The sequence below is a fragment of the Diabrotica virgifera genome, chromosome 1 (genome assembly GCF_917563875.1).
Source record: "Diabrotica virgifera virgifera chromosome 1, PGI_DIABVI_V3a".
Classification (NCBI taxonomy): domain Eukaryota; kingdom Metazoa; phylum Arthropoda; class Insecta; order Coleoptera; family Chrysomelidae; genus Diabrotica; species Diabrotica virgifera.
Genome location: NC_065443.1, coordinates 190862997 through 190925046, shown reverse-complemented (window position 1 = coordinate 190925046; position 62050 = coordinate 190862997). Strand labels below are relative to the sequence as shown.

General features: G+C 32.9%; 1 protein-coding gene and 1 long non-coding RNA gene across 2 annotated transcripts; both read right to left on the bottom strand.

Moving 5' to 3' along the window:
- Window positions 1-1364: 1364 nt before the first annotated feature.
- LOC126878993 (mitochondrial import receptor subunit TOM40 homolog 1-like) lies at window positions 1365-32639 on the bottom strand. Its single transcript, XM_050641872.1, has 5 exons — window positions 32309-32639; window positions 29975-30237; window positions 16181-16410; window positions 12812-12999; window positions 1365-1582 (listed from the first exon to the last, which is right to left on the bottom strand). The coding sequence occupies exons 1-5, from the start codon at window positions 32460-32462 to the stop codon at window positions 1443-1445; spliced, it is 975 nt and encodes a 324-aa protein (XP_050497829.1). The 5' UTR covers window positions 32463-32639; the 3' UTR covers window positions 1365-1442.
- Window positions 32640-43054: 10415 nt separating this feature from the next.
- Window positions 43055-45873, bottom strand: LOC126878994 (uncharacterized). The gene is made up of 2 exons (XR_007695926.1): window positions 45578-45873; window positions 43055-45424 (listed from the first exon to the last, which is right to left on the bottom strand). It is a non-coding gene; the product is annotated as an uncharacterized LOC126878994 (long non-coding RNA).
- Window positions 45874-62050: the final 16177 nt, after the last annotated feature.

Below are 62050 nucleotides of genomic sequence, written 5' to 3'. Positions count from 1 at the left end.
AATATACCGATTATATTAATATCTACATATTTAAATAATCATTAATAAAACACGAATTTATATCTACGTTTATGTCACTGGACACTAAACTGTGCTATAAAAGAATCTTTAAAATATTAACAAGAAATTTTAGATATTCCCTATGAAACATTTATGATTTAATTTTTATAATAGGGTACATTGATAATAATGCATTTTATAGTAGAGTCCATTCCTCGGCACTTTGAAAAAGTGATAAAAATTGTTAATGCTGAAATTTTTGTCCTCACAATAAGATAATACCAACCAGATGCTTACCTATGTATTGTGTCTATGTAGGTAAAAATTCCCCATCTATATTGTCTGCCATTATGTAGGTACGTGCCACTGGATTCACTGGTTTTACACGACTAACTGTCGTTAAGTATGGAAGCACTGATCTATGCCCGTGGTTCACTGATAGCACGGCACGACACAATCGTCGTCCATTGCAGTGACATTGGACGACAGCCGAAGAGCAACGGCACGACAGTTAGTCGTGGTCATCCTGTGTGGAAGGCTTTGTACATTGTTGTATTTTACTAATGGAATGTACGACAAACTGTCGTTATGACCGTTTGTCGTGACGACCGAAGTCGTAAAGTATGAAATAGGCCTTATGCTGTAAAATATGGTCAAATCGCTATAACTTGTTTATAAAAACTGGCATAAGAGATTAAACAATGACAAAAACGTTTCACTTTGATAATGTTAATGAGTATCTTACAAAAGTAGTAAGGAGACCGTCAAACAATAAGTACGACTACAGAAAGTCACACTAAAAACTTAATATGGTTTTACGTTGACCCATAGATTTTTTATTAAGACAAAGATACTTTTAACCGTTAATATTTGATTACAAACTATTTTTATTCGCTTTTTATATTATGGAGAACGTTATTAAGTATTGTACACACTTAATAAAAAATCGAATGTGTTACAGGGGGATATTGGAGTGTTCTACTGAATACGAAACCATTCTATAATCTATATTCTATAGAAACTATATTCTATTTGCAAGTATTGTTTAATATTGAGGTAGTGATAATAAAGCGATCCGCTAAATATCGTTATTAATATTAACAGACTCTTAGAAGAACCATATTTATTTTGGGTTTTGTATAATTTTTATATAAAAAAATGTTAATTATGGTTTATTGGAGAGATGATATACAATTTATTTTTAATGTATACGTGAAAAGGAAAACAGTCTTATCTGTATTAAACAAAATATTTCCTTAAATGTGTTATAAAAACTTTAAATACTGTTCCTAAAGTTGGACACCCTGCATTTACATAAAAAGTATTTGAAAATAAATGCCAGAAAACAAATTAAAAGATGCGCCTAACTTGTTTAATAAAACTTTAATTGGTAATAGTCGCAACAATGAATTTATGACTAAGATTCATATTTTATAAAATGTCTATCCGATCAATATACCAACTCCGAGCCTGAATTGATTTTTATTATGGTTCATTAACCCACTAAGAGCTAACGTGAATGGCAGAGGAGTTAATTTCTTTTCTAGAACTGCGCCCACCGACCAATTTGAATCGATGTGACCTGAAACAAAAATGGTAAGTATAAATTTGTTGAACAATGTGTTTTATATGTTTTACATGTACATAATGCCAATTTTGTTGCCAATGTCCGACATATCGTTTAAGGGCCGTTTAACGTAGACCCAAAACACGTTCTGGCATTCGCAATATTGGCAGAACGTGACAAACAAAACGTCCAAAAGCCGATGTTATGCGAGGTTCAGCTTGTAAACTACACGTATTATATATTCAATATTTTTTATTCTGCTCACCTATGATTTTACAAAGCGACAAGGTAGAGAATTTGCATCGTAAAAAATATTGCTGAAAGGTGGCCCGGATTAAAAATGGTCCATGAAAAACGTCGAACTTCGGAAACTCAAGGGTCCGTAGAGAGATCAAATCAAAATGTAAGAGACATGTTGGTTGGCCAAACCACAACTAAATGGTCTAAAGCAGTGGTTCTCAACCTGGGGGGGCGTGAGAATTTCAGGGGAGGCGTGAAGGTACAAAGAAAAAAAAATTAAAATTAACAAATATATATTTTGTAAAAAAAACAAAATATTTTGTATTTCGTATTTTTATTTTGTTAGAAATATTTCTTTATTTAAACGTGATTAAAATCGTTTTACTCAAACACACAACCTGAGTTAAACACGACAGTCTTGTGTATGGCAACATCGTAGGAGCGCAAAGTATATTTACCAACATTGTATTGCAAGCACTCCTGGCTTCAGTTCAGTGACTCCGTCTCACGCGTCAGTCTCAGTCGACAGCGTCTGTGTGCTGTTTGTAGCAATCAGTATAATCGTTATTTAATAACAGAGTGATTGTTTGTGAATTATTTAATAATGTTGTGTAACAGCTTTGAAAATGGCTAAGTCACTTCCAAATAAATGATTGTATTCAGACGATTATATCAAGTATGGTTTTACCTTTATGGAGAAAAACGGCAGTCATTTACCTCGGTGTGTCAACTGTCATGCTGTTCTTAGTAATGATGCAATGCGCCCCGGACGTTTGGAACGCCATCTAATTTCAAACCATTCTTCTTTGAAAGATAAACGCCCAGAATTTTTTATTGCCAAAAAAAGCAGCCTAAAACGTATGAAACTTGACTCTACTGCAAATGTTATATAATATATCTGGAGATTTTTATTTTGCGTCCCAGCTTTTGCTAACGTAGAGTTAGCATCGTCAGTTTCACAATTTCACTGTTCTAACTTGAACCAACCAATAATTATTGACTGGAGGGCAGGCGTGAGCTATCTTCAGCGTTCAAAGGGGGTGCCAATGCTAAAAGGTTGAGAACCGCTGGTCTAAAGAGTTACGATTTCTGGAAAGCAATAAAACTACATAAAGGAATAACTAAGTCCTTATGAAGCTCAGAAGAAAGTTTTGAGATGTGTGTACAATAGGCGAACTACAAATTTCAGATACTCATTAATATTCAATTTGTCACTTATCAACTCATATTATCTGCGGGAAGGCTGACGAAGAGAATATAGTCAAGGTGGGTAAATCATAACCTATAACCGATGATATAGGTAATACGAAGTGACAACATGAATAACTAACAGAACAAGGCTAAAGTTGGACTTGAAAAGACAGCCGAGAAAATGATTGTCCTTTAGAATTCAAAGTTAACACCAGTTGATGTAGGAAGAATTGTTATTGCACGAGAATCTGATGTTGACAGAGGTAGACTTGTCCCGAGAAATGTGTTAGCTGTTGTAGGTAATCGGTACTAATGACTCTGGACTTTTGGCACTTTTTTAACCTCATCAGCCCCTAGGGTTATTAGCGGACTGGTTTATTTTTTATTAAAAGTTTTTTACACGTGGTAGTTTTGAAAAAATACAAACATTTTGTGAAATTTTGCGGTTTGTTACAGAGTTTACAGTTTTTTGACAAAGTTTATTGTTTTACTACTAGCTTCTTTCAGATAGTGTTTTAACTGAAATTGGTATTTGACGGTTGCGGCAAATCGGCTGAGAGCCCTTGGAGATGATGTATTCGTGTGTAAATTCTGTGTGATCTAGCCCCGAATTTGTAATTCTCATGACCTATAAACGATGCAAAGTATTGATGACAATACTAGGATATTCCATTTTAAAGTGGGAAAAATAAAACATTTTGACGATAATCCTCTATTTACTAATTTGAGTACCTTTATATTGTCTGTGTTCACCGTACCTCATTTAAATGCAAGTTGTGAAAGACAATTTTCAAAAGTAAATTTACCAAAAAATAAGTGCAGTAACCGCTTGATAACAGACAATTTATATGACATTATGCATTCATCCCAATCAGTTTATCTTCAAAAGGGTTGTGTCAATTTTACATCGTCAGAAATAATGTTTATTTTTATTTATAAATAATTATTACAACTATGAATACAACAAATTTATACAATAAAGATGATGACGAACTATACGAAGGTAACTAATTTAAGTTTTGTCTTTTAAAAAATTTGTTTGTTTATTATATTTGTTTACGTATTTTGTTGTATTTTTTAAACTTTTGTTAATTTTCTACTTTGGGAACATTGTTCCTACAGAAACATACCTACAAAACGAATTTGTTTTTTTTTACCATGCTTTCTTATACATTATCTTCTATATCGTTTTAATTACGCTTCTTTGTGTTGCTCACATTGAAAGTGCAAACCTACGTTAAATAATTTCCTATACCGTATTATTACCCTTTATTTTTAGATTGTGGTGTTAATAGCCCTGTATATTTCTGAGAAGAAAATGTTTTTAAATATCAAGTCGTGTTCCACACAGAGACCGAGGCGAATAAGATAAACCATCCTGTATACCTTTACAGCGTGTCTACTTAAGTTGGAAACATATGGGAAACTTTTTTATTATTAATTTTACGAAAAAAGTTATTTTTCATAAAAAGTTCTACATACTACCTAGGATTCAATCATCAGATATCAAATTTTATCAATATTATACAAGGTATGTCAAAAAATGTGAAATACCTTTATTTCTCTCAATATCGAAAATTCTTATTATGAAAAGTTGTTTGGAATTAAAAACTAAGATCAAATATGCAATTACATGCTTCTAATTGAAAAAAAAAAAATTTACCAAATTTTTCTGAAATTTAACTTTGTTTTTGTTTATTACACATAATATGATAACTCTTTTATTATTACTTTTACGAAAATATAAAAAGCTCTGTATGTCCTAAGACCTAAGATGCAACCATCATATATCACGTTTTATTAATTTTATACGAGGTATGTCAAAAAATATGAATTTCACTCAGGAGTAAAGTACCTTTATTTTTCACAATATTGAAAATTGTTGTCACAATAAGTTGTTTAGAATTAAAAACAATGTTTGAATATGCAATTACATCCTTCTAATTGAAATATTGTGAAATATAAAGGTACTATCGTAGGTATGAGCGAAATTCATATTTTTTGACACACCTCGTATAAAATTAATAAAAGTTGATATATCATGGTTGTATCCTAGATTTTACACCATGCTGAGCTTTTTATGAAAAATAACTTTTTTTCCTAAAATGAATATTAAGAGTTATCATATTTGTATTAAATAAAAACGATGTTGGGTATACTGAATTCGCTCTACCGAGATTCACTTTGACACATTCGGAATAGAAAACATACAACACAAAAATTCCTACCTCACACTATTAACTGCTAAAATCAACTTAATCTTTCACTAAAAAAAAAAGAATTATTAGAAATAGTGGGAGTGTCTACTAATCTCATAAAATTTTGTGGAGTTTATTTCTACAAAATATTTTTATTTTGTACAATAAATAATTTTCTTATTTGTTATCAATACATTATAATGGTGTAAATAAATGAAGGGCTGAGTGGATGAAGGAGGTATGTAACATTTTTACAAAAATCGAGTTATTCTCGTAGATGAAGGAGGTATGTGTTAGTATGTTTTGTGAAACTAACAGTAGCACTCTAAGAGCCGTATTAAGAGAAATACTAATGTCATGAAGGAGGTATGTATCAACAACTACTTATATTTGTAGTGGATGAAGGAGGTATGATACATAAATAGCACATACCTCCTTCTTCCACTAGTGTCCTGACCAAGTTCTGTAACATACCGCCTTCATGCACGTAACAGCTAGCTGTGAATGAGCTGTTCACCATTTGACAAAAACGATTGTTGTGATTAACACGTGTTTTGCGAATTTAAGTTGTGTTTAGTAATATTGCTCACATTGATAGTTGAAATGACTTCAAGAGGAAAGGTAATGTTACAGTTAGCTTTAAATGATAATATTTTAACTGCCAGCGAGAGTATTGACAAAAATGTAATACAAACCATGAAAAATGGGAATTCTAACCTACAAATGCCAATTTCATCAACAAGTAGTGACCATTCTACACGCAAGAATGAAGTTTGCCAAGAAGAATGTAAGTATCTTTTTTATAAAATATGAAATTCATGTAGGAATATTTTGTTATATTCAATGGTATTTTTTATTGTTACAGGGAAAGTGCCTTATACTTTCACAATGTGTCCAAGTGTTAACTTGGAGGTAAACAGTTCTGCTTCGACTTCAAATGTATAGTTTAATATCTTTTGTTTTTTTAATCAAACAGATATTCGAAATTACAAGTAATACTACAGTTTTCCTTATGTAAAAACTGACATTAATTAAAATTAAAAAATGTAACAAAATATTTCCCTCTGTTCTTATTATGAATATTGAAATTAACAAATTTGACAAAAGTTTTATGTCATGACTTGGTCAACTGTTTTGTTATGATTATTATGTAATTTGTCATAGCAAGACACGACTTATAAAGTGCTAAGGGTAGGTTAAGTGCCTTATAACTACTACAGTAAATTGACTATATCTTTTGTTTTTCAGATAATGGAGAAGACAATAACTACGATTCAAGTTGCGATACCTTATTCGGGGACAACTCTAGTGATGAATACGTGCCAGATCCGAAAGATTACAACGACTCATCATCAGACAACGAGATTGATAATGAGATGGTAGATGCACAGAGTAATAATGAACCGATGGAAGAAGAGAATGATATACTAATGGAGGATAATAACATACTAGTAAGTCAGGCAAAATCTAATGAAAATATTGTTGGACAAAATGAAAAAGAGCATATATTGCCTACAGTCCATAGTAAAAAGAAACATTTCCAACCAAAAATAAAAGTAAGTAGAAAAAGACAACGAAATCTTGATGAATGGAAGAAACGAAAAGCTACACTCTGTAGGCAAAGAGGAGAGGCCTACACAAATTATAAAGGTGAGTTGAAACCTGCTAAGACTAGTGTCAAAGGTAATATATGCCCCGAAAAGTGTCGCCGACAGTGTTCCCAGGTATTTACAATTGAAGACGGAAAAATTTTTGTCATCGTGGTACAAACTGGATATAAATGCTAAAAACTGTTCTGTATAATAGTATCAAAATAATCCCCACACACAGACAAAGAACTGGAGCTTTAAAACACAAGACCGCCTCATTCCAATATAACGTAACATACGGGGCAAAACAAACTATTACATGTAAACGAGCTTTTGTTTCGTTATATAACATTAGCATGAAGAAGGTTGACTTAATCCAAAAGCAAATTAAGATGGTTTTAGCTGCTCCTGTACCAGACAAAAGAGGAAAACACAAAAATAGACCCAATAAAATTCAAGATGATGTTGTAGCTTATATAATTCAGCATATTTCAAGTTTCCCTTCAGAATAGGGAACTTGCATAAAATTTTAAATTCGAAAAAATGGTATAAATCACAACAGAACATAATTTAGAACCTGTATCAAAAATAAAAAAGTTTTGTTTGTCTTTCGTTTGGCCCCTAAAGACGACTAAAAATTCAACTTATACCAGCCACCCCAAAACGCGTCGTGACGTCACTGGGATGTATGTTTACATTCTACACCAATTGTATATATAATTTTGGATTATACATTATAAACGTCAGTAGAAAATACAGTTATGTGACGTTACAAATGTTTTTGATCGTTTGAACTATTCATAGAAAATTTGTACTTTTACAAAATGGTTTTATTTTCAATAGTAAACCTTCTTTCCTTTCCTTCAAAAACTGTATCAAACTGCAATCTCAACAAACTGGTATATTTTATTACAGTGACATACGATAAATATCAGAATATAAATATTTGTCCTTTATTCCCTGACGACGATCTGGCTAAATACCCAAGTAGGTGGAGGCCAATAAACTAAAGAAGAAGAATATACGTAAATATAACCTAAACTGAACCACATAGTCAAACTCTGTGACGTCATGGGTCGTTTGAACTATTTTAAAATAAAGAAGACTTTAAATTTGTACTTTTAAGTTATTATAAGTTTTTGAAGCGTGAAATTTTGGAAATCTCATTTTTATACAAAATTGAACATTATTATGTAATAAAAAAAATGTGCAAGTTCCCTATTATCTCATTATTCAAGAAACTGCAATATCCATCAGAAATATCTGTCTCCGCTTTTATCGCTTCCTATTATGCATAAACTTTATATTGATACATGTAATGCAGACAAAGTCCAAAATCGATTCAAAGTTAAAGAATGCACGTACCGCAATATTTTTAACAATGAATTCAACTTATCGTTTGGACACCCGAAAAGTGACACTTGCAGCACTTGCGATTCTGGTGCTGCAAATGAGTAACATATTGAAAATTATAAAGCAGCGTTTGCGGCTCAGAATATCGACAGGGAACTAGCCAAAAATACAGATGGTGTTACATATATGACATTCGACCTCCAACAAACGATGCCGTTGCCTAGACTCAGTACTTCTAAAGCATTTTACCTCCGCCAAATGTGGTTCTATAATTTAGGCATACATATTATAACTAAAGAAGTTGATAAAACAATTTTTTGTAGATGGACTGAAGACCAAGCATGCAGGGGTAGAAGTGAGATCGCTAGGTGTCTTTTAAGAACCATTGAAGTTGAGCTGGCACTTAAACAAAAAAATCACTTAATTATTTGGGCAGATTCGTGTGCAGGGCAGAACAAAAATTTCCTAATGGTGTGTGTTTATGAGTATCTTATACGAAAAGGAATATTCCAAATAATCGACCATAAGTTTCCTGAAGTAGGTCATTCCTACTTGGATTCAGACCGGGATTTTGTCCGAATTGAAAAAAGATTAAGGAATCATCAAACTATTTGTACTCCACAACAATACTGTAAAATTATTGCCTCTGCCAATAAAAAGAATAATATGGTTATTGATATGCAACATCATTTCAAAGACACCGAGAACCTTCTAAACAAAATGCAACTGATGAATAGAAAAAAAGATGTTCTAAATGAAAAAGTATATTTCCGTGATGGCATTAAATGGATCCGGGTAGATACCTATGGGTCATACCTCTTCAAGGAGAGTTTCGATTATGGTACTCCTTTTAAAGAAGTCAATATTCTTAAAAATTTGAAAAAGCCCTCCACACTTTCCAAATATTTTGGCATTCCAAGACTTTTCAGGAAAACCGGTGCACTATCAAAAGAGAAAATTGATAACTTAACACAACAACTTCCCTTCGTTCCAGAACAACACAGGTGGTTCTATGAGCTTATTTTGCGTGAAAATAATGAATAAACTTAAGGGGTGACAATTTTCGATATCCTTGGTGTTATTAAAATATGTATATGTATTAAAAATAAATATCATTTTGAATATCTACACAATAGTATTTTCAATTGTATGCACATAACCTGTTTTATCCTTTAGATAAAGATGAAATATACAAAATATTTGTGGAAGGAGGTGTGTACACATCTTTTTTTTTTTTTGTCTGGTTAGCAGATATTAAAAAATGTTCTCAACTTCCATATTAATTTCACCACTCATGGGAACAGTATGATTAGTTAAGCATTTGAAAACCAATAACTACAAAAAAGTTCTACAATGAAAACTTTGGGGTCAAATATCTCAAAACTTACTTTTTGTTACATACCTCCTTCATCCACTCAGCCCTTCAAATAATAATTGATTGGCGTAAGGTTTATGTTATTTTTATGTTTGTTTACTATTAATAATATTGGCTATGAGCAGGTGCGTTGGTTGTGTAGTAATTTCCAATCACTTCTAACAAATGAACTTCCCAAAAAAGAAATTACTAACGTCAGTGTCAAAGTAAATCTCGATAGAGCGAATTCAGTATAGTAATAAATTTGAGAAAAATTTGTAAAATATTTTTTTTCAATTAGAGGCATGTAATTGCATATTGGATCTTAGTTTTTAATTCCAAACAGTTTTTCATAATAAGAATTTTCGATATTCAGAGAAATAAAGGTACTTTGCCCTTGAACAAAATTCATATTTTTTGACATACCTCGTATAATATCCTTTAATAGTATAATATATCCATAAAGTATAATATACTTTATGTCTGTTTACTATTAATAATATTGGCTATGAGCAGGTGCGTTGGTTGTGTAGTAATTTCCAATCACTTCTGACAACTGAACTTCCCAAAAAAGAAATTACTAACGTCAGTGTCAAAGTAAATCTCGACAGAGCGAATTCAGTATAGTAATAAATTTGAGAAGAATTTCTAAAATATTTTTTTTCAATTACAGGCATGTAATTGCATATTGGATCTTAGTTTTTAATTCCAAACAACTTTTCATAATAAGAATTTTCGATATTCAGAGAAATAAAGGTACTTTACCCTTGAACAAAATTCATATTTTTTGACATACCTCGTATAATATCAGTGGCGGCTCGTGATTTTTACAATAGGGGAGGCTATACCTAACTGTAAAATATTTAGACAAATTTGCACTAGCAAAAAAAAATCCGACAAAAAAATCTAATTTAAGGCCCCATTTTTTTGACCATTTTTATTTACATTTTATATCATAATTCAAAATTTCATAATATATCATTTTAAAAATAGTTAGTCTAATTGTAAAAGTGTATTACCAAAGTTTGTGTCGTTTATTTGTTAACAATTATATCTCTGTAAGTAGATATTGCATATCAAAATAAATACAGATTTGCAGTTTTGCAGTCCATTCAGGTTGAAGGTTCACATTTTTTAAGATACTCAACTGAATTTTTTTAATTCTAAAAGCGGCCTACTGCGAATCCAAAAACACGGTAAATTACCGATATTTTGCTTTGCATTACAGATATCGGAAAAAGTTATTTGAACAAGTTGTTCCAAATATTATTCTAATCCCACATACCAAATTTCATCACAAAATTCGCACTTTAAGTTTTTTCAGTATTTGTAGTCAGGATCCTAAAATCACAGAGGAGGCTGCTGGCCGATTAGCCGCCCTTGCCCAATCTCCGGGCAGCGTGTGCGTTAAGCGATAATGCAGCTCCAAGGAGACCGGGTCTCCTTAAACTACCATGCTTAAACGCTGCTGGGCTGCGCGGAGCATTAGCAAGTGGGATTTTCCGGCCAGCAGCCTCCTCTGCGATTTTAGGATCCTGACTACAAATAATGAAAAACTAAAAGTGCGAATTTTGTGATGAAATTTGGTATGTGTGGTTAGAATATTATTTGGAATAACTTGTTCAAATAACTTTTTCCGATATCTCTAACGCGAAGCAAAATAGCAAAGTAAACAAAACAGTGTAGTATGTGTAAAAAACTTATGGGGAGGCTAAGCCTCCCTTGCCTCCTCTGACCAGCCGCCACTGTATAATATTGATAATCAAAAATGAATAACCATTTTCAATTTCGTTGCAAAACGAAAACGCAGCCGAACCATATTCTAGTCCAATCAGAGAGTGCTGCAAGCACCCCTACCGGTTTCGAAACTTATTAGTCTCTCATCAGGAGGCACATAATATGCTGCTCTCCCCGATCCAACCAAAACAAACCCCAGCGTGCAGTCCCGGATTGCAACGAACGAAATGGCACAGATGCCCTAGCGGCAACTGCTAGAAAAAGACTAAGTTTTCACTCCAATGGCATATAAAACAACACAATGCTATTCTACACCCCACCAGAATGAAAACAATGGGAACCTTCTTTGGTTACACCTCCGAGGCTTCTACAATTTGCAAGCCATACGGATGCTGAGACTAAGGAAGATGAGGGAATTCTACAATTTACAATTCACGTCCCATCTGCTCAGCGCGGTAAAGTTCCAACGAGAATGGTTCCCTTCATACTCCACACAGAGTAAATGTAAATCAAAAATGAATAACCATTTTCAATTTCGTTGCAAAACGAAAACACAGCCGAACCATATTCTAGTCCAATCAGAGAGTGCTGCAAGCACCCCTACCGGTTTCGAAACTTATTAGTCTCTCATCAGGAGGCACATATGCTGCTCTCCCCGATCCAACCAAAACAAACCCCAGCGTGCGTTTCACCCCACCCTGGTGGGGTGTAGAATAGCATTGTGTTGTTTTATATGCCATTGGAGTGAAAACTTAGTGTAATATTGATAATGTTTGATATCTGATGATTGAATCTTAGGTTTTCATTTTCTCCAATATTGGACGATTTTGGAGAAAAATCCCGAAACAGGTCGATTTCTATTTTTAATTTACAATTTTTTGGCCTATATTTCATACTAGTCACGTCGTGCATCTGAGAGTGATGACGTAATCGATGATTTTTTTAAATGGGAATAGGGTTCGTGTGGTAGCTCAAGTTATTTGAAGCAAAAAAGAAGAATGTATGTAATTTATTTAACTCAAAATATATTGTACTGCTGTCAGTAAATAGAAAAAAATGTTTATTTTACAAATAAATATTTCTTTTCGCTTAAATTAAATCACAAACAGTCTCCCACCTACCTCTTGGCAGTTTGAACATTTAATTTTTAAGCGAAAAGCAATGATTATTTACCAAATAAACATTTTTTCCATTTTCTTACAGCAATAGAATGTATTTTGGGTTAAATAAATTGCATACATTCTTCTTTTTACGTCAATTAATTTAATTCAACAATTATTGTTTTGGCCACCCTGTATAAATAATGATATTAATGTTTATATTACTGAATAGATAATTGAACACCCTTTCAAATGAGCTACCACATGACCCCTATTCCTATTTAAAAAAAATCATCGATTACGTCATCACGTTCAGAAGGATGACGTCACTAGTATGAAATATATGCCAAAAGATTGTAATCTAAAAATAAAAATCGACCTGTTTCGGGATTTTTCTCCAAAGTTGTCCATGAATTTATTCCATAATTTAGATCCTCTCTCTATATACTGCAGCTTCCATTATTGCACCAGATATTTCTTACCTTTAAATACTACTTCACTCTTTGGTAAATCCACTTGATAACCAACAGATGCCACAGCCTCTTGCATTCTATGATTAGCCTCTAATTCAACTCCAATTTGTAACTGCTTACTAGCTCTTTGGTAGTAACATAAATGAACGCCTTGTACGCCTAATGTGCCTGATATTTGTGCGTTGTCAGTTGAATATCTACAAAAAAAAAATAATGAAGTATGTTAATTATATCCATTAACCATTTTACGTGCGTTACATACAGAGTTGTGAAATTAAAAGAGAATAAACTAGTAGAGGTGGGAAATTATCGTTGCAAACCTATAAATTTACAAAATAAGAAAATCTACGGTTTCGTTTTGATTAAAATCTGTCTTCCTCCATCCCCCGATAGTACTATTTCTAGGTCTACCTGTTGTCAAGGAGGCGCTAAGAAAGACAGATTTTTACCATTCCGACCGTAGATTGTCGATATAAATTATAATAATTCATATCGCAGTATGGATAGAACGCCCTCTAACGGGGAATAATTTTAATCAAAAACAGATTTTGAAACCGTAGATTTTCTTATTTTGTTAATGCCATACTCTACATAGAGTACAAAGACTCGTTTCATATGGGCTCTCTGAACCGCAAAGTGGAATGTTTTCCTGGCGGTGCCTTTTGGTATGTTTATACCTGGGTTAAGCAGAAAGCTTGAATTGAGTCGAAATTCATTTCTATAAATTTACATTATATATTGATATTTTCCCACCTTAAGACATATCGCAGTCAAACTGTCACAGTGGCAGCTGCCAAACTCCAGCGATACATCTAAAGTTGGGAAACTATCAATATACTTAATGTAAATTTAAAAGGTTTCTATTGATAATTTCGCACCTCTAGTAGTCTCATCTCTCTTTATTTCACAACATATTGTTTTCCGTCTTTTGCGTTATTTTGTCGGTTCTAGTGCGCTCATCACTGTATATATTTTGTTACTTATTCTTCAATGATTACACATTTTGTTTTTTATTCTTCGATCACTTTCTGTATCTATGCGATATAATCCTGTCACCTCTGTTCCACCTTTGGTATTTGTCAAAAGTTAAAAAACAACTTTGAATGTGACAGACTAATTTCAGTATTTTAGATTGTATACAGTGTCTACGAGAGGCTAATTAATGAAATATTTGTAGAGTTTCTAGACGGAGCAACCGAAAATTAGTTTAAATTCAAAGTCATTCTACCAGTTGGTCAAAAGATTAATGGATTCTCTGAACAAATGTCCAAAATGTTGACAAAATATGATATCAATGTTGGACATAAATCGTCTAAAAAAAATCTTCAAAATTTAAACCCATTATTAAGTACTAAATATCAGCATATATTGGGCAAATACACTAATATCTATATAGAAGGGTTGTTGCACAAAAAAATTGTGTACAAACCAATAAATTAAACACTACAGCCTTAGTCAAATATTCTCTAGAAAATAACAATGCTTTTGACTTTGAAAACGTTCAAATTTAAAAAAAAAAAACAAGACTAGAATAAGACTTGTATGTTGGAGATGATGTACATAAAAAAGACCAAAATTGTATCAATAACAAGAGCGGCATCAAGGATCTCTCCAATAATACACCAAAATTTAATAAATACATTTAATAAATGTATTTTATTTTGTAAATTCACCATTGGCAGATATTTTAAGACCTTGGTATTTTAAAATATTCTGGCATGTGTCTTTAGGGTCAAATATCATGCACACATTCCACCACAGATAGGCAACAAGTGCAGATGTAAATACAAAGTATGTGTGTGTATAATGTAATAATGTAGTGTAATGTTTATGTAATCATTAAGGTGCTTATTGAAAATGGTAAATAGTCCAAACTTTCACAAAATCTAATGAATCTTACCAAATATCAGATTGAACTAAACTTACGTGCATAGAAATCGGCCCACTTAAAAATTTGGTGATTTTTGATGTCTCATATTTCCTAAACCTGTTAGCCGATTTAAGTGATTTTTCAAACATGTTATAGCCTAATTCTTTAACAATACCACTGTAATAATATTGTTGCTAAACAGGTAAATTTTCGTTGTATACCGGGTGTGCCAATCAAACTGTGTTTTCTTCTCAAAGTTCGCATCACCCTGTGGAATATTCTAGCATTGATAAAAGACTGAAATTAAAACCCAACTATAGACTCAGGTTTTCTTAACATTCTGTTTTTTGATTAATTCATTTATGTAGGATAATAAAAAAGTTAGGTACTTTAACAACTAGACATGTTCTTCATCAATACACGGTGTTTCTAAATAAGTGCGTCAAACTTTAAGGGGTAATTCTGCATGAAAAAATAATGACAGTTGGCTTTATAAATGTATGTCCGCAAATATTTCGTTTCCGAGATACGGGATGTTGAATTTATTCTTACAAACTGACGCTTTATTTATTGCTTTAAAACCAGTTGAGATATGCAAATGAAATTTAGTGGGTTTTAAGAGATAGTTATTGCGGATTTTTTGACATAAAATTAAGAATTATATATTCACCATTAGCGTGCATACGGGTAATATGATCGGTCATATTACACGTATGCGCGCTAATGGTGAATATTAAATTCTTAATTGTATGTGAAAAAATGTGCAATAACTACGTCTTAAAACCCACCAAATTTCATTGGTATATCTCAACTGGTTTTAAAGCAATAAAATAAATCGTCAATTTGTAAGAAAAAATTCAACATCCCGTATCTCGGAAACGAAACATTTGCGGACATACATTTATAAAGCCAACTGTTATTATTTTTTCATGCAGAATTACCCTTTAAAGTTTGTCGTATGTATTCAGAAACACCGTGTATTGATGAAGAACATGTCTAGTTGTTAAAGTACCTAACTTTTTTATTATCCACCATAAACGAATGAATCAAAAAACAGAATGTTAAGAAAACCTGAGTCTATAGTTGGGTTTTAATTTCAGTATTTTATAAATCCTAGAATATTCCACAGGGTGATGCAAACTGAGAAAAAAACACAGTTTGATTGGTACACCCGGTATACAATGAAAATTTACCTGTTTAGCAACAATATTGTAACAGTGGTATTGCTAAAGAATCAGACTATAATATGTCATCATAAATATGAGACATCAAAAATCACCAAATTTTTAAGTGGGCCGATTTCTATGCACGTAAGTTTATTTTCAGTTGCCCATTCTGAATATTGCTCCTATAATGTGTTTTAAAGTCCGATCCACATTTCAAGATGTGTAAACAATTGTCAGATTTAAGTAAAATGTCATGCAATGATTTGCGACAGTCTTAAAATCCTATATGACGTCAAAATTAATGATGCACTGAAAGAAGTGTTTGGTTTAAATTATACTTACTTAGCTGCTGCACTTAATAAAGCTATTTCTCCGCCTGGAATACTTGGTCCTTTTTGATAGGCCAGTTCAGTTCCCAGTGCCAGCTTAGCTGTTACAGCTTGTAAATAATGTAGAACAACTATTCCTGAACTATTAATTACATCAGGATTGGCTACTGTACAACTAGCAGTATAATCAGAACCCTTATAATTCATTGTTAACTGACCTACTTGAAATTTTGAGTTCTGTACCTAAAATTGAAAAAGCATTTAATGAGTTAAAAATTTGAATTATCTATATACTGTCAGCACTTGCAGAAGTTCTGAAATTAAAAATAATATCTAGGAGAGCCATGGACTCAGATATGACAACTCAATAGCAACACAAATCATTTAATGCCAGGACATAAAGGAAATACAGCTTCGAAAAACAATAAAAATACACACACCTAGTGCCAGCGTAAATTTGCATGCTCATGTATACACGCAAGTCTTATTAGCTGCCGCGGTGGTAGATATCATAAACGGTCACGGAAAAGCCAAAACTTGTCGAGTGTTTTTAGACACTGGTTCTCAAGCACATTTTATTACCGAAGCTGTGGCTCAATTTTTGAATTTAGATCAAAAATCCGGTAATATCACAGATTCCGGGGTAGATGATTTATCGACTAAAATAATACTCTGGTCAACTTAAACATCCGAGGTTACAAAAATTACAATCAAGCTGAAAATTGGCAGGATTGTTCAAAATAGCATCATGAATGAAATCTAAAAAGTCCTCATAAATCCGACCCGAGCTAAAAAATTTACGCGGGGTCAAAGGTCACAAATATAGTTTTTAGCGATTTTCAACGAAACGGTAAGTTTTATCATAAAATTAGTTCTAACAAAAATTGTAGATTAGATAATTATCTATAAAAAATGTCTGATTACTTTTTTTCCTAAGAGCCACCGTTTTTGAGATACAACGATTCAAAAAGTTGTAATCGTCATCATATGCGCACACGCACACGTTTCCACACCACCTTTGAGGTAGTGTAATAAATACTTAGCGCGTTTTTTAACGTGGTTTCCCCCGTAGGCCTATTCCACGGATCTGTTATGATTCTGTTTAATTTGAAGCTATTGAATAATTAATTGATATTGGCAAGGGTTAAAAATGATAAAAGTTATAAAAAGCGGTATAAATTTAAAAAAAAGGGAAATTTATCCAACTTGTTCATAATTTTCTAATATTTCTGCTTCCTCTTCTCCTTGTTCTTCTTATTCATCTTCTAGTTCTTCTTCTTGTTGTTCTTCTTCTTCTTCTTCTTGTTCATCCTGGATGCAAGTAAATTGCCCCAATAATGACACATTGCATGGCTCCTCGATAGAATCAAATGAATCCTCAATTGTTGGTGATTCAACATTGGAGCACGACCGGTTTTGACAATTAGTGCATTCCACCGAACAAAACAGTCCAACTTTTTTGCAATCACATTTAGAGCTACATCCCTTTTTACGGTTGCAAAAAAGTGTGTTCAGGAGTTTTTTCGGCGCAGGTGGAAGTAAAATTTGAGTTGGTTCTAATGAACTGTCCACTAATTTCCATCCCCAGTCTTTTGGATCTAGCTGATAACCAAGCCACACTTGAACTTGGTAATATACCCGAAAAAGATGATGAGCAGCCGCTAAGGTTGGAGGAAGACAAGATAACTGCACTTGTTTTTTTTTCGAGTATTTTTAAAGAAACATGCATATCGAAACTTATCTAAGCACATAGTTTTTTAGGCGCTCCATACATAGAGAGAAGAAAGCTAATTCCGTAGGAAATAACTTCTTGTGGAGTTGAATTAGTTTTTTTTTAAACTTCACTCCACATGTATGGTCACATATTTCTGCTCTTTAAGAAATTCTAAAAATTCATCAGCTCTTTCAGTACTTGCATTGATTAATGTTTTTAACGGCAACAATTTCGCCTTCAGTTAAAATTTTAGCACAAATAAAACAATATTCTGACATTTTTGTTATAACAATGAAAATAACACGAAATAGGTTAAAAAATATAGGTTTAACACAAATTTTCACTCCGGAGTAGTACTCAAGACAAATAAGGGAAAATTGAAAAATGTCTAGATATGCTTGAATATCTGAATACCATCATGAAATGAACACCATTTACAGCTACAAGCTGATCATGGTTATAAAAACAAAGACGATATATTTCTGACTAAGGATCATGCTAAAATGAAAACTATTATTTTGATCTCCAATAATGCCTGCCAACACCAGATCTCCAAAGCGGTAAGTTGTTTTACAAGACGACTGTGACAATTCACAAGCTCACTGCTATTTATTGCATTAATCTCGAGCAAAATGTGGTGGAAATGAAATTGGTTTCTACCTATATAAACTTCCTTACAAAAGATTTAGATCCGTATCTTGAACACCTAATAATGTATTCAGACTGTTATCCTGGCCAGAATAAGAACAGTTTCACAACAGCAGCTTGTTTAACTGCTTTACAATACTCTGCAAATTTAAAAATTATTGATCACAGTCTAGCCATACACATATGGAGTGCGATGCGGATCAGTCTAAAAGAAAAAATTTAGTAGTCAAATAGATGATTGGGCTCAAACACCGACATGATTGGGCTCAATTAATTTGGCAAGTAGGGAGAAAACATCAATTTTTAGTTAAAGAATTTTGGTGGCTTTTTTAATTCCGTACTAGTTAACCGCAAAACTGATAATCAAAATAACAAGATAAACTGGACACAATTTCGTTGGTTACGATATGAAAAATCTAAACAATTTCGGTACAAGTTGTCCTTTTACAAATAAGTACCTTTCAATACCATAGATTTAGAAAAGAGGGGAAAAGTGACTACAAATTTATTACCCAAAGAGGTATTAAACAAGCCTCTACCTATAATGATAGAGAAGAAAAAGCACATGACTTACTGCCGTATATATTATATGAGAATCACTGTGGCACTTTTATAAAAATCTACCCACAAATAAAGACTTAGCTGATTTGCTCCCAGATTTTTATTTATTTATTGAAGATATTCTTCTTTAGGCGCGATTCGATTGAGGGTAAAATTGTACATAAATCTGCGCGCCTGCGCACACAGACAGTATGTAGTTCCTTGCTAATCTTTCAAGATAGGTGTTTATGTATCTGTATCCGTGCAAATAAGTCATTAAAAGAATATATTAGTGTTTTTAGTAAATGTATTATTTATTATAATTCTTGTGTTTTTGGATTTGTGTTTCTCTGTAGTCAAATAGTAAAATATTTACACTATTTGTCACCGTGTTGTGTAATTATATCCGAAACTTACATGTCAATTAGAAGGACCTCGCTGGTGTAGTTGCTAGGGCGTTAGCTCCGAGATTGGAATGACGCGGGTTCGAATCCTGGGCGATTCATATATTTTTTTTTATTTTTGGTTGTTTTAATAAAAATTTTTTGAAAGTGGTAGATAAGAAAGTTAGTTTAATTTTTAAATAAAATACAAATAACCTGTTAAGTATATTTACTTCGTTGAAATTACCTATATAATAAAAGAATATCTTCTTACGTGCGTACAAAGTACACACACATTCTTTTTTTTTATTAACGGGATAACCCCAATAACAGTAAAATACAATAAACGAAAAGTTAGGTTTCATAAATCTAGACAGAAATAGTAAACTTTTGAATTTACAACTAAACATAGAACACTAAACCTAAAAACGTAACAGGCATTTAAGCAGGGCCGGCGATAACGGGCCTGCACTGCAGGCGGGCGCCCTTGTTTGGGGGGGCGCCAAAATGGGCTTTTTTCTGCTGGTGTGAACAAAATATTAATTTAAAAGAATCTGAAGGGCGCCTATGCTAGTGTTGCAGGCGGGCGCCTGATACTCTAGCGCCGGTACTGCATTTAAGTAAACTACAAATATACAATTATCCAATACAAATATCACAATTAAACAAATCTATTACATATTAAATATTTCACCTTGTAAGATAGGTACCTTTTAAGTTGACTCAAACTGATGATTGAAATAAGTCCACATCTGTGGTATTCAACAATCTCATATATCTGTGTAACACACTATTACATACTACCACATGATTGTTTTAGGAAGGGGGATATTAAAAGTAGCTATATGGCGCAAACCTAAATAAGGTACCTTAAATCTGATTTCATTCAGAAGGTAAGGGCCATCAATAAGAGTATTTATAATTTTAAAAATAAAAGCAGAACCTGAAATATCCCGCCTAATACTAAGTGGTGGTAATCCTAGTCGTTGTTCCATATTAGAATAATTATGATTTACAACTATGTTGTGAGTTCTAAATTCATTAACTTTTGATGACGAATAAAAGTTTGAAGTGTCTTTTAGCTAGATTTGTATGAATACTTAATCAATGTTTAATGTCTTTTAATATTGAAAGTCAACCAAACTTATATGGAATCACTATGTATTTGAAATCTGCAGCTTTGGGAAACTGTAGGTGTAAATATTTTAGTTGAACTGACAAGAAGAAGAGTTGCTGTGTCCAAGGACTATACCTACAGCAGGAGAAAGTTACGGGATTCTGAGTTACCCAGGCAGCATAAGATTGATCACGTAAATTGGTGTCTTATTCCAAGACTGGAATAATGGAAATTGGAAAAGTGTGCTATTTTCAAATGAAAACAGAATATGTAAAATCAGATGATTAACCTTCTTATGAAAAAATGGATGTAAGTCCGGTTCTGCTAAATCGAATTTTGCATACTTGGTCTTGTTGAAATCAGCTCTTTTTCGTCAGTGTAATTGTTTTATTTTCGAAATAGCCTAATAAGTAATATGCAAGCTGGGAGGCGTTATTTAATTATTTTCAGAAATCTAGTTTTCTTTGGAAAATATTAAATACAAGTATGCATTTTTAATCCTGTATTACAAAATTAGTCTAAATTAGTAACATAATACCGAAAAGGCATGTCGATACCTTTTTTGTATCTCGAGATATCTTAAAAAACGTGTAAATGTTAAAAAACTGTTAATGTTACCGGTAAACGAAGTTAAGGAAAAGTAAGTGTGCTATGGAAAAAACAAAGAAACATTTTCTAGATGTAAACGTATATAATTAATTAAAACAACAATAAGACAAACAACGCTATAAAATATAACAAAAAATAAAAGCAACTACTTAGTGACGACCTAAATGGCCCATCATTTTCGATGCAAGCATTTACTCTTTCAAGAGTAGATTAAACAGCAGTCTGAATCTCTGCTTTCGCAATGCTTTGAATTGCGTTTCGTATTCTCTAGATTCTAGATAATTTTTTATCGAGTAGTGGGCCTAGCAGTGGCGGCTTGTCCTATGAGGCAGGTGAGGCAGTGCCTCACCAGTATATCAATCAACTATTTACGTTATTTCGTTGTTTCATAATCAGTTTTTTAAATATAATTTAGCTTTTTGAAATTTCCTAAATAACTTTATTTTTATGAAAAAAAAATTAAAATCGGTACGGCCCTGACTCTTTATCTTTGTATCCGTCTTGCACGTGCCAGTATTATATGCATCTATGCAACATGCATCTCATTCCAACTTTCTCAAATCATTTCAGTTGAAGCTAGCCTCACACCATTCTTATCTAGCATACTACCGTTTCTTAAAATGGGACAACGACAACAGTAAAAGCGGCAAAATTTGAAAAATGTGCCACCGATTCTGGGAACAAAATTCATCTATCCTTGAGGCCGGCCTCAAACACGTGTTTTTTTAGTTACGAAGTTACTTGACCTTGCTTCCCTTATTTACTTAAGGTTCCGCGGAACGGAATATGAATAGTCGAACTGAACCGACTACAAGCACAAGTCGATTGCACATCATAGCTTTCTATGCATACGCAGTATTGGGACCGTGCAAGTTCGGAAAAGCGACACCTGGTTTCTTCGCTCTGCACTTTTATTCGCACTTTTAATTATATTGGCCAATCATATGGTCCTGGTTACTGGATAATTGTCAAGGCCATAGTCCAAAAAAAAATAATAAGAAGAAAAAATAAGATTTAGGTTATGTTATTAAAACGTAAACAATTGTATGTAGTAAATAAAATTAGTTAGTAAAATGCAGTACTGCAAGCAAAATACAATTAATTAAATTTACCTTTATATAATAATTGCATATCATATCAATATTGTGAAGCAATATATAATTTTTCTTCTTAAGTGACAATAGGTATGAAATGTACGTCAATTTGACAATTTCAATTGACAATATGAATTATTTAAGAAAGTTGCAATATTTCTCCGCTATTCGCGCACGATCGTTTCGCGTATCCCTTCCGAGTACTTGCACACCGCGAATATGCGAATGGATTATTATATTTTACAAGTTTATGGATATGTATTTAAAACATTGTTCATTTTAAATCATTGTTCATTATCACCTAATATATTGTTCTGAAGCTATTTGTTTGTGGCATTTATGTAATTTTTTATTCTAAATAAGTCACAATTTAACTTAAAAAATGATTTTTTTAACTTTTGCACTTCCACATCGGACGTTTACATACAAAAGTAGATTGTAAGTGTTTTAAAAATGTTAATTTTGTGTTTGTGTTTTTTTTTTGTAAAATTCATAACTAATAAATTATGTTTCCTTATTTATTGGTTACATTTACATACAAAAGTAGTTTTAAGTGTTTCAAAAATGTTGTATGTTGTGGTTCTGTTTTTTTGTAAAATTTTTTTGAACATAGTTATTCAAATCAGAGTGGGCAAAAGATTTAAGCAAATAATATTGCAACATGATTCCCACAGCCTTAGCTCATTCCCCATATATCTTCCACGATTTTTGAAAAAACTCAAACTCTTTTGTTATGTAAAATTTGAAGTTTTCGATATGGAATTGAAATTCAAAATAACTCTGTGCACTGAGAAAACATTTGAGTTGATCGCATTCACGGGAAAACTTTTAGAGAACTAATCGGCAGCAAATATTTCTTAAGGATTTTTTGTCCGGAATTGATTGTGGGGATATTTTGTCTAAAAAATGTGTGGTGATTATTCGTACGGGATTTTTTGTGGGAATTGTTTGTCCGGGGATTATTTGTGCGGGGATTTCTTGTGGGGATTTTTTGTCCGAGGATTATTTGTCTGGGGATTTTTTGTCCAAGGATAATTTGTGGGGATTTTTTGTCCGGGATTATTTGTCCTAGCTTCGTCCTAGAGTTATGACGTCACAAAATCGACTTTCCGGCCATTAAAGAGAAGCTAATCATAATAATAAAATTCCTCAGGTGTAGTGTGCCTCACCACCTTCTACTATCACGAGCCGCCCCTGGGGCCTAGCGGCAAAAACAAGGTCTTTAATCCGTCCCCATAAATAAAAGTCTAAAACAGTTAAATCTGTTGCTATTTAATCTACTCTTAAAAGAGTAAATGCTTGCATCAAAAATTATGGGCAACAATTTGAACATGTAGGCAGTCACTAAGACTAAGTAAGTACCTAGTTGCTTTTATTTCTATGTTATATTTTATAGTGTTGTTTGTCTTACTGTTGTTTTAATTAATTATATACGTTTACATCTGGAAAATCTTTATTTTTTTCCATAGCACACTACTTTTCCTTAACCTCGTTTACCGGTGATGATAACAGTTATGTTTAGAATTTACACATTTCTTAAGATATCTCGAGATAGAAAAAAGGTATCGACATGCGGTTTTCGGTATTATGTTGCTAATTTGGTCTAATTTTGTAATACAGGATTAGAAATGCATACTTGTATTTAATATTTTCCAAAGAAAACTAGATTTCTGAAAATAATTAAATAACGCCTCCTAGCTTGCATATTACTTATTAGGCTTTTTCAAAAATAAGACACTTACATTGACGAAAAAGAGCTGATTTCAACAAGACCAAGTATACAAAAATCGATTTAGCAGAACCGGACTTACAGCCATTTTTTCATAAGAAGGTTCCCACTCACCCCCACCTCTTATTTGCAAAGGTAGACTTAAACTTGTGAAATCAAATATGCGCAGAATTTTATGAAGAATACGATGATTCGATTTACAGTACCCTTTCATTAGGTAAATTTTGTAACATTTTGATTTTTTAATTTTTGATATTCAATTGCGCCCTCTCGCGGTGGACCTACAATTATAAAAATAATTTCCAGGCTTTTCCCGAGGCAACTTTTGTTATAAATATTTTTTTCTCAAAGCTGTACTATAAACGGTTCCTGAGATATGGCCGAGAGCCATTCTTATTGGGACACCCGGTACTTAGAGGGTGAGGAGGACAAGCAAGAATGAAAACTGCCAGATTTGTTCACAAATATAAAGGAGGTAGGGTCATGTTCTGGAGAGGAATTAGGATCGGTACAAAAAATCATTTAATTTTCATCCAACGAACTTTAATAGTTCACAGCTATAGGCCATTCCACGAATATACAACTGTTTTCGATTATCGCGACCACGAATATTTTAGTGTGCAACATAAGAAGTACGAAAGTAAATGGCTCTAATAATTATTCCAATAATCAATAATGTAATTTGCAATTTACTTTCGTTCTTCATATTTTGCACAGTAAAATATTCGTTGTCGAGATAATTCAAAACAGTCGTATATTCGTGGAATAGAGTATATGTTGATTTGGTACTATAACCTGTAGTTAGGCTCCGGAGAGGTGCAAAGAAAGAATATTAAATTTAGGTTTAATTCATTTAAAATAATAAAAAATATCAGATGATTCCAAATAAGTTTGGTTGAGTGTATATGTTGTATTTACCTAAATAAACTTGTATCTAAAATTTTTCCATTATCCTGTGTAATCACTCTTATGTTCAATTACAAAGGTGGTAAGCCATATGCATATTTGTGAAAAAAGAGGTAAGTCAAATATCGCTTTAAATATATTGTGATCACAAATACTCAGTAAAAAAATTTTTAATCCATGTAGTACAAGTACAGTAGAACCCCAGGGACCGAACCTTGGCACGGATAATTGAAACTCACGGATAATCCAAACATTTATTTCTCATACATAATACATATGTACTGTTGTGATCTTACTTTTGAAATCTAATGATGTTCTCATATGTAATTTATCTTAATTAATTAATCAATAATTATCTCATTAATCAAACAGATCAAATATCAATATAGTGTCAATCTCAGGGCTAAATTATAATATCAATTACTTACTTTCGTGGCTTCAAAGTATTTCTCAGTGGATTCCTAATCGGGATAGATAAAAGAGAGTAAAATAATACACACATACGGATTTCAATTAGAAATTATAAAAATCGTTTATTTTATCTAAATGGCACTAACTGCTTAATATTTCTTATATCTTATCTTTCTATCTTTATTTAATACAACAGTTACAAAAATGGGAATCTTATTTCTTTTTGTCTCCAAATTTATTTTATTTATAATGAACTATTATGATTTATTAGTAACAAATTGATTTAGGTTTGATGAAATTTTTTTAATAGTGATTGTGTGGCTCAATTTTCAATGTGGTATTTAATACACAAACCATACATTCATGTCATAACAAATTAGACTGACCTTTACTGATGATTTGATAATGTCTTCACACAAAACACGTTTCCTATTGGCTTGGGTTGTGATCCAACGACTCGTCCAAGTCTTCCAGTAATGCCTCTGTTCCTTTGAAAACTACGCCTCATACAGCACTCGTTCCTGCCTTATCCTGATGCCGTGTTCCACCTTTTTTAAACACTTCAACAAACCGGGATACTCGGGAAAACTGAAGACCAGCTTCAAAATTATATCAAAAATTTTAAACTTGTATCTTCATTCTGTAGAGGTACCAATGAACATGGTGGAGCAGCTGTATATGTTCGAGATAAATATGCCAGTACAGCCAGGGAGGACATTATTAGTTTGTCTGAAAAATCAGTATTTGAATGTGCAGCAGCAGAAGTCCAGCTTAATAAAATGAAGATTGTTGTGCTATCAATTTACAGAACCGAACAACCACAGATTCTTATTGAGAAATTAGATGAAATATTGTCCGATTTGATTTGTAAAGATTGTAAAATTTTTTTAGCAGGAGATTTTAACTTAAATATACTCCAGGACGCAAAATGGCCAGGTATTTTTAAAAATTTTTTAAGCTCTTTTAATATAATTCCTTCAATAACAGAATTCACACGCATAGATGGTGCCAAAAAATCGTGCATTGACAATATTTATACAAATATTGAAGCATTTTCATCAAAAGTTTTCAACCCTCACACATCAGATCATTTGGCTCAGATAGTTAGATTTGAGATCGGTGGAGTGCCTTCGGTAAGTAGTAAAAAACGTCAGTTTAATGCAGAAAACAAACAACATTTCAAATTCTTGTTAAGTCAGGTGGATTGGTCAAATCTCTTTGCATGTCATTCTTCACAAATAGACAGCCAATGGGAAGAATTTAAAAATATTATAGAAACATTATTTCAGCAATGTTTTCCTATAAAAAGATTTAATAGCAAAAATCGTAAAGATAGTTGGACAAGTGCACCAGAGGTTACTTCCTGTAAATCACGGCTGGATATTTTGTTCACTTTAAGTGCCAATAATGAGCTGTATCGAGAGGACTATAGGGCTGAAAAGCATAGATATAATAAACTTTTGGTCGAGTCTCGAAAAAACTTTTATCATAAAAGGTTGGAAAGTAGTGATAACAAGTCTAAGGTTTCATGGCAAATAATCAAAGAAATTAAAGGGAACTCAAAAAGCTCCAATGTTCTGGGCTTACAAGGTGAGTCGAATGCTCTATCCAATGAAATCAACACTTTTATGGCAAATGCAGTCAATAAAATCAAGCCAGTAGAAAACTTCAGCATTAATATCAGCACTGTCTCAGAAAGTATGTTTTTGTTTTCTGTTTCTGAAACTGAAATTCTAAAAATAATTCAAAATCTAAAAAATAAACATAGCTCTGGTCATGATGGAATTTCCACAAATATCATTAAGTATGTTGCACATGAATTAAGTTATCCTCTAACTTACATTATAAATAATTCCTTCGCATATGGCTACTTTCCACAAAATTTAAAGATAGCTCTGGTGAAACCACTGCACAAGAAAGGGGATCCAACTAAAGTGGAAAATTATCGACCCATCAGTCTTCTCTCGTCCTTCTCTAAGATTTTTGAAAAAGCTATGTATAATAGACTTGAAAATTTCTTCAGGTCAAAAAATCTTCTCAAACAAACACAGCATGGTTTCCTAAAGGGCAAATCAACTGATACAGCTATATTTGACTTTGTTACTAAAATACTTGAAAACTTGGAACTAAAAAACAAAACACTAGGAGCTTTTCTAGATCTGTCAAAAGCATTTGACAGTTTAGATCATCAAATACTGCTGATCAAACTTGAAAAGTATGGAATACGAGGCCCAGCTTTACGTTGGATCGAGTCATTATCACAGGAAGGTCACAGAGAGTTTGTCTGGAAACTAATGGTGAGAGAACACTCTCAGAAGCACTGAATCTCGAGTTGGGGATACCCCAGGGAAGTGTTCTTGGACCTTTTTTATTTCTTGTATACATCAATGATCTTGCTGAATCTGTAACAGATGAATCATCTAGCCTTATTAATTTCGCAGATGACTCAAATTATCTGATTTGGGCCAAAACTGTTGAAGAGTTGCTCTTGAAAACAGGTGAAAATCTGGAGAGGGCTGAGAGATGGTTCGCTGGGAATAAATTATTGTTGAACTGTGATAAGACTGTCTTCATCTATTTTAGAACCATTCAGTCTCGAGGTCCGATCACGAATATGGTAAATATTCAATCAGACCACATAGAAACATCCAACTCTGTCAAATTCCTGGGTATCTACATTGACCAATATCTGCAGTGGGATGTACACCTATTGCAGTTATGTAAAAAACTGAACTCTGCATGCTACTCAATAAGAGTGCTTAAAGAGTACTTACAGCAGGATACTCTTCTTACTGTTTATTATGCTAACTTTTATTCTCAACTACGTTATGGAATCATGTTCTGGGGAAATGCAGTGGCAACATCAGAGCTTCTTATCATTCAGAAAAAAGTAATACGGATTATTCTTGGGATGAAAATCAAAGACTCATGCAGGGGGAAATTTAAACTACTAAATATACTTACTTTTCCAGCCATCTACATTTATGAATGTTTAAAGTTTCTTTTTAAGAACCCTTTATTATTTAACCATTACATCCCCAATCATACCCATCACACAAGAGCTCTAAACCTAACTATCCCTAGACACAGGCTTACTCTAACAGAACGAAGTCCACTATATGCCTGTATCAACTTCCACAACAAGTTACCATCAGCGTTAAAACAAGAGATTCAATTTGGAAGATTTAAAAGAGAGTTATTTAAATATCTGGTCATTGTAGAACCATATACTGTGGTGGAATACCTGGAGTATTAGTTGTTTTTGTTTTTGTAACATGTAATGTCTAAATTTTTATTTTTAATTTTAACTATGATAAAAATTGTTCTATGTACTTTAGATTTATACAATCTCTTTTCTTTTTACTTTTACATTTACTTGACGTTATTTGCTCAAATATGTAAAAATTTTATGCAAATAAAAATTATTCTATTCTATTCTATTCTATTCTATACTCTAGACTCAAGGAGTTATATACTATCTCGACTCAGCCTATCACTCGTTCCACGATATCTTACTTTTTAATTTTCAAAAACAAAACTAACTAACCCGGCGTTTCACTATTTTGTACACTCTTCTCGAAAACTGGACTTCGCCTCTCTATCGCTCAAAACACCTGACTCTCATTGCTCATTCATTCTCCTCCTTCCAAAATACCCCTTCCAGCATTCAAAAAACAACCAATCCCAAGCAACTTTCAATTATCCGTATTTACCAACACAAACTTTCCTTTTTCTAAATATCTTAATGGATTTCAAGAAAAAATAATATTCCCCATTTCAATTTTACTTTCCACATTAATCCTCTTTACAAATTTAATAACCTATTATCTTATTTACTAGAATATGAGTTATCGGTGGTTATTGACAACCTTTCCACGAACACTTTATTTTAAACATCACTCTAATTGTTTACTTGAGTCGTATTGTTCCTGGGGTTCGTAAACACTTCTCCGAAACACTTTCTTAAAAACTACCTATACAAAATTTGTTTTTTACAGGGTGTTCCAAACTTACATGCCCTCGGTCGAGAAAAACGAAAACCTTTATTTTTATTTGAATTTTAAATATAACTATAGACTTTTATTTCTTATGTCAAATAGGAATATAACAGTACCTACCATAAAAAAAAAGAAAAAATTTAATCTTTCGTTATGAGTCTTTTTCTCAGCGTATAGGGTTTAAGACGAATGATTTACAGTGACGCTACTTTGATAAAACCTCAAAAATGCAATTTGAGTAATAGAAAATCATAGCATGGATAATCCGCAGCCCGGATAATCCGCACATGGATAATCAGGGTTCTACTGTACATGTAAAAACAAATATCAAGTAGATTATCGTTCTAAACATCTGTAAAAAATTAACTTTTTTTTGTAAAATTTTAAATACTGTTTTTTTTTTGTTTTCACCTTTTATGACTTGTCCCCCTTTTTGTGCCCAACAGTGGTTTGATTTACAATGAATTCAGGACTATTTTTTATTTTGGCAATAAGGTCAACTCTGATATAGATAATGACATGCACCATAATTTATACTGTGCACACCTTACATATTATTTAAATTATCTGATGGCGAATTAGATAAAGGTCAGACATCTGCCTTTTGCAGCATGCAAAAGATATACTTAAATTATCCAGTAAAAATTAAAAAGTATACCTGTGCTCCAAATTTTGTTTGAAGATTTGGCTGAATTTGGTGTATAATAGTGGCATTCAGATTCCCTGAGGGATCAATATCACCCAGCAATATAGGATATGCCTCTGTTGGTGATATTTGTTTTGTTCCCACATAAGTAGCTCCAAATCTATATCCACTGGGAGTAACAGAGCTCATATTTATTGTGTGGGATATTTGGAAGTGATTACTAAGACCTCTTGTAAGCATAACTCTAGCGCCTTCAAAACATGTGGGGAAAACATCTGAAAAAAAAATCAGTTATTTATTTAATTGATCTATACATAAAAACCAAATTAATAAAAAAATAATTTTCACTCTTTAAAACTAAAACTTAAAACCCCTAAATGAAAAACAGCTCCATCACAATACCAGAAGTTACATTCAGTATGGGAAATGAATTCAGCATGTTCAACACAGGGCCGGACTGGCTCATAAAAAAGGCGCCAATCCAAATCCCAAAAAACGCGCCAAACGCCAGACCCCCACCTCTACTTTACATCAAACTTTTTTCAAATCCTAACGCATGTCAAGTAAGTCAATATTATTACTGGTCAATTTTTTTAAGTTTAATTTTAATTTAAATCCATAAAGTAATTTACTATTTTTATTGGGAATAGTAAATTATATTAAGATACCATAAAAATATACCTTCAGTTTCCCAGTACCTATCCCTTTTACTCCACACTCTTTGGTAGTCTCTGGAGATAAATTTTTAAAGTTTGGGTAATTTTATTCTACAGAGGAATCTACTGGTTCACAAACATTTAACAAATTATCAAGATGTAGAGGTTAAAAACAATTTTTATCAGCATTTAATTTTTTTAAATGGATAGATACAAAGGAAGGCAAAAGGCTCACCGGCCTGTAGGCCGGCGGGCCAGTCCGGGCTTGGTTCCACATCAATAGAACAGAGTCCTGCTAAATACAATAACAATAATAGAACTCCCTGAACTTTTTTATCTGTAACTAGCATTTTCTATCTATTTCTTGTATTCTTTTTGTGTATACATGAATGACTGTCTGTTTTTCAATGGGCCTCTAATAGTAAGTTGTCATTCCATCTTTTTCGTGGTCTTCCCACTGATTGTCTTCTTATTGGGGAACCTTTCTTGTATTGTACAACATAAACATTGACGTTAACTATAGTGAAGGTTTCATGATCCTGTATTATATTGAAAATTTTTACCTACTCCTCTTTGGCCTTCAATTTCTACAATGTTGATATATTATATTTATAATTTTAATTTACTGTTATTATTATTTAAATACTTACCTATTTATAATTATTACATTATTTATACTAAATGATATCTATTTAATTTAATGGGAATTATCATTTTAATTGTAATTAAAAATATGTTTTATTTTAATGTTTTTGATTAATGTTTGAATAAAATAACTAAATCGAGTTCTCCACGTTTCACTCTGTTGCTCATGATACCTTGTTTATTCTTATTATACCAAGTTTTCAACTACAGTTACCAGACACATTCACTGTTTGTATATTACGAATTTCCTAACAATAATTTCATTAATTCCATTTTGATGTTTCACATTTACTCGATTCACTTTAAATTTTTTGTTTATATAAATATGAAATATCACTCATTTTGAGCTTTGTTTATTATTAGTACTATATAAAATTCAAGATTTTGAAGTATAGCAATAATATAAAAATCAAAACCTAAACTATAAAAAATAGTGAATATAAATAAAATACCAACTTTTTAATATTGATAACCTTTAACACATTAACAGGTTGATTGCTGACTACTCCGATCGGAGTGTGCCAGTCTCCTTCAGTGATGCCGGCTACTCCAATCGGAGTATAGATCAAATAATCGAAGTAAGACTCACAGAGTAGCTGGAGTTACCGAAGGAAGCTGTTTTGCCCGCCGACAATCAACCTGTTAAAGGCCATGTAAGGAGTATCAACATTGAGATTCTGAACATAGAGCCAGAAGTAAAAAAATATTTAATTTGGCAGTTAATGTGTTAAGTATACTTCTATTCATAATAACTGTTAAAATAACGAATCTTATGCATTATATATATACAGATACACTGTGTGTCCTGCCCTTTAAAGTAATGACTACAACCTCAAAATAAAACTAGATAGGGTCAGTCCACATTACCCAACTGCTTGATATAAAGATGTGTACATATGTATATATAATATAATTGTTTTTTTTTCTACTTTTTAACTTAAGAAGGATAGAACAAAGGACACATGTTATCACAATTATTTGTCCTACAATTTTTTAAATGACTGGCATAGGTAGGTATTAAAAATTAGGTTAGGATGCGACATACTTTTGCACTTTGAATGAATCTCTTCTAATGGTCCTGGATTTTCAATCACCTCCGGAGGACTAGCTGCAGGATCAGTATCCTTCTTCCTTGGGAAGGTTGTACTTGGTGGAGGTGGTGGAGGAGGGTTAGAAGAATAAGCGTGTACATTACCCATTACTTTTAATATATTTACGGACTGATAATAGGTGAATTTCAACTATTAAAAATTCTGCATGTGCTTCACACTTTCAGTCAATAAGTATAATCTAAGCAACAATTTTAGAAACCACCACACATTTTTGGAATTTGCTTGGTTTTGACTTGACACTTGACACTATAGTTGCAAATGACAGAAGGAAACAGTTGATGTGCTGTGCTGTGGGCTGTGGTTGACACAGAGCAAGTTCACTATTCACCAGAGATATGTCAACAATAGATCAGGTTAGTCATATGCCACTCAATGCATTGGGGTGTAACGCCGATATCAACTACGGTGGTCTAGCTATCTTTGTCTGTCGTGCGAGTATGAGCGTATCTACCAAGAGGTGGGAGCGGTGGGAGTAATGGAACGACAGTTACACAGAGGCGGCAGCCATCATATGCTAGAGAGAGAAAGCTAAGCGCCGGTAGAGAGAGATAGATAGACCACCGACCCGAACTGTTCCGCGTTACGCTATTTTTCGAACTGGCCTAATCTATTCTGTTATATCTATGCTATAGGGCTTTTCATTCACAGTCATTTGTTTCGAGCTTGTGTCATGTGTCACATAATATTAATAGGAAGTTTTTGTTGCTACGTAACGTACGCATCTCCTTATACGTAAAGCAACTAACGTGTCGTAGAGGATGAATGTTAAAATAGGTAGTTTTTGTAACTGCCTTAACGTAACGTAAAGCAAATCGTAAATTCATTTTTAAATTCCGTTGACATTTAAAAAAATAAAACAATGTTCACACAATATACAATTAATATACAAATGTAAAAAAAGATAAATGAATGATGAAATTGTATGGTTTTAATTGCTTCTAATTAAATATAAAAATATTATTTTTCCTTAGGTTAAATTTTTTTTATTTTTGTTTATACCTACTTTTTAATTGTAAATTATTGTACCTACATCAGAATTACAGTATAATGTAAATAGTTTGGTAATATTTATTTGAAAATTTTACTGAAACTAGGTCATTTGTTTATCTAGTTATTAATTGTGGTGATCACTGTATTTCTTAAAGTAATATAAGATTTGTTTATTTTGCTTTATTAATAGACAACTTAAAAACAATAAAATTTTAAATCTATTATGAAGTTCCAATTTCCAATTACAAACACAGCATAATTTTACTCAAATAGAGTAAACCAATAACCAATATAACCTTAAAATGTTTATAAACGGGTAGTACGCTGATGAAATGTTCATTTGGTAGGTAATCGGGCAAGATCCTCGTGTGCATTCGGTGACTTTCGGCTCGATAGGGATGCGTATGAACCTAACGTACCAGCCCGTAACCTTAGGTAATACGTATCGCGATACGGGAGTTCAACCATTAATGCGCAAGCGTATATGTCAAAAAGATGCGTTACGTTTACGTATTTGTGTGCACAAAAACTCCCTAATATATCTACGTCATACGTTATTGACATATACCAATTAGGGATTCCAATGAACTGTCAGTGGTGGTCGGTGGATGGCTAAACTGACATGGCCATAGACACAGTTAAGGGGGGTGGTCATGGCGTATGTAATGTTTACATTGAATATTGACAAATTTGTAAAGAATATCCTGTTTGGTTTTGTTTTTTTGTTAATTGTGTAGGGAAATTTGTGAAATTGTGATAGCAAATTAAATATGAAGTGGTTTAAACATTCGATACGCCTATGGATGACAGTTTCGCCATCCAGCAGCCATATTATATCACGTGATTTGGAATGCCTAATTGATACAAACCAAAGACGTATGACGTAGATATATTAATATTATGTGACACACGACAGAAGCTCGAAACCTTAGAGCATGGAAAAATTTTTCTCTCTCTGGAGATCTAACACGCAATCTGTTTTTCGAACGAAAGTGAATCCTTATTTTAATACGGTTGGTTCTCATTGAGATTTAACATCACTTGTTTTATTAGTGATTTTTGTGCGATTTCTGAGTGAAAACTAGCAATTTTTTTAACTCTTTATAGTGGTGATGTGTTCGGCTTACGGTTGTAAAAGCGACAACAGCAGGAAATAAGTGCGAATTACATTTTACAGGTAAATAAATATTTCTGTTATGTGTGCGTAGATGAAAATTCAATAAATACTCCTATATTCTTAGATATTGCCTCTTAAATGGTTAATAATTTGAAAATTAACACTTCAATGTACCTTATTACATAATTAAAATTACATGGTTAAGTTATAAAATGAGAAAAATTTACATGTAAAATTAAAAGTAACATAAAAAATCACCATTTTACCAGTGGTGTAGGTACGAAACGGTACGAAATAAATGAAATTATAAAATATATTGTGGCAACTTCGAAAATGGAATTAATAGCGTATATTGTTATTACATATTATTGACTTTTTTTGTTGTTAAACATTTTATTGCTTGATTTTACTTTGTTTATATGTAAAAAAATTATTTAAGAGCACAGGCGCAAATATTTTACGGCTATCTCTACTTTTTCTTTTTTTACACGGCAAATTATATGTAGTAAAGTTTTCACTGATATGGATACGTACATAAACATTACTTGACAATGACATTGTCACCATTAACTTGAGATGACTTTTGAATGTTCTTGGATAACTGTTACTTGTATCATCGCTTAAATTATTAATTCAATTAATTAATATGATAATTTTTCACTATGTATTCAGTGATTATAATAATTTATATACTATGCCATAAAAGATAATACTTAATCGAGAAAAGAGGAAAAGTGATTTTTTTAATAATATATTGTTACTATGGAACGCTTAGATAAATTTTGAATATCTTTAACAACAAAATGCTTATATCACAATATATATCCTGGTGTAGTCTCTGCTTGGGATCTTTCATAAATAATAAACAATAAATACCTTTATTAATGTCACGTCCACTATCAATATTATTTAATAAACAACTCAAGATAACGAGCGATACACAATTATTGGATCAAAGCTAGCCGTGCAAAAAATTACGTATGTCTTGTTTTAATCTGAATTTTTATCAATTAATTTTGATTAACGTTATAAAACATAAAAAATCAGTCAAAGCCTTTAACACAGAACTTTAATCTAAAATAAAAAGAATTAACACAATTATAAGTAACAATAATAAATAAAATCAAACAGGATGCTGTCTGTATATGTCCACCACCAACATCTCTACATAACCTAACTTTTCTTGTTAAGTTGACGTGCACTGCAAAGTTGACGTAAACTGGAAAGTAGTATATCTGAATTAAGAACAGATATGCACTGTATATCTATCTCTGTCGTTGAGAGCCACCTATGGTGACAATGGTCGCGTTCATCAGACAGAGAGCTTGGAATCGGCTTGCAATCGGATTGGAAGCTCTTTTACTAGTGAACGGTGCGCTGAATTAATCGGATTGGAAGCGCTCGCCATTTTATTCAGCCTTAAATTTGTTATTGTGCTGTGATAGGAATCTCGCCAACTTTAAAATTAAGTTCAAAGTAAAATGGATAATTTAATTAAAATTGAATATAAATACAATAATTATTGTATGTAATTTATTGTAAATATTTGTAGTTGTTATTTTAGTATTATTAATATGTATCCTATATATAGTTATTATCTAAATAAAATTAAGTTAGAAATATTTGTGTTTTTTATTAATTTATATAGTTATTAGAAATATGTATTAACACACAATATCTTAGTAGGTACCTACCTCATTTATTTTCCAACAATCCAGTTTTTGATTGATTCACAAATCTTATAAAAATTGGTATTGATTGCATACCAACTATTTATAATATTGTAGATTCTGTAGATTTAGAATATTTAATTTATTATCAAAATTTTCTTGTTTTGGTAGTAAACGTTTATTATTCTGGTAAGATTTCATTAAGTTTATGAGGAGTATCTAGATATGCCGAATTTTGAATGAGATTTATATTCGCTGGTAAAATATGGAATCTGCTTGAGTTAAATAGTTAATAGGCCTGAATCCTGCGTACGAAGACAGTTTATTAATAGCAAGCTGAAAATTTGTTATTAGCTTAACGGTGTCTAGTCAGACAAACTTTGATGTTTTAATTTAAAACAAACACTGGAACGGGAAGTTTTAATTGTGGAACAGGTTACAGATTTCGAATGTCAGACTACGAAAACGTCTCATCTATTGTGTCGGACAGAACTTCCGATTGATTTGCTACTCTTTCATTAGCATGCAAAAATCAGACTGCTATTTACCACCAATATAATTCCTATTATTATAATTCCTAACACTAAATGAAGGAGTAAGGCAGGGCGATCCTTTGTCATCATTACTCTTTGCCTAGAAAAAAAACTTATGCCTAGAAAAAATAATGCGAGAAGCAAAAATCAATAGAGAAGCACTCCTATATCAAAAACGACACCAAGTTTTGGCATTTGCGGATGATGTGGTGTTGCTTGCAAGAGGAACAAAAGAGCTACAGGAAATAGTACAGAGAATAGTAAAAGCAGCGAAGAAAATGGGACTCCACATAAATGAAACTAAAACAAAATGTATGGAATGGACAGATGGTCAGTTCAGGAATGGACAAAAGCTTAAAGTAGAAGTAGAAGAAGGAACATCATACGAATTCGAAATGGTAGAAAGATTTACATACCTAGGAGCAATAATATCATGTAAACCGAATATTAAAGAAGAAATACAAGCTCGAATAATGGCAGGCAACAAAAGTGTATATGCGCTTAATGGAATGTTGAAAAGCAAGTTTTTATCAAGAAAGGCAAAAATACAGTTATACAAAACAACTATCCAACCAATAGTAACATACTGCAGTGAGACATGGACAATGACAAAAAATGAACAAAGTTTACTGGAGATCTGGGAACGGAAAATCCTGAGGAAGATATATGGAGGAATAATAAGGGGCGGTTTATGGTTAAGAAGATCAAATAATGAGTTAAAGGAATTATACAATCAACCTAATATAATAGGAGTGATAAAGGCACAGAGACTTAGATGGCGAGGTCACATAGAAAGGATGCCGAACGCGAGGACTCCAAAAAGGGTACTAAACTACAACATAGCCTCAAAAAAGAGAAAAGGAAGACCGAAAAATAGATGGAAGCAAGAGGTCGAAAAAGATATGGAAAAAATGGGGTTAGAAGGCCAGAGAAGAAAAATGAATAACAGGAAGGAATGGAGAAAAATCACATACCAAGCCAGAGAAGATCTAGGTACCTAAAGAAAAGTAAAAATGAAGAACGAACAAACTTTTCAAGCCATGGGCCTCTAAGGCCTTTAGTGCTATTATATATAATATAATTCCTATCCTCTGACATGTTCTACGTGTCAGAATTCTTAAAATGAATATTGCTATTGAATAAACTTAAAAACAACCTGCTGGTTTTCACAATCAAAAACTTGTCAGGATGACATTTTCCACAATTAAAGCTTCCCCTGTTCCAGTGTTTCTATACATCAAAATGTGTCCAACTAGACACCGTTAAGCTATTAACAAATTTTCAGCTTACTATTAATCAACTATTTTTTGGTATGCGGAATCCAGGCCTAAGTACGAAATTTTTAAAAGTAGATGTTTAAAAAAAATTAATTATACAGTTTAAACAGCTTTTTCAAAACTATTTACAATCATATTATTTGTTGTCATTTCATGGAATTAGGCATACTCCAAATTTAATATAAGTAGAGGAACTATGAAAAAAGAACTAGAGGGAGATATAATCTATTTTTTAATAAGATTCTTTGATCACAACCAATTAACTCTTGAGATAAACTGGGAATGCAATAGACATCCCTTTATGATGCTCATACAGAAGCACATTTCCAAGCAATCTTACATTACGAAGTTGTTGCTGGCCTCCTATAAAGGGAAAAAATAATTATTTTGCATGGTTACAATATATTATCTTGAAGCTGTATTCGATAAAAAATTCTGAAACGAGAAGGCTCACTTTAATCCTTATCTGGGCTTCCATATAAAAGACATGACGTTTCGGACCTATTGAGCCCCACTTGCCCGGATAAGGGCGAAAACAGTAAAAGAAAACGGAGCAGCATAAGGTACTGTTGGTTGGGAGCACTCTGAAGACCACCATTTGTTCGTTGTTCTCTGATAATACCATCAATACAGATATAATTATTTCTATGAGTCTGGCTATGTCAAATGAAATAAGGATCGAGAGACCTTTTAAGATCTCTCAGTGAAACAAATGCAATTTTAGAGTCACAACCAAATACTAGGAACCCTAAGAAAGAAATTCCTAGAAAGAATGGACGGACAATTCTTGTTAACAAATTCTGCTTAACAATTTAGGAGGAAGATATATGAAAGGTTGTGTTACAATACATTTAGTTTTTATCTAAGCATGAAAATAAATAATATGAACACATTTGTACTACATTTATTTTCAAACAAACCAGTTTTTTATTGATTCACACAAAATTTTTATTGATTACGATTTACAATTAACCCATTCGCAGATACGATTATATATGCATGTACTTACAAGGGGAAATTATTGTCTGCATATCGATACACTTTTGGCAAAGTAACGTGACATATTTTTGGCGAAAATCATATTTTTCCATTAAACTAACACTATTATTGTTTAGAAGGTATGTACTGCCAAAGTGTAGTAAGCCTAGAATTACTTTAAACATTAATATATATGTATAGGCTTACTACACTTTGGCAGTGCCTTCTGAACAATAATAGCGTTAGTTTAATGCAAAAACATGATTTTCCAAAATGTCACTTACGTTACTTTGCCAAAAATGTATCGATATGAAGATGTGTCCACAAATGTGTTAATACAATACATATTTACAATAAAATTATATTATAGCATATTTACAATAAAATTAAACTCAATATACACATTGATATTCAAGATTAGTTATTTTCAATTTTTTTGTAATTCTATATTATTTGGGTGAAAATCTTATGTCCAGAGCTCTTTGGCAAACCAAACCTATCCCCAGCAACAAATTCTCTGGTTTACTTAGCATCCAAATCCTAAACATTAATTTTTTTCCCAATAGAATTATTCTGTTTTCAAATTGGTGGATATGACCAATACAATTAAATAGTTCCTGGAAATATAACAATATATACATGATGTTATCTTCTTTTTTTTTTTGTTTTTGGTTTCGCTGCAAGGCGATTACCAGCACGATTTATAACGATCTTGACGTAGTCTGGCTCTAAGCCATACCAAAATCGCTGACTATGTTCTTGTAGGGAAGCTTTTGATGAGGTGTGATGATTATAATTAAATGAGATTAATTGGGTCAGGTTCAGTATGATTAAAAATTAAAACATAAATTAAATGACAAATAGCAACATAATATAACACGGATACATATAGACAGTTGAGCCTTGCAATTTGTAAGCTTATTTTGGTAATTGCTAGAAAACGCATTGCAGTTTATAAGCTTATTTGGTTAATTGCAAGAAAACGCATAATTACATTGACTGATTCTTCCGTTAAAGAACTTAGAATATTGTATATAGAGAGCGGTGTTTTGAAGTTCATGGAAATAAATTTTGTGTATATATCAAAATTAGGAATCACATTAATCGGGCATTCAAAAAAGATGTGGTTTAGATCCTCGAGACGACCACATTCACAAAAAGGATTATCTTTTATATTCATTTTATACAGATGTTGTTTTGCTAAACAATGGCCTGTGTGCATTCTAATGATGGTGGTAGTGTGTCTTCTATTTCTATATGGAAAATTTGAATACCAAGGTTTTGTAGGAAAGAAGTCTTGAATTGTTTTGTATTGCGAAGTCTTCTTCTGGACTAAAGATTTCCATTTTTCTTGGTACTCTTTTGTAATTTTTCCTCTGATGATTGATAGGGCATCCTGGGAATTCAGTTGTACTTCCATGGGTACATTCAGGTCTCTTCCTATTTTTGCCAGTATGTCAGCCTGGGTGTTACCAAATATATTAGAGTGTCCAGGTATCCAGGAAAGGAGAATTTTGGTACCATTCTCATTGGCTGAAGATATAAGTTTCTTTGTTTTTAGGGCCCTTATATCTGCTGAAGCAGATATGTTACATGTTTTAATATTGGTTATTGCATTGAGCGAATCAGAAAATATTATAGCTTTCTTTAGATGTTTTGTAGTTGCGACTTCCACCGCTTGATGTATTGCTATACTCTCTGCTTTGCTTATGCTTAGAGCTCCAGGAAGTCTTGAGGAGAAATTATAATCAATACTCGGGATGCATATCCCAAAACCTACCCTTTCTTTGTTTTTTGAGGCATCAGTATATATAAAGGTATGGTCTTTCCCATATTGTTCAGTAGTCATAAGGAATTTTTCTTTAATCATCGGGTCATATTTTTTGATATTACAATTTAGAATTGGAAGTGGATTCATTAGTGTATCATAGTCTAATTCATAGCATGGAAAATTTGGGCTTTTGTATATTTTTTTAAAATATGGAAAAAAATATTCTAATGCCGAAACCAAGTATCCCTAATAGCACAAGGACGTCCAATGGACGTCCATTGGACGTCCTTCACGGACTTTAGGGACGTCCATTGGACGTCCGTTTTCGTCCGAGGAACGTCCTTTATACGTCCTATTTTGGTCCAAATGTCGCGCTACCGAACGTCCATTGGACGTCCATCTAAGGTCCGAGGGGACGTATATTGGACCTTAATCGGACGTAATTTGGACCTTGATCGGACGTCCTAGGGGACGTAAATTGGACCTTAATCGGACGTAAATTGGACTTTAATCGGACATAAATTGGACCTTAATCGGACGTAAATTGGACCTTAATCGGACATAAATTGGTCCTTAATCGGACGTAAATTGGACCTTAATCGGACGTAAATTGGACCTTAATAGGACGTAAATTGGACCTTAATGGGACGTAAATGGGACCTTAATCGGACGTAAATTGGACCTTAACCGGACGTAAATTGGACTTTAATAGGACGTAAATTGGACCTTAATCGGACGTAAATGGGACCTTAATCGGACGTAAATTGGATCTTAATCGGACGTAAATTGGACCTTAATCGGACGTAAATTGGACCTTAATAGGACGTAAATTGGACCTTAATCGGACGTAAAGGGGACCTTAATCGGACGTAAATTGGACCTTAATCGGAAGTAAATTGGACCTTAACCGGACGTTCTAGGGGACGTGAATTGGACCTTAACAGGACGTCCAATTTTGGTCCAAATGCCACGTTGCCAAACGCCCAATGGAGGTCCACTTAACATCCGAAGGGACGTTCGGTGGACGTCAATTGGGCCTTCATAGGACGTCCCAGTTTGGTCCAATGTCTTGCTGCCGAACATCCATCTAATGTCGTGGGAAATAAAAAATATATTTTTTAAGGAACTTATATTACATCTTATATTAAATTACAATTATTGGATATTACATTATTTACATTAAATTACAATACACTTCTCCAAGAAATTAACGCACCACCTTAAATATGGGGTATTTTTGATGTCTCGTATTTCCTAAACCTGTTGTTTCATCTAAGTGATTTTTTTATAATATTATAGCCTAGGCTATAGGTTACCTCCTTAAGCTTGTCATGCACAGGGAGCTATGCTGTAATATATGTACATTATATCATATCGTTCTCTATAGTAATGAGTGAGCCTGCAGACAGAAAACAAATGGTTCCATATGTGCAGGCTCACTCATTACTATAGAGTGCGATGTGATATAATATATATTACAGTATAGCTCCCCGTGCATGACAAGCATAAGGAGGTACTTAACCTATAGCCTAGGGCCTAGGCTAGAATATTATAAAAAAATCACTTAGATGCAACAACAGGTTTAGGAAATTCGAGACATCAAAAATGCCCAATTTTTAAGGTAAAAATAGTTTGAATGAACCTAACTTACCTTAGTACAAATATGCACATAAAAAAAGTTACAGCCCTTTGAAATTACAAAATGAAAATCGATTTTTTCGATTATATCGAAAACTATTAGCGATTTTTTATTGAAAATGGACATGTGGCAGTATTATGGCAGGAATATCTTAAAGAAAAATTATGGTGAAATTTGTGCACCCCATAAAAATTTTATGGGGGTTTTGATCCCTTAGATCCTCCCAAACTTTTGTGTATGTTCCAATTCAATTTTATTATTGTGGTACCATTAGTTAAATTCAATATTTTTGTTTCTTAGTATTTTTCAGATAAGGCAGTTTTTATCGAGTTGCGACTTCTTTTTTAACATGTCTACATAAAAATTTTATGGGGGTTTTGTTCCTTTAAACCCCCCAAATGTTTGTGTATGTTCCAATTAAACTATTACTGAGGTACCATTAGTTAAACAGAATGTTTTTAAAACTTTTTTGCCTCTTTGTATTTTTTCGATATGGCACATTTTATCGAGATCTGGCTTCTTTTTTCTGGCTTCTTTAAAATGTAAAGCATAAATAAGTCTGCATATTATTACCAAGTCTCCATAATCATACTTAACCATATACAAATATGTGGTGGATTTGACAAATATTCAAAATATTTCGATAAAAATTGAAAGAGGCAAAAAAGTTTTTAAAATTTTACTATAGTTTTTTCGTAAGATACTGCTGCCATAATAATGCCACATGTCCATTTTCAATAAAAAATCTCTAATAGTTTTCGATATATTGGAAAAAATCACTTCATCTTGTAACTTCAAATGAATGATAAAGGCACAGAGACTTAGATGGCGAGGTCACATTGAAAGGATGCCAAACACGAGGACTCCAAAAATGGTACTAAACTACACTACAGCTTCAAGAAAGAGAAGAGGAAGGCCGAAAAATAGATGGAAGCAAGAGGTCGAAAAAGATTTGGAAAGAATGGTGCTACAGGGTCAGAAAAGAAAAATGAATAACAGGAAGGAATGGAGAAAAATCACATATCAAGCCAGAGAAGATCTCAGTACATAAAGAAACGTGAAAATGAAGAAAAAAAACAAACTTTTCAAGCCATGGGCCTCTAAGACCCTTGGTGCTATTATATATATATAACTTCAAAGGGCTGTAACTTTTCTTGTGTGCACATTTGTACTAAGGTAAGTTAGGTCCAATCAAACTATTTTTGGTCCCAGAATATGTGATTAAATTTATGACCTGTATTTTTGTTACACCCTGTATATATCTACATACTTCGTCTAATTTACTAACTGTTGCGCGTCATCCGCGTCGTAGCCTGTGAGGTTGCATGATACCAACACGAAATATTTAGGCGGTAGGTGTGTTCTTTTTTAGAATCACTTTGCCGAGTACACTGGAATTACAGCCACTAGACATATTTTATTATATACGCGTAGAAATAATATTTGAAGATTTCTATTAATGTTAACCTAAAGAAATACACAATAATATGTTTCATTTAATTTGTATAAATGGATTATAAAGCGTTTTTATGAAGCAGATTTGTTCGGATCACACTGTAACTGTAATCGAACGAAGGTGACATTTTAGAATAAATTGGTAACATTTATTTGACAGTTACGGTGATGACACTTCATATTTGTTTATATTCTTTACTATAAGTATCTGTTTTATTTATTATATTTACTGTTTTTATTATTTACTTTACTATAAAAAGATCCTCTACTATAAAAATATAAATTTCACCTAATTTTATAACGACTTGGAATAATCGAGGTATCTGACAACTTTTTTAGTTGTTATTGTAGACATACTTATACAAAGAAACCTACCGGCTTTTTGCCAAGAGTTCGGAGCCGTTTTTTAATTATTAACAATGCAGTGCAAAAACTCTTGCACTGCAAATCTTAAAAGATTATAACTTAATTCTTGTTCTCTATTTCTTAAGTTTTTACTTATTTACATTGAATATTAATTTGTTTTGTTGTATAATCCACGTTTACAATAATTATGTGACATATTTGATTTAAAATGGATTCAGGATCTTTTTATACTTTGGCAACTATGTCAACTTAGATCTCTGGCATAGATAATGACGTGCAACAGTAAGTAAATTAGATGGACTGTAGGTTATATTTGGTTCTTGGGACATCAAAGTATATTTTTTAGACATTCTTAGTCACTGATGTGACATACCTCCGAGTTGTTTTTTCATGAGTTTTGTAAGAGAGACTAAAAACTTTTTTTATAGTCACCTCCTGTTTTCATATATTTTTTGACATGTTTTGTAGTAAATTCAACTATCTATTTACTACAAAACATGTCAAAATTTACATGTGAAAGCAGATGATCCTAAAAATGGTTTTTCGTCTCCTACAAAATTCATGAAAAAGCAGATAGGAGAATTATTGTACATTACAATTCTCTGATGTTTGGGAAAAAGGGCTTAAGTCAGAATTGCACATCGATAATGTTTTGATGATTTCTACAGTACTGTAGTAGATTCTACTGTACATACAGTTTACATCTACAACAGTTTTTTTCTGGTCCAGAAATCATCAAAACATTATCAATGTGCAATTCTGACTTAAGTCCTTTTTGCCAAACATAAAAAAACAATCTGGTCATAACTGACCAATGAGCAATTTTAATTTAACCTAAATTACTACTGTTTCTTAAAATGAAGAGCTTACCCCATAGCGTCTCTTATCTAATCTAACAAGATCGTGCACTATTCTAACATACACAGGCACAGCACACAAGCACTATGCTCCGTTTTTCACTATCACCTATCACTCAAACTAGTTCAAAAGGATTTGTCCTCTTCAATCTTCTAGTTTGCCCAGTAGTATCGAGGAGCTGGATTTCCTCGATATTCTTGAACTTATGAAGTTGATGCTCGTGACCCTGCTATCTTCTTGATATTTGTTGATAAAGTAATAACTTATTATGCATGGACAATGTGGACTTTCTTCCAACTAGCCAATACACTTTTTATATCTCTCTTTTGCCTTTCATAGCCACAAGGCTATACATTTCCTTCTTGGTTTTTTTTGTAGGCCACTTTCAGCTGATTCTAAAAAAAATTAAAATGAAGGGTAATTTTTCTATTCTTTACAATTAAAAATCAAAAGAAATAGGTACCTATTTACAGGTAATAATATGCATGTATAAATGATTCGTTTCATAAAGAATAAAGAAAATTGAAAACGGATTTTATAATACTTACAAAATTGTTTAAACAAGAGATCTAGCCAGAGCCCAGAGCAAAAACTAGCAGACAGTACAGCAAAAAAGCCACTAATTTCCATTTCCCACACCCCCTTTGCCCCCTTATCGATGCATTTTTTCCAATCAAAATTTTTACTTTACTAAATTTTTAGGTTATCGGTTATGTTATGAAAATGAAATGTGATGACCAATCAGTGCTGCCGCTGAAAAATTTAGGAATGTACTAGAATTCTTCATAAAATGTACTAGATTGTACTCACTGTCTCCAACGACGGAAAAATGACACTTGACAGCCCCAGGGAAGAAAAAAAATGACAGATAACCCAAAAAAGAAGAAATGACAGATGACAGGTTATTATGTTAGATGTCAAAATAAAAGACAAAGAAAACAACAAAAACTAGTTTTATTTTTTATTTATATAATATACAGTAAAACGTAAAACCTGTCAGTAACGGCCACTAAAAATGAAAGGACTGTTGCCCGGTATTGCCAATTTTTGTAGTCTACATAATATAATTGGTTTGTGGAATTTTTTAACTGGCCGTTTTAGTACAGGTGGCCGGTAACACAGGTTTTACTGTAGTTTAAATTTACATTAAAACAACATAACTGAAACTTTAAATACTTATTCTCACTCTAAAAATATAGAAAACAAGAAGTGTAACTTCTAATAAAAAATATATATACATTTTTAGATGAAAGTTAAGAAACAAATACTCTCAGTCGAGTATTAAATCAAATACTTAAAATATTTCTTGTAGAATATTGACTAATTAACGCGGCTAAACTATTTTTTGTTTATAAACATAAACCACAATAAACATGGAGGAGCCAAGACACAAACGGCACAACGGCAGGTGTAATAAAGTGTAAAATGAGTGTAAACTAAAAACAGAGTTGCCAGATAACTAAAAAGACAGTTCACACAACCAACACAATAACCAAAAAAGTCACTAGAAAAATCACCAAATACATAATACATCTCCTTTATTGGTTGGTATCTGTATAAAGCGAAGAAAATAGATTGTGTAATAAATGTACTAGAAATGGGTGGATAATTTACAAAATGTACTTTCGTACTCACTCGCTAAAAATGTACTAGAAATAGTACAATTGTACTAGAACGGCAGCACTGTGACCAATGACAATGACCACGAGACCCTACATAGATACTCGCGCGGCAAATTTGAAAATGAACGCAAATTGAACAGTACAATAAATGGCCTCTCTTAAAATCTTGTAATGGAAAATTTTACCCCTCCAGGAAGACATTGTACTATGTTCATAGAATATCTTGTGGTAACTTTCCACCCATAATTTAATCAGATAGATGTTCACGGAATAGAACGGTAGTACCTACATTCCTGGAATGTTTTGTGTTGTTAGGATTAAACTTTTATTTTATTTATTCTTGAATATTTCCTATTGTTAAACATTGTAACCAATAATTTACAAATAAGATTTTCATTACATTACATAAAATCAAAAACATTTTTTGGATATTAAACTATATACTTAGTTTGTTTATAATTGTAATAATTGTACCTATATACAATTTTGAATTAAGATTTAATCTTTTCGATTTAAACTACAGTAAAACCTGTGTTACCGGCCCCCTGCAAACACCGGCCACCTGTACTAACGGTCAGTTTAAAAATTCCCCAAACCAATTACAGTAAAACCTGTCAGTAACGGCCACTAAAAATGAAAAAGCTATTGGCCGATATAGAAAGGTGACCGGTATTGCCAGTTTTTGTAGTCTAGATATAATTGGTTTGGGGAATATTTAAACTGGCCGTTAGTACAGGTGGCCGATTTTATCAGGTGGCCAGTAACACAAGTTTTACTGTATATCTAGACTACAAAAACTGGCAATAACGGCCACCTTTCTATATCGGCCAATAGTTCTTTCATTTTAGTGGCCGTTACTGACAGGTTTGACTGTATTTCATTAACGTAAAGTTAACGCGTAAGTTAATATTTTATTGAATTATTTTGCTATTTGATCCCGTAATTGGTATAATGTGTCCAATATAATATATACGCGTTCATAAAACGTCCGTATTTCGTCCAGTATGGACGTCCAAAGGACGTTCAACGTCGGACGTCCAAAGGACGTCCATATTTATTCCGTCCGAAGGACGTCCAACGTCGGACGTCCAAAGGACGTCCATATTTATTCCTTCCGAAGGACGTCCAAAATGGGACGTCCAAAGGACGTCCGTTTATAGTCCATGGACGTAAGGACCAAAAATGGACCTATTTTGGACGTCCAAAGGACGTCGTGTGCTATTAGGGATGGTACATTATGCCTTGTATAAAAATTAGGTTTGTTTATAAGTCTTTTACGTATTTCAATTAGGAGTAATATTATGGGATGATTCTCAATAATGATGATTTTACTTAAAAATTTAGAGGCTAACTAATAATCTTCTATGTTCTAGGTCCATTTGGGCAGACTCTGCCAAGATTGCCAAATTTGGTGTAGACTTCATGCACCCCAAACATATATCTTAAGTCCCTCAAAAAATACTGCATTGAGTTTGTTGTTGCATTTTTGTGATATTGGCTTGAATAGGAGGAACCATAATCGAGGTGAGATCTGATCAAGGCATTAAAAACCATTAGGAGTGTTCATGGGTCAGCTCCCCACCAGACTCTACATATTGCACGTAGGATGTTAATATTTTTCTTTGCCTTGAGTATAATATTGTCAACATGTAAGTCCCATGATAGATGCTTATGAAAAATTATGCCTAGAAATTTCACTTAATTTTTTAGAGGAATGGCTGTGTTGTTGATTTTGATTTCTGTTAGATTATCTCTTCGCCTACCCTTTGTGAACCATACAGCTTCACATTTGTCTTTGGATAAGGACAAGTCATGTTCTGCAAGCCAGTGTAATGTGTTTTCCAATTCTTTGTTTATTTTACTTACCATGCTTTGGATATCATATCCCTTAATATACAAAACCAAGTCGTCTGCATATCCACATATTTTAACTTCATTATTGCTAATACAAAACAATTCTGCTATATAAATATTAAACAAAATGGTACTTAAGGGAGAACCTTGAGGTAGCCCCTTAGTTGCCATGAAAGGTCCCAAAAAGTCACCATCATTAGATCTTGAATATAAAAGTCTGTTCTGTAAAATTTTGAACACAATATTATTTATTGCAGATGGAATATTTCGAAGTTTTAGTTTGCTATAAAGTTTGTATATATTGACATTATCATATGCTGCTTTGATATCAAGAAAGATGGCCAAAACCGATTGGGAGGATTCAAAGGCTTCCACAATTGTGGAATGAAGGAGGGTCAAGTTGTCAGCAGTGCCTCTTCCTTTTCTAAAACCTGTCTGATGGTTGGTGAATGAAAAGTTATGTTCTAAGGACCAATCTAGGCGATTCTTGATTAATATTTCTAATGTTTTAAGCACACATGAGGATAAAACTATTGGTCTGAAACTACTGGCCAAGAGTGGATTTTTGTGTGGTTTTAAGATATTTATAACATTATGGTTCTTCCAATCTTCAGGCAGGTTGTCACCATTTAGACAATTATTGTAGATATTCAACAGAAAATGTTTAGCTTGTAGTGGTAGATGTTTTATCATAAGGTAAGGAATGTCGTCCATACCTGGTGCCGAATTTTTTTTATTATTTACAGCATTGTTAAGTTCCCAGATTGTAAAAGGGGAAACTTGCTCGTTTATATCGTCAAGCTCAAAATTTGGATCAATAAAAACTGCAGACATGTTCTGTAGAATTTCTGTTTTAATGTTATCTGCGGGGTTATGAAATGTCTGGCCGTAATTTTTGTTATTTGAGAATTTTTTAACTTTGTTCCAGACATAGGTAGTGTTAGATTCCTTATTTAATGATTCACAGAAGTTTATGAATTTATTTCTTTTTTTAATTCTGAGGTTTCGTTTAGTTTGGGCGATTATACGTTTAGCGTTTATATAGTTCTCTAAGGAAACAGATTGTTTAAAGTTTTGAATTGCCTGTTTGCGGCTTTTAATCCAAAGTGAACATTCTTCATCCCACCACGGATTTGAAGGTTTACCCTGTGTTCTACAGTTTTTATAGGGAATTGAGTTATCTGCTACTTGATTAACTACCTCCAAAAACTCATTGTAATTAGAGTTTACCGGTAAATCAAGCATTCCTGTTATCATCCCAGTGTGGAATGTATACCAGTCTGCTCTTTTAATATTTCTCATTTTGTATGTTTGTGTATAGGTGCTATCATTTTTGTTATACTCACAGTTGTTTATTATGACAAAGGTGGGGAAATGGTTGCTATTTTCACAATCTTGTATGACACCCCAAGTAGAACGTAGAGCCATATTATTACTTGCTATGGCTAGATCTACACCGCTAAGATTATTATTAGGAGGTTGAAACAATGTTGCTGACCCATCATTTAGGATAATTAATTCTTTATCAAAAATAAAATCATAAATATTTTTTCCTCCCTTATTGGTAGGACATTTATCCCATAGGGGATGGTGAGAGTTCAGATCACCTAGTATAATTAAGTTTTCTGTAGGTATGTTTTCTATTGTTGAGCTCAAGAAAGAAAGAGTTATGGCATTATTTGTATTGGAGTAAATGTTTATTATGTATAAGTTACCAATTTTTGTTGTTATGTATTGGATTTGGTCTGAGTTGTACTTCTGAATTGTAGAAAAAATAATAGATTTCTTGATACAAGTAGCTACTCCACCATATCCGTCATCTCTGTCCTGTCTGACAACATTATAATACTCCAAAGAAAAATTAAAATCTTGTTTAAGCCAAGTTTCATTAATAGCAATTATGTCAGGGTCTTCTTTGAAAATTAAGTTCGTTATGTTTTCCCTGTTTGATTTAATACTTCTAATACTCCACTGAATAATTTTTAATTTCTTTTTTGAATTCATGATTATGTGATTTGATATATGTTTAATTAATTAAAATCAGAATCAGATTTATCCTCTTGGTCCATATACGTTTAATCGGGAAAATAAATGGTTTTTAAGTAAATTTAAGTTTTCTGATGATGTATTAATAATAAAATTTAGGCATGAGTTTAAAAAGTCATTTGAAGAAAAGGTATCAATATTTTGAAAGTTTTGCGATGCACTGGATTGCCAGGCTTGATTGGAGTTTTGTGATTAATTAGCCGAGGTTCTTGATTTGAAAGGTTCTGAACGAGAAAATGAGCTAGTGGGGGAAGAGGTTGGCTTTTCTGGTCTTAATTGCTGTGTATATGTACTCTTTTCATTTGGTTGCTTATCTTGACGTTTTTGCACGACTCTCCGTTTGTTGTCGGAGTTCAGAACCACCTGTTAAAAGGAACGTTTTACTGTAGATGATCTAAAATTGTTTGTTCTTCGTTGCGATGGTTCTATGGTGTTAGAATTATTTGTACTGGTACTTGGAGTATTTTCTAATGGCCTGCTGTTATTTTTAAAATTTGGAAAATCTCTCGGGTTATAAATAAATTTATTATTTGAGATGTATGATTTTGGAATGGCTTCACTTGCCTCAAAAAATGTCAAATTTTCATACGCCATCAGTTCTTTAATATTCTTTTGCCTTGTATATTCTGGGCAGCTCTTGTCAATAGATTTGTGAGAGTCCTTGCAGTAAAAACATTTTGTCATGCATACGTCTTCATGTTTGTTTTCCCCGCAATTAAAACATCTTTCTTTCCCTTTACAGTTTGTTTTTGTGTGGCCAAATCTAAGACAGTTATAGCATTGTGTCACTGGGGCAATATATGTGTCCACTAGTCTTGGTATGCCATAAAAAAACACAGTTTTGGGCATAAGAACGCCTCGAAATGTAAATAGTGTCGTACCTGTGGGTTCATAAGAAGTTACTCCATCTTTAATTACTCTTCTATTTAATCTTTTTATATGTAAAATTTCAATGTCATTTTAATTGTATTGAATGTGCCAATTTTTATATTCGGTATATTTGTAGATTCAAGATATACTACAAAAGGTCCATGATCTTTTTCGGAGTATGTATTAACCTTTTTTTCTTCCTGAGAATTATTGTCGGAAGTCTGATTTTGATTTTTTTCGGAATTATTAGTCATTGCAATTTTAGCCGGAGAAGAAGTATCAGGATAAGGGGGGACTGAGCCCCCCTTTTCTTCACTCATTGTAAGAAAAAACCAGTCAATGAAGTATTAATAACTAGAAAGCAAAAAGAAATAAAAAGAGCAAGCAAAATAGCATAAAAGAAAGCCGCTTAAAAAAAAATATAAGCAAAAATGCTCAACTTACCTATATGCAAACACTTAAGCAACAACACCGGCGGTTGTTAGCTAGGTTAAGACCCTAAACTAGTGGCAAACTTTAACTGCTGCAAAACAGAAACTGTTCACACCTCGAAAGCGTAATGTCTAGTTTAGAAATATTAAATTTTTGGAAAATATTTCTTAAATTTAAAATACGCGGTCTGACGTTTGGTATTTTATTTGACAGACCTACATGATGTTATTATTTGTTATACAATTTTACCTGGAAAGTAGTTCTGGACATACGAAAATGTCCTCTAAATTGGATATTGAATTATGGTTTATATATATTTAAAGTAATTTTAATTCCTTATTATTTCATGTCATCCTTCTGGAATAATTTGAGGTAGGTACATCGGCTAAATGTATAACGGCATTTGCAAATTGAGGGATAATTTCGTCCCCAAACAAAAATTCTTCAAGAATATTATCCATTTTAGTTCAGACACAGTTTTATTTAAAAACAAAACTGTCCAGGTTATAAATTAAATTATATAAATATAAATAAAGAATATAAACATAAACAAATGGAACACAGAACACTCCCAATCGAATGTCAAACGTCAGTCGTTCACTAGTAAAAAAACTGTCAGCGTTTCAGCGCAAATTAATCGGATTGCACTCGGATTATTCTGGTGAACGCGACCAATAATTTTGGATCAAACGTTATTATTATTCCTAAAGCCGTGTCAAATATCTAAAATTGCCGCTGTCTTGTCAGCACATTCTGTTCGACTGAGTGCGTTGTAGGACAAAGATAGCGAATATTCAATTTGGAAAATATTACCACTGACATGGTGTTCATTTTTTTCCAATAGGGCTTTTCATAGATTGTCATTTGTTTCGAACTTCTGTCATGTGTCACATAATATTAATATATCTACGTCATACGTCTTTGGTTTGTATCAGTGATATGGGAGAGTTTGTATTATTGTTATATACCAATAAAGTATGTCGTAGATATATTAATATTATGTGACACATGACAGAAGCTCGAAACAAATGACTGTGAATAAAAAGCCCTATAGGGCTTTTCATCGATTGCCATTTGTTTCGAGCTTCTGTCATGTGTCACATAATATTAATATATCTACGTCATACGTCTCTAGTTTGTATCATTGTTATATACCAATAACGTATGACGTAGATATATTAATATTATGTAACACACGACAGAAGCTCGGAACAAATGACTGTGAATGAAAAGCCCTATACTGAAAAAAGTAATACTTTTGAAAAATTTAAACGCAGAATGAAAGACTAAATTATTACCGAGGGCTTAAAGTCCCTCAGAATAAATAAAAAGTTTCTTTTGAATGAGATCTTTGAAAATAAAAATCACACTAAATTGTCTCTTAGTTTTTCACCCCTGTAACTTTTTTCTCAGAATTCTAAAAAATAAATCCTATTTAAATATAGTATTGGAGCCGAAATTTTGCGACCTATGTGAAATAAAGATATCTATCATAAATCAATAATTCAAAAAGTTTGCTTTCGTCACATCCCCTAATTCCTAATCCTGTTTTATTTTGAGTGGGTATAAAAGTTCAACACACTAAAATAATGTTGTTTGTTTCAATCTTTCTATATAAGCCATGCATAATATTGTGTAATTAATAAAAATAGAAAATTGAACTAAACCTACGAGCAATATTATTTAATTATGTAGTTTTATATAGTTTCTTCTGGCCTACGCGATACGCCACTGACACTCGTGTTTGGTTCTAACTTGGTTTTGGCTTCAGTTTCGTTCTCGTTGCGGTCACTCCAGGGAGAGGGTAAAAAATTTTCCATACTCTAAGCTCGAAACAAATGACAATCGATGAAAAGCCCTATTCACACTAGATACGAGAAGTTTGATCCAACGTTGCCAAGTCACTAAAATCTCAATATTTGACACCAATTTGACAATTGACAGATTATCTTGTAAATAAATAAATAAATAAATAAATAAATATAGTAAATAGTTATCCTAACAACACGGTTCTTAGACATTACTACGGTTGCCTAAATCGACTAACCAATGAACATTAAGGGTGAGATTACGTCACGAGAGTTTACTGTTATTTGAATCGTAATATGATTTTTTTCGAATCCTGAGAAAACCATGTATTTTAGAAAAATTTAAACGCAGGATCTAAGATTACATTATTACCGAGGGCGGAAAGCCCCTTAGAATAAACAAGCAGATTCTATTGAATGAAATATTTGAAATTAAATATCACACTTCTCTTTTATTTTCAGCCCTGTAACTTATTAAAATAAACATTATAGAAGTTTTCAGGGACTTTCAGCCCTCGGTAATAATGTAGTCTTACATTCTGAGTTTAAATTTTTCAAAAATATTTATTGGTTTTCTCAGGATTCGAAAAAAATGAATACAATTAAAACACATTGAGAATTTTGACATGCGTCAAAGTTTTGCATTAACTCAATGTAAAATTCTGAACTGTTGAATTCCAGCTTCCCTAATAATTATTTTACATCAAAAGACATTAGAAACTATTTGAAGAGGATTGAAATCTCTATTGGAAATAACTGTTAAAATTGGTCTACGTAATTAAGCATATTCCAAAATTTTGTAAAAATGTAATACATTTCAGTTTTCAGCCCAAACTTAGGCCACACACAATGCAATAATGTTCACATTTTTGAACTGTCAATATAAATTTTGAAAAATATGATACATTTGCCACAATAGGTATGTGTGTAAAAGTAAGGCCACACGTTACTATTTAACTGACAGTGCTCACACCATTGACTGAATAAAAAAATCTTTATTATTAATCCTTTCTCCGTAACTGAAGATACCCTCAGTTACGGAGAAAGGATTAATAATAAAGATTTTTTTATTCAGTCAATGGTGTGAGCACTGTCAGTTAAATAGTAACGTGTGGCCTTACTTTTACACACATACCTATTGTGGCAAATGTATCATATTTTTCAAAATTTTGGAATGTATTTAAATCGTAGAACAATTTTAACTTTTGATTTTAATACAGATTTTAATTCTCTACAAGTATTCTCTCATGACTTTTGATGTAGAATAATTAGGGACGCAGGAATTCAACAATTCAGAACTTTACATTGAGTTTCCTATGGCCCTTTTTACGATTCGCCACCCGGTATAAGATAAAATGTGTACTATTTGTCTTATTATTTCATAATAACACAAATAATACACATATATACACAATAACACACATTCAATGATCGAAAATAATTTAAAAATATGGGAATGTAAACTCTTGTGACGTAAAGTCAAAAATATAAGTCTCCCCACCACCGTCGGACAAGACAACCTTAATAAAGTCTAATAACCGTGTCCTAACAAAACAAAGTCGGGAACAAGGAATTAATAGATATGTAAAAGCCATAAGGAGAACATAACTAAAATTAAAATATGAAAGAATATGCAATAATTGTATAAGTGGTAAGTAATTCAATTAATAAGGTTTTTAAAAAATGTCTACAATAATAAAGATGTACCTAATTAATAATTCAAACTTAATTATTAGGAAAGCCAGCCACTTTAAAAAGATATTCCAAACCAAAACATATGGGTTACCAAAGCAGGCAATAAAAAGAAAAGGTGATCTAGAATGCAAGAGAAGAGCTAATGAAAGAAGTAAATGTAAAGAAAATAATGAAGAGACTTCTCTCGACCATGTAAGTATAAGATATTAAGATATAGTTTATTACAATATGGTTAGATGCAAAGCTCACCATGTTTTAATGCATATAGCCTAAACTGTCATTAAATCTTTTTCTAATGGTGCTACAACCCTTTGTGAGTCTTGGTGTGCTTAAACAACATTCTGCCCTGCCAGATACTTTTCCGATGTTCATGGTTTTAAGATCCCCCTCTATATCGTCTATCCATCTTTTATGGGCCCTTCCTCTTGTTCTATTTCCTTGGGACTTCCATCTCTGGATTACTTGTACAGCTCGATTATCTGGCATTCTTTCTGAGTGATCAAGCCAATTTAGTCTTTGAGATTTTACAATTCTAACAATATCTGCGCTCTGCATTAGTATTATCTAGCTCGTGGTTCATTTTAATTCTCCACAAACCATCACTGCAAAGTGTAGATTTGTTTTGTAGATTCTAAGGTTAGACTTAGTAACTTACTTTTCGTCAAGTCTTTGTATGCATAAAATCACTTATTGCTGCTAAGAATCCATGCTTTTCTTGACTGGCGTTGTTGTCATTTATTATTGAGTCTGGGTAGTGAAAATGGGAGGCATATTCGTAGGTATGGTTTTCTACCTTCAGATGTTCATGTTGATTTTACTTTGTGCACTCTATATATTTTTACTTTCATTTATATATAGACTAAACGTAGTAGCTTCCCATTTCAGATCTATAGCTTTTTCTTTTAATACCTTTTTGTTGTGGCTTATTATGGCAACTGCCCTTATATAAAACTAACTAAACTAACCTAAACCTTGTAGGTATAACTGTCCTAATATTAAAATACAGTTGTCCCTTGATAGTCCGACAGGTATGGGACCAAAAGGTCAGACTACCGAGCATGTCGGAGTATCAAGTGTGTACTGTACTTTTGTGGTACTTTCCACATTTGTATGATTTTTATGGTACACAACGTAAAATTTTTATTTATGTATTTGATTTTAGGAACAAACACCAGATATTTTATATATGTAGAAAAAGGAAAAACTGCTGGAACTTTAATTTAAAGGCTTTTGACTAGTGAAGATTTGGATAAACAACAGGAGTTACTTTGGGCTATAGCTACGTGCAAATTTATTTTCTTGTGGCTTCCTATGTTTATTCTTATTAACTATATCTACACTTTGATATGTTTTTAGTCGCATGAAGATTTTATAGTTTATTATTTTATATATAGTGTTATATTTGTGAGACAAATATAGTGTTATATTTGTGAGTTATATTTAGAAGACATACGTGAATGCAAGGACTGCAAGGTAATAGTTAGTGAGACAGTAAGCCAACAACATAAGCTGCTTGTTCTGGACATCGAAGTAAAAAGCGAAACTAAACAAAAATATCGGAGAGGACCACAAAAAATCAAGTGGTGGCTGCTGAAAGATGAGAAAGAAGGTCTATTCAGGAGAAGAATAGTAGAAAAAATATGTTGGAACATGGAAGGAAGCCCTAATACAATTTGGAGAAAAATGGCCAGTAGTATTAGAGAGACTGCTATTGAAATACTTGGGAAAACGTCAGGAAAAAAGTTTGAGGATAAAGAGACTTGGTGGTGGTCAAACGAAGTACAAGGAAAAATAAAAGAGAAGAGAAAATTATATAAAAAGTGGCAAGAAACCAGATCCGACACAGATCTTCAAAACTATATGGTGGCGAAAAAGGAAGCGAAAGTAGCAGTAGCAAGAGCCAAAGCAGAAGCGTATTCAAACCTATACGATCAACTTGATACCAGGGAAGGCGAAACGAAGAAAATAGCCAAACAGAGAGCAAAGAAAGCAAAAGATTTTAATCAGATTAGATGTATCCGAGATGAAAATAATAAAATACTAGTTCACGAAAGGGATGTCAAAAAGAGATGGAGAAAGTACTTTGACAGCTTATTAATTGAAGAATTTGACAGACAGCCTGTAGAGTCAACGGAGACAGTAGCAGCAATGGTCACCAAAATAACCAACGAGGAAGTGGCTCAAGCGCTTCAAAAAATAAAGAAAGGAAAAGCGGTAGGACCAGATGATATTCCTGGGGAAGTATGGAGAGCATTGGGAGAGACAGGAACAAGGTGGCTAGCAGGTCTATTTAATAGAATTATGGAAGTCGGACAAATGCCAGACGAATGGAGAAGCAGTATACTGGTACCTGTTTACAAAAACAAGGGAGATATACAACAATGTACAAACTACAGGGCTATAAAACTGCTTAGCCACACCATGAAAATATGGGAAAGAGTAATTGACAGACGGATACGTGAAGAGCCCGAAATATCCGAGAATCAATTTGGCTTTATGCAGGGTAGATCAACAACAGATGCAATTTTCATTATAAGACAGTTGATGGAAAAATACAGGAGTAAAGAAACAAACGCTCATATGGTATTCATTGATCTTGAGAAAGCATATGATAGAGTTCCTCGAGAGATTCTGTGGTGGGCACTCAATAAAAAAGGAGTCCCTGGTGAATATGTAAAGATTGTGAGGGATATGTATGAGGGACTAACGACTAGTGTTAGGACAGGTGTGGGAGAGACTGATAAATTTCATGTGAAAGTAGGATTGCACCAAGGCTCGGTGGTGAGTCCGTATTTATTCTCATTAGTTTTGGACCAGATAACAGCGAAACTACAGGGTAACATTCCATGGTGCTTAATGTATGCTGATTATGTCGTGTTAGTAGGAAATAGTATAATAATAATATCGTATGGCATTTTTGCCGGGGAGATCCTTTCGGATAGTTCCAGCGCCAATTACATCTTTACCCTAATAGCACAAGGACGTCCAATGGACGTCCATTGGACGTCCTTCACGGACTTTAGGGACGTCCTTTGGACGTCCGTTTTCGTCCGAGGAACGTCCTTTAAACGTCCTATTTTGGTCCAAATGTCGCGCTACCGAACGTCCATTGGACGTCCATCTAAGGTCCGAGGGGACGTATATTGGAACTTAATCGGACGCAAATTGGACCTTAATCGGACGTCCTAGGGGACGTAAATTGGACCTTAATCGGACGTAAATTGGACCTTAATCGGACATAAATTGGACCTTAATCGGACGTCCTAGGGGACGTAAATTGGACCTTAATCGGACGTAAATTGGACCTTAATCGGACGTAAATTGGACCTTAATCGGACATAAATTGGACCTTAATAGGACGTAAATTTGACCTTAATCGGACGTAAATTGGACCTTAATCGGACGTAAATTGGACCTTAATCGGACGTAAATTGGACCTTAATCGGACGTAAATTGGACTTTAATCGGACGTAAATGGGACCTTAAGCGGACGTAAATTGTACCTTAATCGGACGTAAATTGGACCTTAATCGGACGTCCTAGGGGACGTGAATTGGACCTTAATCGGACGTCCTAGGGGACGTGAATTGGACCTTAACAGGACGTCCAATTTTGGTCCAAAGGCCAAGTTGTTAAACGTCCAATGGAGGTCCACCTAACGTCGGAGGGGACGTTCGGTGGACGTCATTTGGGCATTCATAGGATGTCCCAGTTTGGTCCAATGTCTTGCTGCTGAACATCCATCTAACGTCCTGGAAGGTCATTCGGTGGACGTCTAGCGACGATATTTAGACCTGTGGAGAATGTATTGTGGGAAATAAAAAATATATTTTTTAAGGAACTTATATTTCATCTTATATCAAATTACAATTATTGGATATTACAGTATTTACATTAAATTACAATACACTTCTCCAAGAAATTAACGCACCACCTTAAATATGGGGTATATTTGATGTCTCATATTTCCTAAACCTGTTGTCCCATCTAAGTGATGTTTTTATAATATTATAGCCTAGGCTATAGGTTACCTCCTTAAGCTTGTCATGCTGTAATATATGTATATTATATCATATCGCTCTCTATAGTAATGTGATATAATATATATTACAGTATAGCTCCCTGTGCATGACAAGCATAAGGAGGTAACATATTCTAGGGCCTAGGCTAGAATATTATAAAAAAAATCACCTAGATGCAACAACAGGTTTAGGAAATTCGAGACATCAAAAATGCCCAATTTTTAAGGTGGTGCGTAATGGGCTGTATATACAGGGTGTAACAAAAATACAGGTCATAAATTAAATCACATTATTCTGGGACCAAAAATAGTTCAAATGAACCTAACTTACCTTGTACAAATATGCACATAAAAAGTTACAGCCCTTTGAAATTACAAAATGAAAATGGATTTTTTCGATTATATCGAAAACTATTAGCGATTTTTTATTGAAAATGGACATGTGACATGTGGCATTATTATGGCAGGAATATCTTAAAGAAAAATTATGGTGAAATTTGTGCACCCCATAAAAATTTTATGGGGGTTTTGATCCCTTAAATCCTCCCAAACTTTTGTGTATGTTCCAATTCAATTTTATTATTGTGGTACCATTAGTTAAATTCAATATTTTTGTTTCTTAGTATTTTTCAGATAAGGCAGTTTTTATCGAGTTGCGACTTCTTTTTTAATATGTCCACGTAAAAATTTTATGGGGGTTTTGTTCCTTTAAACCCCCCAAATGTTGTATGTTCCAATTAAACTATTACTGAGGTACCATTAGTTAAACAGAGTGTTTTCAAAACTTTTTTGCCTCTTTGTATTTTTTCGATAAGGCACGTTTTATCGAGTCTGGCTTCTTTTTTAATATGGTTCAAAATATACCTAAAAATTTAAAGCATAAATAAGTTTGCATATTATTACCAAGTCTCCATAATCGTACTTAACCATATACAAATATGTGGTGGATTTGACAAATATTCACAATATTTCGATAAAAATTGACTTTTCGAAAAAGCAATAAGAGGCAAAAAAGTTTTTAAAACGTTGTTTAAATGGTAGGTACTACAATAATAATTAAATTGAAACGTGCACAAAAGCACATTGTTTTCGATACATTGGAAAAAATCACTTTTCATTTTGTAACTTCAAATGAGTGATAAAGGCACAGAGACTTAGATCACGAGGTCACATTGAAAGGATGCCAAAAACGAGGACTCCGAAAAGGGTACTAAACTACACTATAGCTTCAAGAAAGAGAAGAGGAAGACCGGAAAATAGATGGAAGCAAGAGGTCGAAAAAGATTTGGAAAGAATGGTGTTACAGGGTCAGAAAAGAAAAATGAATAAGAGGAAGGGATGGAGAAAAATCACATATCAAGCCAGAGAAGATCTCAGTACATAAAGAAACGTGAAAATGAAGAAAAAACAAACTTTTCAAGCCATGGGCCTCTAAGGCCCTTGGTGCTATTAATATATAACTTCAAAGGGCTGTAACTTTTCTTTTGTGCACATTTGTACTAAGGTAAGTTAGGTCCAATCAAACTATTTTTGGTCCCAGGATATGTGATTAAATTTATGACCTGTATTTTTGTTACACCCTGTATATATATAAAGGTTATATTTGGTTCTTGGGACATCAAAGTATATTTTTTAGACATTCCCTGGATATAGTCACTGATGTGACATACCTCCGATTTGTTTTTTCATGAGTTTTGTAAGAGAGACTAAAAACTTTTTTATGGTTACCTCCTGTTTTCATATATTTTTTGACATGTTTTGTAGTAAATTCAACTATCTATTTACTACAAGACATGTCAAAATTTACATGTGAAAGCAGGAGATGATCCTAAAAATGGTTTTTTGTCTCCTACAAAATTCATGAAAAATCAGATAGGAGAATTTGTACATTACAATTCTCTGATGTTTGGGAAAAAGGGCTTAAGTCAGAAATGCACATCGATAATGTTTTGATGATTTCTGGACCAGAAAAATCGGCTCTTTTTATTGGTACATACAGTTTACGTCTACAACAGTTTTTTGCTGGTCCAGAAATCATCAAAACATTAGCAATGTGCAATTCTGACTTACGCCCTTTTTGCCAAACATAAAAAAAGCAATCTGGTCATAACTGACCAATGAGCAATTTTAATTTAACCTAAATTACTAATGTTTCTTAAAATGAAGAGCTTACCCGATAGCGTCTCTTATCTAATCTAACAAGATCGTGCACTATTCTAACATACACAGCCACATCACGCACTATGCTCTGCTTTTCACTATCACCTATCACTCAAACTAGTTCAAAAGGCTTTGTCCTCTTCAATCTTCTAGTTTGCCCAGTAGTATCGAGGAGGATTTCCTCAATATTCTTGTACTTATTTAAGTTGTTTGTCGGGATTCCTGCTATCTTCTTGATGATTATATCCAGGTTCCATTCCTAGGTATTAATATTTGTTTATAAAGTAATAACTTATTATGCATGGACAATGTTGTTTCTTCCAATTAGCCAATACACTTTTTATATCTTTATTTTGGTTATATCTGGTTTTTTGTAGACCACTTTCAGCTGATTCTAAAAAAAATTAAAATGAACGGTAATTTTTCTATTCTTTACAATTAAAAATCAAAATATTTACAGGTAATACATGCATAAATGATTCGTTTCATAAAGAAAATTGAAAACGGATTTTA

Bases quoted from the DNA above. Each gene is read 5' to 3' on its own strand.
- LOC126878993 (XM_050641872.1), bottom strand. From the start codon at position 32,462: ATGGGTAATGTACACGCTTATTCTTCTAACCCTCCTCCACCACCTCCA. The intron at 13,000-16,180 runs GTAAGTATAATT...TTTTTTTTGTAG, and splicing joins TTATTAAGTGCAGCAGCTAA to ATATTCAACTGACAACGCAC. The intron at 1,583-12,811 runs GTAAGAAATATC...TTTTTGTTTCAG, and splicing joins GAGTGAAGTAGTATTTAAAG to GTCACATCGATTCAAATTGG.